Source organism: Triticum urartu, chromosome 2A (genome assembly GCF_056163025.1).
Source record: "Triticum urartu cultivar PI428250 chromosome 2A, HENAU_Tu73, whole genome shotgun sequence".
Lineage (NCBI taxonomy): Eukaryota > Viridiplantae > Streptophyta > Magnoliopsida > Poales > Poaceae > Triticum > Triticum urartu.
Genome location: NC_141874.1, coordinates 10,987,284 through 11,059,372, shown reverse-complemented (window position 1 = coordinate 11,059,372; position 72,089 = coordinate 10,987,284). Strand labels below are relative to the sequence as shown.

The following is a 72,089-nucleotide window of genomic DNA, read 5'->3' as shown; positions in this document are numbered from 1 at the left end:
GCTGTAGGTTCTCATCCATAGCTAAGCAAATATTACATCTGCTAATCTCACATATATGCCTCCTTTTCAGTGTGTGTTCGTCCGGAAGAATACCACGAAGCACTCTCCACCAAAACACCCTGACTTTCGGGACAACGTTTAGTTTCCAAAATGTAGAACACAACTGTTGATCATTCCGTGAAGTACCGGTAACCGTCCCTTCCTCTAGAGCTAGTCGCTCTTTTTGAATCATCAGAGCATGGTATGCCGTCTTGATTGTATAGTTGCCTGACTTTTCAGGTGCCAAGCGAGAAAATCTTCACCCCCGCCATGCCGCAAAGGAATATTCAGAATAGCATTTGCATCTGGTGCGATGAACGTATCTCGGACCACCTGCTGTCGCCACGACCAGTTTTCTGTATCTATCAATTCAGAAACATTGTCAAGTGTGGTATTTGGTGGTTTCAGCAATGGCATCATGGAGATGGTTCCCGGGATCCATCTATCAGTCCAAATAGACGTAGATGTTCCATCTCCAATCCTTTTTATCAACCCAGCTTTTAGAGCTTCTCTGCCCGCTATAATCTCGCGCCAGGTAGCCGCGGACGATCGGGGCAGTGTTGCTTCCATAAGTGTTAGGAGTCTCCAACCTTGTTTGCCCAGCATTGCTATATTGAACTGGTGCATGTCCCGAAAGCCCATGCCTCCCTTACATTTTGGCGTCGCCAGATTCTCCTAGGAGACCCAATGCAAAGCCTTCTTGTCAAGAGAGCTACTGTAGAAAAATTTGGCCATTGGGTAGGTAACACTCTTGCAAGCCTTTTTAGTCAGAAGGAATGTACTCATGCTAAATGTTGGGATGGATTGCACCACAGATTTTAACAAAGTCTCTCTGCCTACACATGCCAATAAACGTTTAGACGAACCTTGCATCTTACCTCGAGAGCTGTCACCGATGTGGTCAAAAGTTCCACTTGTGATTTGCCCAAGAGGTTGAAAGGCCCAGGTAACGCTCACTAAAGGCCTCAACTAGAATGTCCAAGATTGCCTTCAGTGTTTGCCTCTCCAGATCAGGTGTATTCATGCTAAAATAGATAGCACTTTTATCTCTATTAACCCTTTGACCAAAAGCATTTCCATAAATGTCCATAATAGTGTTCAATCTATCTGCATTTTGTCCCTTTGCACTAATGAAGATGAGACTGTCATCGGCAAACAAGAGATGGCTGACCCAAGGAGATATGAAGTTAACTCTAATCCCCTTGTCAATATTGCCCCCATCATAAAATTTGAGCAAAGAAGATAGGCCCTCTGCACATATTAAAAATAAGTATGGTGATACAGGATCTCTCTGCCGCAATCCTTTTGAGGGGGTGAAAAAGGGATGAAGCTCCCTTTTACCCTAATGGAAAATCTGAGAAAAGAAACACACTTCATAATGAGCCTAACAAAATTAATGGAGAAGCCCAATCTCAGTAACATGGCCTCCAAATAGTTCCACTCAACCCTATCATAGGTCTTCGTCATATCTAGCTTGACTGCACAAGAATAATTCTTCCCCTTCCTACGTTTCATAGTGTGCACACTTTCATATGCAAATAAAACATTGTCTGTGATCAAACGTCCGGGAACAAAAACACTCTATTCTTCACTTATAATCTCATCCATAATACTCCGCATGCGGCTAGTGATTGCCTTTGCAGCAATCTTATAAAGTACTGGACAAAGAGCAATAGGACGGTATTGAAGAATTGACTGTGGGTGTCATACCTTTGGAATCAGAGTAATTGAAGTATTGTTGAGTCCGACTGATATTGCACCCCCATTCAGAAATTCCAAAACTGCTCGTGTAACATCCTCCTGGAGGGCGCCATTTGGAACAGTGCTTTGGAGGGCGCCATTTGGAACAGTGCCTCCCTCACCTTGGTTGCATCATAGGGTTTGTCCAGTAGATCATTCATAGCTTGCGTAACTTTTATCGGAACAAATTGTAGCACATTACTAGAGTCATGGAACCCTTGGGACTCATCCGCCGTTGTTGGCATTAGTTTCTCTTGTATTTTTCTCTTTCTTTTCTTTTGGGCGTGACTGTGTTGTTTCCGCTCCAACACCTATCGTTGGATATTCGGTTGGTTGCTTTGTATACAAAGCGGGGGAAAACCCTTTTTCGGATATAGGTTCTGGTTAAAAGTTTGCACTTCAATTTTGTCCTTACTTTCTATCACACATACTGAGCCATCTTGTCGCCGAAGACCGACAATTCTGTTAGTATGCCTGCGTTGAGCTGCCTGTGGTTGAAAGTAGGAAGTGTTACGATCTGCCTCGCGAAGCCAATGATCAGGTTCTTGATGTTCGTGTGTTGTACAGCCTTGTTCTTCCCATCAAACTTGCCCTTGTTCTTGAACTTGTAGGGCTGGAATTTTTTCTTCTGTACCAGATTGGCACCAAATCCTCCCTCAATACCTCGAGCATGTGTGTCCTTTGCTCTCGCCTTTTCTTCCACATCAAGAGTATCAATGAGATCCGGGACAGAAAACTCCTGCCTCTTATGCTTCGGTAAGGTAGCAAAGTTCCTCCACGAGGGAGGAAGCATCATGATGATTCCTCCGGCACCAAACTTGTTCGGTAACATACAATTGAAGTGCTCAATGTTGTTGCCGTTCTCTCTCTCATGCCGGACGGAGGTGAAAAAAGGAGCACACTTTTTTTTCCGGCGACGAACGCCCCGGCGCCAAAACGCCTCCTTTATATTCAACACACAGGCTACATCACGGCAACTCCCCTAACATGATGTTTACAGTGCCTTATATAGGCTCACACACGCACACCACCAGGAGCCACTAACTCCACGCACGCACACATAACCGGCCGCTGCTCTCGGCCACTAACAACACGAACTGTCTTGACCTCTTCCTACGCATGCACGTCCATATCCAGCTGATGCATGCACTAACCACTAAGCCACATGCATGGAATGCTACGCCTCCACTCTCGCTTGCGCGCCCGATCAGCACGCCCTGGCCGGCTCGCATGACGCGCTCACACGCACGTGCTGCGGCTTGGACTTCCAACAGATCGCAACGGCCACAGCTCTACCCGGTGAACTCAGGTGCACACATACTATCGCGACACACGCGCACACACCGCACCCGACGCCGGTCGCCAGCGCATGGACATGGCTTATTGCCAACACTCAAGTTCTCTAGCAAATGATTGTATCTCGTGAGCTTACTCAACCACGGAGCGCTTTTCGGTCATCCTGTAGTCATAGAATTGTCTCATGATTTACAGCTCAATGCCAACATGCGAGACCCCAAACTTGGCCTCGAGTGCGTCCGACATATCTTTTCCATTCTGAATTGATGCATAAGCATCAACTATGTTCTCACCAAGAACACTCACGAGAGCAGCCTTAAACAAAGTATCCATTTTCTGAAAAGCTTTTTCCAGTTGAGCATCATACTCTCCTTCAGGTTTGCCAAGAGTGGTGTCATAGCAACTCATGGTTTGAAACAGAGTGGTTTGAAACCATAAGACTGCTCTCACGAATGGGCTGTGTGGGCCCCTAGAATTTATTAGGAATTTCTGAAACTGCTATTGGGCAGCCCAAAATAGACAAAATTCCAGCAGGAAGATGCTGTCGGAGACGACGGCGTCGATCTCGGCATGGTGGTTGGACAGGAAGCACCGGAAGGGCTCCCGGAGCAGCTCCGCCGTCCGAAGGAACCTGTCGTTTTAGTCCTTGGATGTCAGGCCGGCGCTCGGGGGAAGCCCGACGTCGGGGAAAGGAACGACGACGACATCCAACGACCCCAGGGAAGTGTTGGCACGGTCGATGATGGAGCGGATGGTTGAAGCTTGCAAGGGTGTGGTGAGGACACTGCACCTGACGCCACGGCGGCGAAGAGCGTGGCCATGAAGGCCATCGGGATGAGGTGGCCGGGAAGGAGGAACGGGAAGAAGAGGATCTGCAACGGGGGCTGCTCGTCACCCTCCGTTGGCGCCATGGATGCATGATGCATGCCCGCCCTACCCACAGCTTCCGATCTTGTAGAGGCTTAGAAGAGCTGGATGAGTACTAGTACCACACATTAAATGGTTAGAAGAGCTGGGAACCTCGTTAAACATTTTCAAAATCCCCAAAAGCCTAACACAAAAAAAGTTACGGGGCTTTCAAGATCTAGAGGCAAAAAAATTCAAAAAAAGGTTTTGAAAAAAATTTAAAATTTTTTTTTTCAAAAAAAGATACGTAATATGACCGGGAAGTTTGAAATATTTTTCAAAATTTCATCATAGTCATGAACATGAACAAAGTCCTAGACATCAACAAGGTATAATAGCATTGATATGCTAGATATATCAACAAGTGCCTGTGAAGTGAGCTGTTGCTGGGGTTGGATAGAACTCTGAAGTTAAGTGTGCTTGAGCTGGAGTAGTGTGACGATGGGTGACCTTTCGTGGAAGTTTGACCACGGAGTGCGATTTGACCTGAGATTAAGCATATTGACCCGAAATTAAGACATAATGACCTGAGATTAAGAAAAAAACGAAAAAAATGCGCCATTAGAATACCAGATTCTAATGGCGCACCACGGGTGCGCCATTAGAAAAAATTCTAATGGCGTGATGCTAGTGGCGCACCAGTAGTGCGCCATTACTAGCGAAAATAGGTGTGCCACTAGCAGCCCTTTTTCTAGTAGTGATTGAGGGAGAGATCAATATGAAGTGCTGGAGCAGGTTGTGCAGGAGCCTGACTAGCACTGACAGCGTTAGTAGTGTTGTTTCACCACAGAGAATTCAGCAGGTTAACAAGTACAAGAGCAAATCCATCAGAGTTAACACTGGAACTGGAGCTGCTGTGCTGAGAGATAAAATCATTCCAAGCCATGGCAGGGCTGTCTTGAATGTTGTTCTCTGGAAGTATACCGTCAGCAACCTGAAGGCCTTCACTTGCAAGCCATGCCTGAAAGTTATAGACAGCAGGAGGGGTGGGGCAGGCCAAGCTCCCCAGTTCGCCTGAAACTGCAAGTTGTTGCCTTGATCAACCACGACATCATCAGCTTCATTGTTAGCAGCATTGTTGACCTGATCAGCTACCACATTTTGGGTCATCCAGTTGTGGAGTTGAGCCTAATAAATCTGCTCAGCAGTCAGACCCTCCCCAAAGAGAGGATGAGGGACACCATCATCTGGAGGGGGATCTTCTCCTGCCGGCGGCACTTCCGGTAAGTGAGCATTCCAATCGCTGCTACACAGCATGGTGACCGCAACCGTCCAGCTGTGACGAGCTCCTCCAATCTGCCTCATCACAATGCTTTTAGGAACCAATCGGAGTTGGATGACCCTAGCTTTTAGTAGAACAAACATTCTGTCACCTCGTGGGTTATGCCACTCAATCAAAGTACCAAAAGTATCCACAGACTTGTGCAAATAGTGCTGAGTTTGATAGTCATATGGGAATCCAACATATAGAATCCAAATCTCAGGCCCAAATGTGGTGAGACGCATGTTTAGCGCAGCATCATGGGGGACAAACGAGATAACAGTATGTTCCTCTGCTTGAAACTCATCTAGCTCAAACGTGGTGCCCACAACAGAGTCACGAATCAAAGAATCATCAAATCCAAAAATGCCAATACCTAATGGATGATCTTCAACTTCAGTGGGGAAGAAGTGGGATTCATGGAGCAAACCTTGGATAGTATCCCTGAGAGCTGCTTTCTGATGTTGCGGGATGAACCTGTTAGCTTCTGCGATTGCCAAGAAATCATGGCGGAGAGGAGGTACCGCACTAACCACCATGTCACTCCGCACCTTCCGATCAGGCGGACCAAGCTCCACCGTCATGCCCTGCGGGAGGTAGGGGACGATGTTGATGGGGAAGTTGGCCATTGATGGTGGCGGAGGTGTCTGCAGAGGAGCAGAGGAGGGCACGCAGGGCGAGGAGGAATGCGTATCGGCAGGCAACCGGGAGGGCTTGGGAACCCAAAACTCTTTCTTGGAGCGACGTCCTTGGTTGTAGGATGAGGCCACGTGGCGTTGCCTACCAGTACTAGAGCGATGGACGGCAGTAGATCAAGCGTGCGGAAAGGGGGGTCGATAGGCAGGTGAGGTAAGTAAATGATGATATGTGGAAAGAATCCCAGCAGTGGTTGATTTGACCGGACGAGAATCAATTAGAGCATCGTTTCCCAACGTGGCTATAGCAGGAATATTTTTGGATGCCAATTGCGTCTCAGTATCAATAAAAATGGGAGACTTGCCTTTCAAAGAATTATCCTGACCAAATACTGCGGTTAATTTTCCAATCACCGTATCCTTTCCCTCTTTGGGCCTCCAAAAATATTGTTTGGCAGTTGGATCAAAGCAATTATGCCTAGTGTGGCCCAAGAAGAAGCACCGATCACATTTGAGGTAAGCTGGACACTCGAAAAAGATATGCCTATTAGAGCCGCAAATAGAGCAGGCCCGAGAAAGCGAGCCATGATGCAGGCCCAAGTCACGAGTAGGCCCTTTTTCATTAATCTGTTGGTCCGGGAGAACGCAAGAACAAATGTCATTAAGACATTTTGGGCAAGTACTATTCGGACATAAAGCAGCCTGGTGACCCAAAGAGTGGCATGCGGAGCACAAATTAAGCCTGCCATGAATGTAATCCATAGGAGGAATCGAGTCCAGAGACTAAATAGTCTTAATGTGAGCATCCGAATATCCAAAAAGACGTTGGTCACGAATATGGAATAACATAAAATTAGGAATTTTGTCCCAGATATTCGCATAAAACCGACAACCTTGGAATCTGTAATTAATGTCATTAATTCTGTCAATATTGCAAGGTTGGAAACTGCCAAAAGTAATTCCCGCGGATGAGGCAAGTGGGTAATTGCTTGCAATTAATGGTTGAACAAAATTTGAATCATGCAGCATCCGCTTCGGTGACCTTCTTGTCGCCGGCGATCTCTCCGGCCAGGTATCAAGAGGAGAGACCCGTACCTCGTTGGACAAAATACCAAATTTTGCAAGCTCCAAAGAGGACGAAGGTTGATCAATAGTAGCCTGCTCTGTGAACTTATATTTGGATTTAATAGCCATCGGTGAGCGAGCAGCCACATCAGTGATATGATCATCGAGATGCCACAAAATATTAGGTACCAAATTGCCATTAGAATTGGGCCGAAATAGATTAAAATGGCACACAAAGTCAGGCCAGATTCTGTCCTTGAGACCATAAATGTAATGTCCAACCTTATTGGAGGCCACAGAGAACCTATATCTTCTTCTAGAGAGATGTAAAACCTTGAGAGGGTTCCCCCCAATGCAACATTGTAAAGCAATGGCCACGGAATCTTCATTGAGGGGAAAACTTGCCGAGGAGAAATGAGCCACCAAGAAGAACTCTTTGAGCGAACCAGAGGGGGAGAAGTGCACCGAGGAGCCAAAACGTTGACGCACCTGAGCCGCGACCGCAAGGTCGGGGGAGAAATCCCAATGTAGTAAGCCATCCTTGATGAACTAGCTGAGAGATCACCATCGTTGGTCAATGTGTGGTGGAAGCAGGTGGGAGAGGAGAGGAGAGGAGAGGGAGAGCCATTTGTCATGGTCCAATACTATCTTTCTCCACAGCAATCATATCATCAATGGTAAGATATTTTTGATTATCATCCCCCCAATTATCAAATTCATTTGACTCATTTGACTAACAAGAACAGATTTATCCATAGTAGAAAAGGATTTACCTTTGAATGTTTGTGGGATCTCCAAGTTCTTCTTCCTTTTATATGCAGCCGCTTTCTCCATAATGTTCACATTGCCATGCCCCCTAGTAGCAGGCCTTTTAGCTAGCACAAGACCCCATTTAGGCTTCTTCTCATGGATATTCTCATCATTTTGGGTTTGGTTAAGTGATTCCAGCAGAGATCTCTTCCAAGACTCACTTTGTAGGATTTGGACAACCTCAAGAGGGAGAACCCCCAACTCTTCTTCCTTTGAATCCTCATTTTTAGAGCCAGAAAGATCAACCGATCTTAATAGATCCTCACAGTATTCCATGCTACCAGTTTTCTTCTCAGGGGTTATGTAAGCAGCATTCTCCCCAAGTGGAGTTTCTGGAACCATCATTTTCCCCTGTCTCTTTTCCTTCCCATCAGAAATGTGGTTCTGTTCTTTGAGGTCACCAGCAAAGCTAGTGTGCGCAACAGATGATGAATCCTCAAAATCAACAGCAGCCAAAGCACACTTCATGATGAACTCCTCTTGATCAGTATCATTTCCATATCCCATAGGTGTAACCACCCCCCTTTGACTACCAGACTTGTTTGAAGTTACATGTTTAGTTGTAAAATTAGCTTTGTCTAGTTCATCAATTGCCTGATCATCCTCACCTGATCCTTCAAAAGCATGCTCCCCTTGAGCTCCATTCTCTTTTTCAGTCCGTTCTTCCTCAGCACCCTCATCCTCCTGATTACCATCCTCATCCTCATCCAAGTCAATGACAGAGTCAACACCTCCTGCTTGCTCAAAACCTTCCATAGTAAAACCAAGTAGGAACAATTTTTTCTTCATCTCAATCAATCTCTCAAAAGGAATCTTGGTTGGGCCTCACTACTAGGGAAAAGGCTAGCAGCAGCGCGGGTTTTAGGTGTATCAGTAGCGCGGGTACCGGCGCTACTAATAAGGCGCTACAGCTAACATGTAGCAGTAGCGCGTGCTCACAAGCGCTACTGCTACACAAGTGTAGCAGCAGCGCTCCTAGTGGAATCTCGCTACTGCTAATAGCTATAGCGTGCTTCTCCTGTACGCGCTACTGCTACTACCGCGCTGTTGCTAACTTTTCTCCACTCGCTACTGCTAATTTTAGTAAAAAAAAATCAGCGCATTTGTTTTGTATTTGAACAGGCTTTATAGAAGAATCTTTAGCACATACAAATGTCATCATGATACACATACAAATGCCTGCGAGACCACAAATGTAATCATAGCATATACATACAAATAGTCTCATCATAATCATCATCCAACACAAAGTGGTATCTTGTCATCATCTCGAAAATAGCGATACATGCAAGTCTCGAATACTTGTAACTACAACGTCATCCATCTAAACAAAGGTATACGCGAGAAGAGCTATCACTATGAGTGAGAGTGGAACTATGCAGTACATGAGGTGGCGGTTACGAGTCCTCTCTCGCACTAGCATGAACCTCAAGTAACTAGCTTCTCCTTATTGTCTGCTTTTGAAGCCTATATGGCTGGCGCCCGAGAACCCATTCACTTGCGCCTGACACTGATGCCACTCGTTGTACACCCCCGGAACCTTCCCTTTGTACACGACATAGCACTTCCATCTCGCCATCAAGAAATTAGGTACCTGTTAGAGATGCATGTTCATTAAGAGGATGTACAATCATATATATGCAACAAAATATACTAGAGCAACACCTAAAAAGAAAGGGTTAGCAACTAGATGCATCATACAGTACGCAAATTAATTAACTAGAGGTACGCAGGTCTGATACGTCTCCGTCGTATCTACTTTTCCAAACACTTTTGCCCTTGTTTTGGACTCTAACTTGTATGATTTGAATAGAACTAACCTGGACTAACGCTGTTTTCAGCAGAATTACCTTGGTGTTGTTTTATGTGCAGAAAGCAAATATTCTCGGAAAGTCCTGAAACTCCACGGAATACCTTAGAAAAAATAATAAAAAATCCTCGCCAAATATGAAGACCAGGGGGCCCACACCCTTTCCACGAGGGTGGGGGCGCCCCCCCTAAGGCGTGTCCCCCTACGTCGTGGGCCCCCTGGAAACCCTCCGAAGCCAACTCCAACTCTATATATTTGCATTCGGAGACAAAAAAAATCAGAGAGAAGAAATCATCGCGTTTTACGATACGGAGCCGCCGCCAAGCCCTAAAACCTCTCGGGACGGCTGATCTGGAGTCCGTTCGGGGCTCCGGAGAGGGGGATTCGTCATCCTCGTCATCATCAACCATCCTCCATCACCAATTTCATGATGCTCACCGCCGTGCGTGAGTAATTCCATCGTAGGCTTGTTGGACGGTGATGGGTTGGATGAGATTTATCATGTAATCAAGTTAGTTTTGTTAGGGTTTGATCCCTAGTATCCACTATGTTCTGAGATTGATGTTGCTATGACTTTGCTATGCTTAATGCTTGTCACTAGGGTCCGAGTGCCATGATTTCAGATCTGAACCTATTATGTTTTCATGAATATATGTGAGTTCTTGATCCTATCTTGCAAGTCTATAGTCACCTACTATGTGTTATGATCCGGCAACCCTGAAGTGACAATAATCGGGACCACTCCCGGTGATGACCATAGTTTGAGGAGTTCATGTATTCACTATGTGTTAATGCTTTGTTCCGGTTCTCTATTAAAAGGAGGCCTTAATATCCCTTAGTTTCCAATAGGACCCCGCTGCCACGGGAGGGTACGAAAAAAGATGTCATGCAAGTTCTTTTCCATAAGCATGTATGACTATTACATTGACGAACTGGAGCTAGTTCTGTGTCACTCTATGTTATGACTGTTACATGACGAACTGCATCCGGCATAATTATCCATCACTGAAGTGCCCAACGGGGATCGGCTGGTTGTGGAACGTGCATTGCAAGGGGTCCATTATCATCCCCTTTCCCACGTCCACCTTCTGGCCTTTGATCAAGTAGAGTATGGTGCACGGGGTTTCTTTCGCCTGCAAACACATATGTATGTGGTGTAAAACATCCGAAAGGCAACAAAAATGGAATATTATATATATGTTGGTGCGACATGTAATTACCGTGATGGCGTCGAGCTCAGCCAAAGACGAAGGCCCACCGAGCGCGCCAGAGACTGAGGACGGGCTGCTATGAGCGGGAGCGGCTGCGAGAGGAGGCCCGGTTGCGTGGGCAAGTGATGGTGCGATGGTGTTGTTGTTCATGGAGTTGCTCCCGACGAAACTGGGCAACAGGAAATCATGTACCGTCTTGTCTGGATTTTCCTTCGTCCAGTTGATGATAACTGGAACCAAGTTAGTAGCGAAATCATTTCTGCAGGCAGTTGCAGCTGCATTGACTGCCTGCTGTAGCAACTCATATTTGTCCTCGGCTGCTTTTTTCGCGTCCTCGACTGCTTTTTTCTCGACCGCAAGCTTCACCTTCGCGTTGATGTCCGCCTGACTAAACTTCTTTTTCTGCTTCTTGGCCTCCGGGCCCTCGTTGTAAAACACCTTCCACGTGGCGCCGTCTCCAGCGCTGTGCACAGGACCATATTGCGGCCGCTGGCCCAAAGGGAGTCCCTTAAGTTCGTTCAAGGCCCGGTTGAGAGGGGTGTCCCACTTGGGCCTCATCGGAGAAGTAGGGCTTTCGGCTGCAAGCTGGTGTTGCTTCTCCAGTATTCTAATAAATTTCCTCGTGATCTGGTCCGTGTAAAAAAACTTTTCTCCTTGTCCCACTTGTAGCGGGCCCTGATGAAGTCACGCTCCAAGGGGTTGGTGAACTTCGCGAAGGGGTCTAGGAAACCCGCGGCTTCACGTTCCGCGTCCTCCTTATCCCATATGGGCCTTTTACCGAGGTAGCCACGGCTTCCGAGGCGATGCTTCGCCGTGTTCCTTTGCTGAAGCTCTTGAATTTCGCAGCCTTAGCCTTGGTGTCCTCGGTAGCGCAAGTGTCCTTGAACTTTTTGAACTCCTCTTCCGTAAGTGTCGGATTTTCCTCCAGAATCTTGGACAGGGGTTCCTCAGCCTCAATAGCTCGTTTCACCCTCCCTTTCCAGGAGGCCAAATCATTGCTGAACATGCCCATGGCGTGATTGTTAATCTTTTTCATCTTCGGATCATCCCACGGTTGTTCTATGTTATCATCCCGGTCGGGGAACTTGAATCTCTTATGCAACTTCGTTAGGAGCAACTGCGTCAAATGTTCTTTACTCCTTAAGTCATCGTCGTTGATGCTCGCGCATTCCCGTAGGATGCATCCTACTTGGTTACCATAGCACTTGCGAGGTTCTTCCGGCTCTAACGGCTCAAACTTGCCAGGTGCCATCTTTGTGATCACAAGTCGTCCAATCCCTAGTTTGTTAGGTTTTCGTATCCTCTGCTTCTTATGCTTCCTCTTTTCGGTAGCGGCATCGGCGCCGGTACCTTCCCCGTCGGTATCTTCCCCGCCGGTACCTTCCCCACCGGTCTCGGCGCCGCCATCAGTGCCGGCGCCGTCGGTGTCGATGTCAGCGTCAGTACCATCATCGAGGCGGACCTGCAAACCTTGCTTAGCAGTGAAAAAGTCGAGGTAGTCTTGTTCACCCTGATAATCCATCTCGTATGCATCTTGGTCAGAAGGCCCAGTTTCTTCGTTGTTCGACATGTTTCCTATGATTAAGTGTCCTCATTTATTTCTAAAAGTATGAATAAATGAGAAATGACATAAAAAAGAAATCTATGTGCCAGCACTCGATACGCCAGCTATGTAGCACAAACCATGCCTTTATTCACAGGAAATTTCGGCATGACCTTTGCTAAAAATTGGACATATCGAGCGCCTGAAATTCACCGGAACGGAAATGAATCAACATTCCGGCGTAACATAGGCCACTCGGATCATTTACCAAACGTGACATGTCTAAAACATGACATATCCACATATCACATGTCTAGTTCAAATTTGCATATAAATTCAGCTAATTTTGAAACCTATCTAAATTCATAACTAAATAGATAACCTAATTAACATAACTAAAACCTAAGTAAATTAACCGAAGAACCCTAGCTAGCAGAGAGAGAGGGGGTGGTTTACAGAGGGTGTAGGGGCGAGGAGGCAGGCCCGACGACAGCCAAGGTTGGGAGGGGAGGAAACAGAGGAGGGAGGCGAGGGCCGACGGGTCGGGGCGAGCGCGCCGGGGTAGGGGGCGAGCACCTAGGTCAGGGGCGAGCGCCTGGGTCGCGGGCGAGCGCCGGCGCCGGGGGCGAGCGCCGGGGCCGGGTCGGGCGCGGCGGTGCGACGGGGGGAAGAGAGTGGGGATTTGGGGGAAAATAGGCAGGATGAAGCAGGGAGAGTGATAATTTTGGGTTAAGTGGACGTAGCAGTAACGCATTTAGACAAAACGCGCTACTACTATTAAAGGCAGCTATAGCGGTTTTATACAGAAACCGCTACTGCTACCTTGACTAGCTGTAGCTCTTTTTCAGTAAAGCGCTACTGCTATAACCAGTTTCCCTTTTTCTTTTCCTTTATTTTTCTCACTTTTTTTCCGAGAGCAGTGAACAAAGGGAAGCCGATATATATTGCATCATTTGACGGTTAAATATGTATGCAAAATACGAACATATATATTACATCATTGGACCCATGCATAATAATGGCTAAGTGTGTATACAAAATAGGAATATATATATATATATATATATATATATATATATTACATCATTTGACCGGTTCCTCAGCACTGATGTTTTTGTTTTTGAGTCAGCTTCTTTCCCTTCTTGTTCATCGAAGAATAATTGAGCCCCTCATTGTGACTTTGCCTTTTCCATGGAGTACGATTTTTCTTAGATAATGTAGTATTGATTCTTCTTTTGACGTATACTTCATCATCATCGTCATCTTCCCTCATTGGGTTGCCGTACTGATTATAGTCTTCCTTTTTGGCGACTCCATCCATTCCAATGATGTTCCTTTTGCCTCTCCTCATGACAACACGACTGGGATTGCATGGGTCGGTTATGAAGAAGCATTGTGTCACGTGCTTAGCGTGTACCTATGGCTTGTTTTTTGCTATAGCGTTCACGGTAGCGCTCTTGGCGTCGGGTATAGTCATGGACTATTCTGTTACTAGTAACAGAATATTATTTTGTTACCCCTGGGCTCTATAAGGACGCGACGAGCTACATCGTAGAAACTCCCCGAGCCATCCTGAACTGAACCTCCCCAGCCATCGGCCCCCCACCACGCCGCCACCTCCCTCCCCGCGCGCCGCCGCCTCCCTCCCCACGCGCAACGCCGCCCGGCCTCATCCTCCCTGCCCCCGCCACCTCCCCTTCGCCAGCGCGCCTCCACCTCCCGGCCGGCCAGGTGATGCGCGCGCATCAGTTCGCGCGAGGCCCGGCCGCCAGGCACCCTTTCGCCATCTGGCGCGACACCATGGGTAAAGCCAGAGATGAAGCTATTCCAGCACCGGCACCTGCGACGTTAATCCACCGACGTGCTTGGCGCCGTCCACAACTCCATCGCGCTCGAGCCACCCCAGTTCGGGCGTAGTAAGTACCTCAGTACGAGTTAAAAACGGTGGTCTGTTCGGAATAAAAGAAATGGCAGAAATTCAAATTGTAAAGTTCAAGCAAATAAAGAAACCCCATGAAAATCCTACTTAGTAAGTACCTCAGTACAACTCGTAAAATGAGAGAAGTTCAGAACAACGTTGTCAAAAAAATGTTGAGTTAAAAAAAGGAAACAAAACAAACACATTTTTTTTTGAATAAAATATCATTCAGTTCGATGATACAAACCATACAAATACAGGGGCGACGATACAGTAAACCGTTGAAAACTTACGAGAAAAATATTACCAAAAAAACAGAGCAAAGTCTAGTTAGTGAAAACACGCTTAGTAAAACCCATGCAAGCATCAGTACAAGTACCCTTTTCGGAACCATTGAAAATTACTCTACAAAAAATAGCTCAGTACAAACATACATATATATCACTACGACTACTCTGTTTTTCACACGAGAAAATAGCAGGATCCGTCATGCCATATTCAAAATTACTCTTAAACGGTTGCGAATTAGAGAAAACGTTCAACATGACTAAGTTTTGCACTTTCGATACCTATCCAACGGTATATTATTTGCCATATTTCGACAAACTTTTTAAAAAAATCAAGTTCAAAATCAAATTTGACCGTATTCGAATTCGTTTTTAAACCGTAAGGAATTAGAAAAACATTTCTATATGAAAAAGTTGCGCATTTTACATAGCTTTCCAACGCCGCATCATTTGCGTCAATCTGACAAACTGTTTGCAAAAAATTGTGAAAATACGTTTCGCCCAGAATTTCACCATTTTTCAAATTACTTTTAAATCATATAGAATTAGAAGAAACAATACATATATGGAAGATGCGGATTTTTACCAGCTTTCCAACGCCATCTTATATGCTTAATTCCAACAAACCGTTTGAAAATTGAGTCCAAAATACAATTCACGTTTTCGGTTTTGAAAAAAATGGTTTTTTCAAAACTGCTCTTAAACCATAATGATTTTGCAAAAACGTTCAATATACCTAAAATATGGTTGTCAAGAGCTTTCCAACGATATATTACACGCCACGTTCCGACAAAAAAATTACAAAAAGTTTTTGAACTAAAGAAGACGATCTGTTAAACACAACTAAAAGCATCAGTTCAATTGCTTCGAAAACATCAGTACAACCACTTGAAACCGTCAGTTCAAAAAGGGTAACGGAATAATATTCTGTTATGCGTAACAGAATAGCCCAGATGTATATATATATATATATATATATATATATATATATATATATATATATTACATCATTTGACCGATTCCTCAGCACTGACGTTTTCGTTTTTGAGTCAACTTCTTTCCCTTCTTGTTCATCGAAGAATAATTGAGCCCCTCATTGTGACCTTGCCTTTTTCATGGAGTACGATTTTTCTTAGATAATGTAGTATTGATTCTTCTTTTGACGTATACTTCATCATCGCCGTCATCTTCCCTCATTGGGTTGCCGTACTGATTATAGTCTTCCTCGTTGGCGACTCCATCCAATCCAATGATGTTACTTTTGTCTCTCCTCACGAAAACACAACTGGGATTGCATGGGTCGGTTATGAAGAAGCATTGTGTCACGTGCTTAGCGTGTACCCATGGCTCGTTTTTTGCTATAGCATTCACGGCAGCGCTCTTGGCGTCGGGTATAGTCATGGTAGTGAAAATACGGTTTTCTCTTTCGATATTCTTAGCCCATCTGACACGGAACATCGTCGTGTTGTGCAGTCCAGAGTAGTCAAGCTCCCAGATCTCCTCGACCCTTCCATAAAATCGTTCAGTTGCGCCGTTGTCGCTGCCGGTCATGCATTCCATCATCACCCCTGAGTTCTGATCATCACTGTCCATATCTTTGGCCTCCGTGTAGAACGTGTATCCGTTGATATCATATGCCTGATAGGTTACGAGGTTGGGCGAGGGACCATGTGCTAAGGCGTATATGAGCAATCCATCCTTAGAGCCCTCCTTCGGGGGATTAGCAATAATATGCTCTTTGAACCAATGCAGGAAAGTGGAGTTGTGCTCTCTAGTAACTTCGGCGTCTGTCTTGCATACCCCCCGATCACGATACTTTTTTGCGATAATTTCTTTGTGCAGTGCCACGAAAGGATCTACCTCATCTAGATGTTGTAGCACTACCAAGTTTGCTCTGTCAAAGTCGCTGCGTCGATCTGAGTATGCCACGTGCAATTCCCTGCGACCGTTGCAGTGACCTTCTCCTTCGAGCCTCCCATCGTGCTTGTTAACGGGCAAACCAACAATAACACCAGGCGGCTGGTCTGCGCCATATAGAAAATTCTCACAGAAAGAGATGCACTCTTGTGTCAAATAGCCCTGGACGATGCTTCCATCCGGACGGGACATGTTACGAACGAATCCTTTGATGATCCCATTCATCCTCTCAAACGGCATCATGTTGTGCAGGAATGACGGCCCCAGGTCTATTATGTCATCCACAATATGGACACACAGATGCACCATGACGTCAAAGAACGTGGACGGGAAGTACATCTCAAGCTCATTCAGTATCACAACGATCTCTTCCTGTAGCCTTCGGAGCTGCTTCACACTGATCGACTTTCGAGAGATGACGTCGAAAAAGTTGCAGAGACCAATAAGCGTGTCACGGACATGCTTGTCCATTATCCCTCTAAGGGCAACAGGTAGTATCTGCGTCATCATCACATGACAATCATGAGACTTCATCCCGCTGAACCTTTTCTTGTCCGTGTCTAGATATCTGCTTATCTTGCCACAGTAACCGGAACTAACTTTGACTCCGGTAAGGCACTTAAAGAATTGATGGATCTCAGCCTGACTTAAGGTGAAGCAAGAAGGGGGCAATAATCCTCTTTCTTTATTTTCTTGCCCTTCTTCTCCCATGCCTCTGTCTATGTCTCTGTCTCGTCTGACATTTTACGGGGCGGCATGTGCAGATCTTCCCTGATTTTCAAATCTTGCAAGTCTTTTCTTGCCTTCGGCCCATCCTTGGTCTTATCCGGCATGTTCATCAGTGTTGCGAGGAAGCTCTCAAGAACATTCTTACAGATATGCATTTGATCAAGGCAATGAGGTGTATCGAGTTTGTGCTAGTACTCCAAGTCCCAGAACACAGACCTCGTCTTCCATACCTTCAGCAGCGGCTCCGGCGCCTTTCTCATCGTCTTTCCCGACGCGGGGCACTCCTTCCAGTTTTTCAACAGCTCATCGATTTCGGCACTGCTCCGCTTACGTGGAGGTCCTCGATGCTCAGGGTGACCATTGAATAGATCTCCACGGTTTCTCCACGGGTCGTCCTGTTCGAGCCATCTTCGATGCCCCATGTACACGATTTTCCTAGACCCACCATCTTTCCTTGACGTTAGCTGCTGAGACATCGTATCATCCATGCACCGCGTGCATCCGCGTGCCAGCGCATTAGCTTTGCTTCCTTGGGATCTACAAAATACCTCTAGAGACGGGGAGTGATCGGTAAGTACCATACCACTTTCTGGGGACATTTCTTCCCAGCCTTCTTGTATCGAGAAGCATTGCACACCGGACAGCTTGTTTTCTCCGCGTGCTCCTTCCGATAAATTATGCAATCGTTGATGCATGCATGGTATCTAACGTGTGGCAAATCAAGAGGGCACACGATCTTCTTGGCCTCATCAACACTACTAGGACATAGATTACCCGCGGGAAGAACATCCTTTAGGTACTTGAGATGCTCATCGAGGCTAGTGTCGGTCCATTTGTTTTTAGCCTTCGTCTTCAGGAGTTGGAGCGTGAAACTCAAGCGGGTCACCTCAGGATTACAACCATCATACAATGGAGTGTTCGAGTCTACCACCAGTTGCTCCAGCTTAGCCTCCTCTCCAGAAGCAGCTCTCTCAGTACTCGTCTCCTTGCGAAGCAATGCTTGACCATGAGGGTCCCGCACGATTGAACTTAGTACCGACGAACTCTGCTGTGTGGAGTCCATGTTGTTCTCTCCGCCGCCATGTCCGGCCCCTTCTCCGCCACCATGTTCGGCCTCTTCCCCGCCGCCATTATCGATCATCTCTTCGTCTTGCCCCGTGTCATCATTGTCTGCCCCGTCGGCATCCTCAACATCATCATCCTCATCTTCAATTATCCACCGAGTATAGCCATCCATGAAACCAGTCATGAGCAGGTGCGCTTCGACACGACCATCGTCATGGGGGTCGAGCCAAACTATTCCTTTGCATTTTCGACACGGACATAAAACCTCTGTCAGGTTATTTTCCTTCATGTCCTGCAGCGCCGACCGCAACCACCTGTCCACCATCGTTCCACTGACCATCGTCAACTCTACACGGTAATAATAAACAAATTGATTATAAAAATGCATGCATTCATCAAAGTCCTACAAAAATTCGGCATGACCTTCCTTAAAAATAGGACATATATAGATCTAGAGTTTGCCCGGAATTCGCCGAAACGGAAATAAATCGACATTTCGGCAAAACATAGGCAACTCAAAAGCACAATTTGGCGTCAACTCATGCCAAACACAAAATTTCCATAAACATATCACACACACATAAACATATTTCCATTTTGCAAAAGCATAAAATTTTAATCACCTCTATCTCGAGATCGAGCACACGGTGGAGATGATGTTGTAGGGAGATCAAAAGTGCACAAAGCTCTTCTTGACAAAGATAGATCTAGTTAGGGGCAAATAGGTCACTTAACTAAATGCTACATCTACCTAGCTACCTAATTTGGGAGGAGACAACTTCAACTAGTGGAGGGGGAAGGAAAAAGAGAAAGGAGATGCATTAATGGAGGTGGTCTAGTTATAGCTAGAAGTAATGAAGAGAGAGAAAGGTAGGTAGAAGAGGGAGAGTAATGGGGGGAGAAGTATTGAGGAAGAAGAAGAGTGAGAGAGGGAGGATGTGGGAGGTAGGGGAAAGGGAGGAGAGGAGATGGGGAGGGGGAGGTGGAAAAAGGTGGTGGGTGCTGCGTCTTAGCAGTAGCGCCGGAGCAAAAGTGCGCTGCTGCTAAGAGCGTAGCAGCAACGCGCTTTCCTATCACGCGCTACTACTAAACGGGCCAACCGTGTGGACAATTTTAAAATTAGCAGCAACGACGTGACTAAAAAGAGCGCTACTACTATGGCATTAGCAGCAGCGCGCTTCCTAACGCCGCGCTACTGGTAAACTTAGGTCGTTGTGTACTGTCGGTGGATTTTTATAGCAGCCCGGTTTAAACATCACGTGCTACTGCTAAATTTGCACTAGTAGCGCGCTTTCTGTAACCGCACCGCTACTAATTAGCAGCAGCGCCCTCTTTTTATGCCGCGCTGCTGCTAAGATTCTGTGTATAAGGTTTTCCCTAGTAGTGTCTCTGCAGGCTATTTTGATTCTGACGTTCTCAAAGAAAGTTCTAAACATACCATTCCAGTCCACATATGTAAGCACTCCAAACAGTGAAGCAATTTGGGCAAAAACCTTCCAAGTACACCACTTGGGGGGAATCCCCTCAATCAGCACCCATGCTTCAATCAACTCTCCAAAAGGCTCACACCCCCCTTTCCATTCAGTCAGTGTCACATTCACATATTTCGGCAGGGAGAACCTAGGTAATTCGATGAGGTCCTCCACTTTCTTCCAAGGGGGAAATCTAACTAAAAACGTCTTACTGGAGAGCCCTCCGATTTGCCAAGGCCAGTGTTTAGTTTTGCAAAAGGTAGCAGATAATAGTTCCATCAGCTTAGCACAGTCCACTTCTCCTTTCAGAATGTTAACCAACCGCACAGTTCTGGAATTTTAGCCATTTTGACTCATTTGCAACAGGAACATCTACATCGTAGAAACCAAGGCCTTGAGCTCCACTACCAAAAAAGGCAGCAGTAGGTTGAATCTTAGACCACGCTGCACAGTTATTGACATTGTGATTCTGTTGACAAATAAAGCAGGCTTTTGGCTTCACGCAATTCCCCACATAATGCCCAGGTCCACCACAATTAAAACATATCATGTCCTTATACCTAGGATCAAGGACTTGTTCCACTTCGACCTCGATGGATTGGGATGATTGTACCTGAGTGGAACCAGCAGTGGAGGTTGTAGATCTGGTAGGTTTGGGGGCAGGGACAGATTCCTTTGCGATAGGCGCAGTTGTTTTCCGCCCAGCAAAAGAAGTGGGTTTCTGCCCTGCTCCTTTTGGCTGACTAGCAGCAAGATTGCCGCCCCCTCCTGCACGGCGTTCGGCCATCTTCACCCCTCGCTTGACAGCTTCCGCAAAAGAAATTGAACTAGTGCCAATCCCTTCGCGAACCACTTTGATTTGTTTGGAGGTGGATCAAATGGTCGACGGGACGCAGGGAAGCAATCCGCAGCCGAGAAGGAGTTTTTCTCAACCAAATCTCTCCTGATCGAGCAAAGGAATCCGCTTTTCGGTGGAACTTGTGGTTGCAGGGTAGGGTTTCTAGGGTGGCGGCGGCGAGGGGGGGGGGGAATGAGCCAGAGCTGGCCAAAGTGTTCCTCCACATTATCTAGGGAAACAGTTTTACGTATTCCCCTCGCCCTTCCCGCTTTCTCGCCCACAACACGTAAATTGAGTGTGGGGCCAGGGACACCTGGATTCAGAGGAGGGGCATGACAGAGCGGCTCCTCCTCAACTTTTCGGATGGATTTTAAACTAAGGCCAAGCCCCTCGCCGGAGACCAACTCGGACGAGGTCTCACCAGCTGCAGAAGCAGCAAAGGAATCCTTACTATTACTAACAACAGGAGGGAGAACCCTCGATTCTAACCCAAAATCCTGAAGATGCGATTGAGAAATCTGAGCATGACAAGCTTGAATCCCACGACGACGCAAACGAAAATCCCGCAAACGAGCCTTAATAATCGAATTAGCACGAAGGTGCAAACCTAACTCACCAGGCCAAGGCGGGGGATCGATGGGTCGTCGCTGCGTCTGAACCAGTCGGGGCAGCCGATCTACTGGCGGCGTGGGGGCCAAACGGTCCCTGGCGGGATGAACTCCGGCGGGATGTTGGCGATTCCCTCCCACGATGGTGGCCTGATGTTGAGCCTCGAAGGATTCGCCGTCCTTAAGTTCTCCCAGCGGGCGGCCTGCCGCGGATCCGGTGACTCCGCCTCCTGGATCGCCCAAAACAGCAGCTCCACATCCTCGCAGTCGTCGTCGCCGATGAAGCGCGCGCGCTCGATGAAGTTCGCATGGCGGAGGATGTGCATGTAAATCTCCCCCCACTCGTCGCGTTCGGGGAAGCGCTCCCGTACCACCCGACGCATCTCGCGACAGGCCTCCGGCGAGTTCGGGTCGATCTCGGGCAGCTGAGCCACTACGGGGGATGGAAGTGCCTGTGGCTCCGCTACCCGTGCCGCCGGCATAAGCCGACGAACCCGTACGCCGCGTTGACGCGCTCCAGCCATGCGGATACTCATATGGGGATCTGGGGCGGGGAGGACTCGGTGAGATGCAGGGGTGGGTGGGAGGTGGAGTTGGCTTTAATGGCGGTCTCGTCGCTTCAACCGAGGGGGAGGGGAGGGGGCGGGGAGGGGGAGGAGGAGAGCGAGCCATCTTTTCTCTTTGTCAACCGAGGGGGAGGGGATGGAGTTGCAACATTCAGCTTTCCAAAACCGATGCATTCAGTACAACATTGATGCACCATTGCATTCAGCTTTACAATGTTTCCAAAGGGAAGTACAACATTGATGCACCATTGCATTCCAAAACCGATGTGATGGTCCTTGGTGACCGCTAAACACCAGTTTCTGGATACTTGGATCGAGTGGCGTGATTGGAGATTCTGAAATCGTCATTTGTGAAAGATAAACAGGGGCAAAAAAATGAACCATGCGTTGGGCAAAGATGAAAACATCAACTATTTAAAGAAATTAAGGTGCAATGAAGAATACCCGTCATGGAAATGTATTTTGGCTACAAAATTATGTATACCAATAAGTCAACTGATATTTATGGGAGATACAAACATTTGACATGTTGATACAAATGGCAATACATGACAAAATCTAGAACCACAGATACATTAGCTGCCCTGCTAGTTTCTACGATAATAGAGACTAAAATTCAAGACATGTTTTTAGTAGTATCAATCACTATGGAAAAGTGTATATGAAGGGTAACTTCTCAGCTCAGTTATTACAAACCTGCTGAAATTTGAACTTTCCCTTACATGGATGATATTTAATTTGTAGAAGGGCTTCCTGATATAGCTTGAAGTAATCTTGGCACTCGGGGCATATCAAGCTCTACTAGACCCTCGAGAACCTGAACCACATCGCCCATTGTCGGACGATCAAAGTCATGATCTTGAATGCACCAACATGCTGCTTTGCAAGCTCTTTCAACCTCCTCCACATTGATGTCACCATGTAATTGTTGATCGACCAAAGTCCTCACATCTCCCTCAAGAAGCTTAAGTGCAGCTTGCACAGGAAAGTAAACATCATGATCACTATTGCTTGTACATTCTTGAGGTGATGAGTTCCTTCTTCCGGATATCATTTCTAGCAGTACCATTCCATAGCTGTAAACATCAACTTTTTGTGTAATAGCCACTCCACTAATCCATTCAGGTGCAAGGTATCCTACGGTTCCTCTCATTGTTGTCAGAACGCGACTAAAGTTCCTTCCCATAAGTTTTGCCATCCCAAAATCTGCAATTTTAGGAACAAGTGACGCATCGAGAAGTATGTTTTCTGGCCTAATATCACAATGTATTATGCAATCACGACAACTCTCATGCAAGTAGGACAATCCTTTAGCAACACCGATGGCAATTCGGAACCTTGTACTCCAATCTAGCATAAAACCATTGCCTCGGAATATATGGACATCAAGAGAACGATTTGCCATGTGTTCATAAACAAGCATCCTTCTATCACCTTCACAGCAAAAACCAATCAGTTTGACTAAGTTGACATGTTGGATCATTCCAATTGTGCTGACCTCAGCCCAGAATTGTTTCTCTCCTTGGCGTGCACCATCAAGCATCTTCACCGCTATGGTAGTCGAGTCACGCAGAATTCCCTTAAATACAGAGCCAAAACCACCTACACCTAGCTTCTCTGAGAAATTTTTAGTTGCATGCTGCAAATCAACATACTTAAATGCTATAACGCCACATCCACCTTCAGTGCTGCTCAGTGGAAGAGAACACCACTTTCTTTTCCCCCTCCAAATCATCAATAGCATCACCAACAAACAGAAAGGACCAACAATGAGACCGATGATCATTCTTCTATTTCCTTTTGTGTTGTTTCCCCAACTTTGCACCTCTCCAGCAGCAATACGGAGGAAAAGAATCTCTCCGTCACTATTGACAGTGCCATTATTATACTGCTTTACATTAATAAGCTGGCCTTGCCAGATAGAACAGCCACTCTTGCCGTAGGAGTACGCAGTGCATGAGCAGTTTCTTAGACAAACTTGCATGCAGCTTTGTCCACTCTCAATTGTTTCCATTCTATGTGCATAATAAGGTAATCTAACACTATGTATCGGAAAGAACTGGTCTGTTAACCCTCTTGTGTTACCTTTGTTGCTGCTGCAATGTTCTAGCGGAGTATTTCTCATGCATCCACCTCTTCTGTCATCCAGCTCCCAGTCCTCTGGTGACTTCACGGAGAACCCATTCATGCAGTTACACAATGGAAGTGTGTTGTCGTTGCAAACTGTGAAAGGCCCGCAAACGGCGAAAACATCGCATGGAGCCCTGGGTTGGACATATATAGTTTCCCACTCTTGCAAGCCTTCAAGCCAAAGAAGCTGCTTGGTAAGACCAGAGACATCAAGTAAACCGATTGTGATCACTGTTGGATCCATTGGAGCGTAAGTGAAGTACTCCTCTTCATCATTGTCGATGAATTTGGTTTGGAGAAAGTTACTACCAGACATCTCCGGCACCAAATTGAAGTACCACCCGACCCATTCGCCCGTGGAGAAATACACCATGGATGAATTACAAATCCTAACAAAGTATTGCGGATCACCAGTGGGGTCTAGCTCCGTGCAGTATAGGCCTGGAGCTGGATCTATCAGATTCTTCTTCGAAACAAGACTGTATTTTTGGCCGGTAACCTTGTTCCGGCCAATCCTTGCGCCGGGGAGGAAAACATCTGTTGGGTGATCAAAGCTCTGCCACCACACAATGGATGGGTTCAAGGCGTTTCTTATGACAAGGTTACCATCGTCTGAGAGTGCTGCCATGATGGTAGTATTTTTGTTGGCTGTTCTTCTACCTTTGGCTGCTATTATTTGACTGGACCAGATTATGGATTTAGTCGCATGGTTTAAGATGACAAGGTTGCCATCCCTTGAGATTCTTAGCTTGGACAGTCTAAACTTGGGGTCAGTGATTGGTTTCTCTCTGTTCGCAATCCATACAGGAGTGAACTTTGGGATCTTGTTGAACCATATACCTACATACCAGTTGGGCAAGGTTGTGTTGTCTGAGGAAGACTTACTGCTGCCTGATGTGAAGAAGCCCAACGCGAACTTGCCATTCTTTGAGATGAGCCTGTTGCCGCCGCTGAGCTCTTGGCCTTCTTTCAGGTTGCTGCTGCCATTTGCTGCAGAAGAGCACACCACCGGAGGAACAGATACGGCAAGCATGAAGACAATGAAAAAATGAAGCATGGTGGGTTGGAATTTGTTTTGATGACTCTTTCTGATGTCTGGAGATTAAGATATGAATATATGTTATATATATAGGATGTAGTAACCATCGTGGTAAATATGGTAGTGGAGAAGTTTCTATCTCTTCAACAGGTTTTGACGGGCGATTTTACTCTGCCGGTCAAGTTTGGCATTGCTGTAAAAAGTACGGAAAGGAAATTCCCAACTTGATGCGACTGGAAACTTTGGAAAATTTCTAAACATAATTTATATTTCGAATGCATGTTGTGTGCACACTAAAAACTTTTATTAAAAATTTGTGTATTTGTTTGCACATATAATGGTGAGAGGTTAATAAAAGATGACCATATTTTTTTGGTATAAGACACACATATAAAATCATATTTCTGCACAAATAAAATGATAGTCTACACAATATTCCAGAATCAAGATCCAAAAAATTTAGGAAGCTTTTTTTAGGGAGCAACAGAGAATAATAATTTGGCAGGAAGGACCCTAAGACACACGGCAACAAATTAAGTGGAAACAAATGCGCCACTTAATCAAGTTTTGACTACCTTTTTTGTTTGAGGAGAAGTTTTGACTAGTGAGGGTCAGTTGAGGCGAATAACAGTGAAAGGTTAATATAGCAACTAACCAAACAACAAGGAAACAGTGATCGTGATGCTTTTATTAGAAAATATTTATTTGTTTGCTGTAACAAATAATAGTGGGAGGTTAATACTTTTTTTGCGAGAAAGTGAGAGGCTAATACAGCAACGAATATAGTACATCATTTTTTTGGTATAGGACAAAAATAAACATACACTTTTCATACACCCTGCAAAAAAAACATATGTTTTTCTCACAAAAAAATTGTGATTCAACTCAACACTCCAACCTAAATATATCTTTTGGCAATGTTTTAGATTTGCCACTATGTTTTATCCAGGGAGCAACACAGAAAAGCATTTGGCAGCTAAGCATTACCGACAGGATCCTATGACACGGCAGACAAATGGAGACAAATGCGCCTCTTAATAATCAAGTGTTGACTAACTTTTTGGTTGGAAGAGAAAATGTGCCTAGTGACGGTCAGTTAAGGTAGGACCTCCTAGTGCTGGTCAAGTTAGTTTGGCATCATTGTGTTGCTAGAGAAAGAGTAGTAAGCCCTGTGATCCGGTCCTTTTAGAACTTAACAGAACTGAAGTTGAACCAGTACTTGCCAGAACTGAACTCGGGTCAGTGAATATGTTTCTTCAGAGAGCAGAACCGGGAGCTACAGTACAGTCGGCTGTCCATCCAGCTTAGACCTGAACAAGAAGGAAACAGTGATGGTGATGCTAAAAAATTGATAGTATTAGCTTTGTTTTTCTGAAAGAAACTGTTTGGCTTGAGTTAATACACCCCGTAACTGGACGGGAGCGGGCGGTGTGGCTGGCCGTCGGAAACCTGGACAGGTAATTGCCTGTGTTACATGCACCCCGTATGCAGCGACGCTGGGAGAAAGCAGCGAGTTCATTCATCAGCGCGTGAAGCATGCTGAGGCAGAAATGAATGAGTTGCAGCATCAAAGGCTGAAGGAGACTGAGGAAACTGAACCAGTTCGAGACAAAACACAACCGGAGCGAGAGACGCGTTCTGTGACAGCTGCGATTTCCTCCTTCCTCCTCATTTCTTCCTTCTTTGAGTTGTGACCTGATACTGTACTCTGAGACTATAAGCTGAGTGGTATGTGCCCCTGCCTCTGGTCTCTGGTTGTGCTGTAGTCTAGGACTGTAACAGCCTGTGGCGAGGAATTCTGTCGAATTTGTTATTTTCGATAATAATCTTCTGCTTTCTTCAGCCCAGCACCATTTGCTGTTACACAAACTGATGGGAATATGAAGGCGACTTTACCCGAGATGAAACACATATCACCCAGAAACTGAAACTATTTCTTCAGCGCCTGAGATTGCCTCGTCTTGTCTCTGAATATTGCCCATGTGAATATCGCTTTTGCTCATGTGTCTTTCTTCTGCTGATGGTTGAAACTGAAATACATATGAAACACATATCACCAAGAAATTGAGTTCTGAAACAAGCATACCTGAATTCAAGTTGATTTAAGCCATCAGGAACAGAGCAGGACCGATACTGTTTCGCCCACGCCTTAATTTGGCCCGAGGGTGCTGATTAAGGTGTAGAGGATTCTGTTTGCCCCATGCACAATGATTCAAACTTCAGTGACTCAATTTGACAGAAACTTGAGGGAAACTTGACTTCGTTGATGGTCAAGCATGCATGAAGAGCGTACTGATTGCACCAGACCAGAACTATTCTAGAAAAGTGGCAGTCCACCCTCTTGTTACTTTTTCCTTTTCTTTTCTTTACTCACAGTCTGACCTATCTTTCTAGAACACGGTTACATTACGAAACTAGCACACGGCAACCCCCCCCCCCCCCCCCCCCCCTCTTTTTTTATGTACTTTGTGCTTGACTTGTCTTTCAAGGAAGGAGCTCGCCTCTGCTAAGAACGATGACCAATGCCGATATAATTGGCTGTACAAGCCAGTCCGTCATGGGTGTCGTTGCAGGCATCATAATAGTTTTCTTTTCCAGTTTTACCATTGTATGAGAATATAGTACACAATGATAGCCTCTCTTTTCTCAACCTAAGGACACCTGCAATGTGTGGTCTAATACATTGACTTGTGCACAAGGGTTCGGATTTCCGTGAGGAAAATTTGATTGAAAAAAGCAATGGTGCCGTGATCTCCAAGGACCAAAAAAAGGTCAGCATGGAACAATATTAATTTGGACCTACCTACTGTACTGTGAATATTAAAAATGCAAGTCAATGTTTCCATGTCGCTTGGGCAGTTGGCTTGTCATTCTCACAAGTTTTAACTAGGTGCGCAACCTGTGTATTCCATGGGATACTGGACAAATATGAAGTATAGATACCGGTAAGTTTATGAGGGATGTTAGAGGTCGTGTGTCACCCCACCCACCCTTGAAATCGTCGCAATCAAAATAGTTTGGAGCCTTTTCCATTTTTTGAATAATCTCTGAATACTTGGTAGAGGTTTAATTAATTTGTCCAGACTCCATAGAAACTGGCCAGCAGCTTCCCTCGTCAATCGTCTTCTTGCTTGCCATGGAAGCTGCCATATCTGCCGTTCCAGGTGAACTAGTGAGTCGTTTCATCTTCATCCTGATGAACAAGTACCACTCCTCCTTAAGCCAAGCACAATCAGAGAAGGTGGTGGAGAGATTGCAGCACCTCTTGATGAGAGTCAGCATCGTCCTCGAGGAGGCGGATGCAAGGTAAGGTACATAACAAACTCTGGAATGTTGTTGCAGCTCAAGATTGGATTGGCAGCGACGAGGAGTGCCAATCAAGAGGTGCCTCCCCGTCACTGGTCGTCATTACATCAGTTTGGCTCCAACATTTATCTAGGGGCGTGAGTGTATTGTTTTAGTTTGGATTTTATTTATCCACTCTGAAAACAATCATAAAAGTCACTGTTTGCAAGGTCAAACTTCTAGAGGTCGTCATACTGGAAAGGAGCCCCCTCCCCCACCCCCCCCCCCCCCCTCATGTTGCCCTCGTGGGCGACCAGGGGGAAACTCTAGCTGCCGCCCGTACTTCCCCGCCTCTTATTCACTCTCACCGCCGCTAGCAGCGCCGCCGGGCGAAGCCTGGCCGGCAGGTGCGGCAGCGGGGCTCCTTTCCCTTTCACGCGAATAGGCTGGCACGGGACGACCGTACGTGAGGAGGCGCCGGACTAGCGCGGGGTGCGGCGGCGCTGCGTATGGATCCTGACCGCGGCGTGCGGAGCGTGCTGGCTACTGGGGCTCATGCTCGCGGCGCAGTGCGGCCGCTGCGAGAGAGGCTGGACCTGGTGGTCGCATGCGTCGTCGGGTTCGGGTCAGATCCTTCTGATCTGGCGCCCGGATGCTGTCGGCCAGCGCAGGATGGTGGTATTTGTCGCTGACCAGGTCGGATCTTCATTGATCTGGCGTCTGGATGGATCTACGCCGGAGGGTCACCTCGATCTGTGGTGGGTTGAGCCCTATAGTACTTTCCTCTCTGGAGGTTTCGTGTCTTGGCTTGCTGCTAGATTCGGAGCAGATGGAGATTGGTGGTACAGGTTCAGGACCAAAGGAAACTTTGCCCGGCATCGGCGACGGCTTCGACGTCATTACCCTTCTTGAAGGCGAAGCCGAGGTCCCTCCTTTCCACTTCCGACCCCGTCCCAGACAAAAGTCCAAAATTCGTCTTGGATTGGACGGCGGCGGCGCCCTACACGGCGTACTCTCCGTGGAGATGCCATCTTGGGAGGTTTGGGTGTTCTGGAGAGAGTTGTTGTGGGTGAACAGCTCTGCGTGTCAGCTCCAGCAGCGACAATGGTGTGGAGGTTGGCAGGAGGAGCAGCGTTCTATCTACCGCGTCAGATGCGCCTGGTAAGAGATGTCAAGTCATACCTGGCCGATAGGTGCTACGTTGTGTCATGCCTGGTTGGCAGGTGCTACGCATAACGGATCTTCCAGAGTCTCCACGTTGGGATGGACGAACGCAGGGCGGTGGAGTCTTTGGGCGCCATGGTGGCGTCGATGGATGGCCGGATAGGCAAGGATTATGCAGATCTCTTCTGAAGATGGGACAGCAGTTCGATGATGATGGCGGCTTCTAAAACGTGTGCATATGGTGTACGTTTTAGATCTGCTGCACCGGTTGTTTGTTCCAATATGTTATATGGATGGGTCGGTGACGACAACAGCTATAGATATGGGGAGTGAGAGCACTCCACATTATCAAGTTTGTAGGTGTGAGTAGCGGCTTCGGGTGGCTTGATGTATGCTTTTGCCAAACCCTCATGGAATAATTAATAAAGATGGCTGCATGCATCGATTGATGCAGAGGACTGGGTTTAACGTCCTTTTCTAAAAAATATATTCTAGAGGTCGTTGAGTCCAGCAAAAGGTAATAATAGAAAGTTGGTCTGTCCTTATCAGCATGTTTTGACGTTTAGATATAAAAAATTGTCTGTGTGATCACACACCCTTGAACTCGTCTAGTCAATGGTTTAGCCATCTCTAAAAACTTTTCTATATTTCGACGAGCCACTGTAGGAGTTGGTAGAGGATTCAGTTAAAAAGGAAGTGTTTGCAGTAATCTTTCTAGAGAGTCAGACCAACAGATTCCCTCATCAATCCATGAAGATTGCTATATCTGCAGTTACAGGTGAACTAGTGAGCCGGTTCATCTCCTTCCTGATGAAAAAGTACCACTCCTCCCTCCATGCGAAATTAGAGGAGAAGATAGTAGTGGAGAGGTTGCAACACCTCCTGATAAGAGCTGCCACCATCGTCGAGGAGGCGGATGCACGGTACATAACCAACTCAGGGATGATGATGCAGCTCAAGAAGCTTTCTGAGGCCATGTACCGAGGATACCACGAGCTGGACACCTTGAGGTACCGAACTCTCCAAGGCGGTGCAGGCTTCAACGAGGTTAGCAACGACTCATCTACCAGCTGCTTGTATGTAGCTAAGCGTTCTCGGACAACTGACACGGCCATGCACCTCAAGTCACATACTGCCTTGGAAAGCTTAGAAATTGCTATAGCTAACATGGCAGAATTCATTGTACTTATGGGCGGATGTGAACACATGGTTCGTAGGCCCTATGATGTTTATCTTTACACCGACAACTTCATGTTCAGCCGGCATGCTGAGAAGCAGAAGCTCTTGAGCTTCTTGTTGCAGCACAATGATCTTACCGGTGGTCATGCACTGGATGTTCTTCCGATCATAGGTACTTCTGCAACTGGGAAGAAAACTTTGGTTGCTCATGTGTGTGGCGACGGAAGAGTTCGCACACGCTTCCCGTCTGTTTTACACTTGAATGGAGACAACCTTTTGACGATACTTGACCATGGAAGGGCCATGGTTGGGATGATGTTAGTAGTTATTGAATTTGCTTCTGATGTAGGTGATGATGAGTGGAAAAAGTTTCACTCATTCGTCATAAGAATGGGAAGAGGAAGCAAGATCATCATCATTAGTAGGCTTCAAAGACTAGCTCGATTTGGAACGGTGAATCCGATTTTCTTAAGTGTTCTATCTTATGATGAGTTGAGCTACCTTTTCAAGACTCTGGCATTCGGAAGTGTAGACCCTGCAGAACATCCAAGGCTAGTATAGCTAGCAGATAAATTTGCCAAGGGGTTGCACGGTACACATGGTTCACTTCTCGCAGCAAATATGTTTGCGGATGTGTTGAGAAGGAAACTCGATATTCAGTTTTGGCATTGCATATTGGACAAGGGGCTAAGATACGTTAGAAGAAATCTCTCCATGTATGGTGCGCACCCAAGCACACTTATAGAACAAGGCCATCCAGTGGACATAACAGACTTTGCTTTGCATCCACTTAGCATGACACCTTATATTGTTTATGTTGCAATGAAGAAGGAATCACCAAGTGTGACATTTGGGCAACTTCTATCAGATCCTAGTGTTAGACCGGAACAAGACTTTATGCTAATTTCATGGGAATCAAGAATGCCACCTCATAACTCATTTGCTTGTTTTGTTACAAGTCATGCTCAGGCCATATTTGAAGGTAGTGCCATACCAGGGCGGAAGCGAAGAGGAGTGCCAATCTAATTTTATTTCCAAACTCGTGTAATGTGACTATTGTTGTATCTTTTTCTATGCATGACAAACGGATGTGTTCTTTTTTTTGTGGGGAAACAAATGGATGTGTTCATGTATAACATTGAACCAAATGTATTGCAAATCTCAATTAATGTAAAGTAAACTTGAATTACCTCTGTCCGGATATACTTGTCGCTCGTACTGATGTATCTAGATGTATTTCAGTTGTAGATACATCGGTTTGAGCGACAAGTATTTTCGGACAGAGGAAGTATGCTTTATCAGATCAAACAGTCCACCTGCTCATCTTAGATAACGAATAACATCATCTGAAGTGGCACTACCTGATACCGCCACTCAGTAATGCAGCTTATAATGGATCAGGAAGGTAACTACTCCCTCTGTTCCGAATTATATGTTTGAATATTTCAATATGGGCTACATGTGAACTGAAATGAGTGAACAAACACACCAAAACGCGTCTATATATTCAGAAAAAGTTAGAAAATATTATAATAGTGAACAGAGAAAGTAAACAAACAAGAGGTATATGTACCATCATCGCATAATAGTCTAGCATTTTGCTATACGTGTATTATAAGCATGCAATTTGACCAAGCAACAACTCTATATATGTGCAACTCCATGGTTCCAAAAGTGGATATAGCAAGAGAAGTCCCAGAACCATCCCATAATCTATTTTCATAACTGCGGAGCAATTGAGCTAGTACAGGTTTTGTGCATTATAGTATAGTGCCAACACACAGGATAAATTAAGCTCAACGATAGCGAGGAATCAGCCAAGTACCAACTCATCATTTCATATCACAACGTCACGTCGATACTAAATTTTAAATAGAGGGTTAGGTAGACAAATACAGCCTCAAACATGTGTTTTGAGAATTCCATGATGGTGATGTCCACCCTTAGTCGTTATGGTGATGCTACTTAATCTGCTATGACCCAAGAACAGAGTTACTAGTCAATTAAATCCATCAAGCTCTTTATACAAGAAAGGGAGCAACAGATGGCTCCAAGTATAATCAAATGTGGCATATGTACTGCAATCATCATTAACCCTTCATGGACCCTCAAAAGATTCAGAATGAGCTCATAATAACACACAAAGTGTGGAAACAAACAGGTTACATATGCCCTGGAAGATTACTGAAGCATAGAGTGTGATTCCCAGCATCGTTGCAACCAAGATAAAAATGCATTATGTAACATAATAATGGCCTTGAATTGTTTGTATGTATATCTGATAAGCAAAAGCGATTGAAAAAAAAGTATTCATGGTCCTAGAATAGGTGCTGAGACAGAGCAAGCAGTTAGAAAGAGATGATATTCATATTAGGCAAAATAAATATTGGCTAACCTGTCTGCTAGATCTAGAATATGAGGAAGCACCGAAGCACTAGTCTTCACAAGTGATCCTCTGGATGTCCCAGTTTTGCCATTCCCTCTGGTAAAATGTAGGAGGCCAACAAAAGACAAATGCAGAGATGATTAAATATACAAGAACAACAATTAATTTGGGCATAACTAAATATTTAAAATACTAGTCAATTTGTTCATGTTGCATGGAACAAGCAGCTCCCATGTTAATAAACGCATGATCAAACAACCACACGGAGCCATGTGTCAGTGGTGTGCCCTGTTTGCACGCTTGGGCTTCAGTGAGACAACGGGCAAGTACCACCGATAACTGGAACCATGGCTCAAGTGTTTGTTTTTTCTGGATTTTTATATGTCCACTCGAGCTGAAAACAAGCACAAAACCCACCTTGTTTGGGCATCATTGGAAAAGAGCTTACCTCGGCCGTGCGGCCGTCTCTGAGGTCATCCTGTTCAGTTTTGGGCCAAGATGTTGAAGTGCTTCCGGTCCATTTCAGAGCTCCTCATGCTTCATTGATTGCTCTGGTCACAATTTAATCTTTAGCATTGTGGAGATCAACATCAGCTCTGAAGAATGCACAATATAAGTCACAGAGAATGATGTCGTTCTGAAGAAACCGAAGGAGAAAATTGTACAAACAAACTGCTATTTGTGCCCTGGAAGATACTAAAGCATGGAGTTGTGATTCTCATCATCACTGAACAAGATAAAAGGGAATGTATCATTCCTTTGCCGATGATCGAATTGTGCGCTACCCAGTCTCCAATGAAGTTCATGAGGAAAAAAACAAAACAATTTACATGTTCAAGTGTTCCACACGTGTAGGGTTCGTGAAATTGGGGGGAGAGGCTCTTGCCTGGGAGGCTGGGCCGTTGGTCTGGGCTTTGAAGTGGCTACGCCCCAGGACAATTGTTTTTTGTATATATGGCCCAAGAAAATTCCCCACGCCCCAGGCAATGGCCTGGGCTGCCTGGGGCCCAGCTCCGCCCATGTGTGAAATGTCATTCCCCCATATGTAAAATGTAAGGAATCTAAGGAAATACAGATGAAAAGATGCTTAAATATTACAAATACTGGCCAGTCAATTCTTTTTCGTGCTGCTTGAAAAGATGACTGATCCTGTTCGCGCCTATGGGCATATAAACAAAGTATACATGTCTCATCAAACCTACCCACCAAACCCACTGACATACCCACACCCACTCGCCCAGGGAAATACCTTGGATACTTCAAGACTTGGCAGAGGCCAGCCAAATTAAATTTGTCCGGAGACGGACCAGCAGTTTACCTGATCAATCCGAGCCATGGAGATTGCCATATCAGAAGTTGCAACTGAACTTGTGAGCCAGTTCATTTCCTTCCTGACGAACAAGTACCACTCCTCCAGCCTGTCGCTGTTAGAGGAGAAGGTGCTTGAGAGGTTGCAGCATCTTCTGATGAGAGCTTGCACCATCATCTAGGATGTAGACGCTCGATACAGCACAAACTCCAGGATGATGATGCAGCTTAAGATGCTCTCGGAGGCCATGTACCGAAGTCACAGCCTGCTCCGTACCTCAAGGTACCAAGCTCTCCAAGACATTGCATGCTTCGATGAGGTTAGCGATGACGAATCATGTAGCAGCAGTTTGTATTTAGCAATTCCACTCAGGCGTTCCCGAACAACAAGGAAGAAAGACAACAAGGCCATGTGCCTTGAGTCACATGGTGTTTTGGAAACCTTGCCAGGGAGGAAGTGGCAAGGTGCGCTGATCTAATTTTGATTCAGACATCAGAGCTATAGATCCCCTGCACTTATTAGATAACCAACATCATCTTAAGTGACAACCAAACTATAGACTACTAACATCTAAATTTTGCTAACAAAATTGACAGGCCATCAACTTCACAGTGTTTCTCTTGATGGACAACAGTTTTGAGATAGAAGGACTAAAAGGTAGGGCGCCGCCAACTTCCTTGAACCCAAATTATGTACTCATAAGGCCATCAGAAAAAGGTTCTTCAGAAAGGATTATCCCCTTCTCATTACAAAGCACACAGAGGTTCCAAAAGTGGATATAGCAAGAGAAGCCCCAGACCGCACAGCCTTACTTTAAAGTTTAAACCCATGCCATAATCGATTTTCATAACCTAGTTAACAGCCTAAGAAGTCATTGGCAGTGCACACCTCTGCTAGCTAGGTAGTAACTGCATAGCAATTAAGCTACCACTGCTTGTGCACACTATAATATGCGGCTTCATCTCTTCGTGGTAGCAGTGCTAGGGGTGGTGTTGCTGCGCTCAACGCCTTTGTTGCTTCCCTTGGGTGTTTGTGTGGTTGTGGCGTGCGTTTGTACCGGGTGATGTGGATCTTTGCTTTATATATAAAGCGGGGCGAAAGCCTTTTTCGGTAATATAGTTGTACCATGAAGCATCTCTTCGTAGATGTGCAATCAAGTAGTAAGCTATGCAACACAGGAGTAATTAAGTGCAAAGATGGTGAGGAATCCGGCATGTGCTCATTGCATTAAAATGGCAACAAGAGCATGTTACTGTACGTGACTGCATCTTGCAGACAAGGTACCGACTCATCGTTTGGTAGCACATCAATACTAAATTTGGAATTCCATGTGGTGGTCATGATGATGCTACAAAGGAATTGGGGACTAAAACAAACCTAGCCAACTACTCTGCAATGACCCAAGAACAGAGTTGCTAGTCAATTAAATCCATCGAGCTCTTTATTCAAGAATGGGAACAAGATATGGCTCCAAAAGTATAACCAAATGTGGTCATATGTACTGTAATCATCATTAACTCTTCATGGGCCCTCGAGAGAAGCTTGGAACAGGTGTTCTGCCATAAGCCACAGGATGGTTGTGAACTCACCGCCACTGTTGAGCTTCTTGGCATGGGACTCCCTGCTGCATTTGTTGCCTGCGTAGACCAGGATATCTGTCCACACCTCAAGGACAAGCTGCAACGAGTCAGTCGTGCCATCTGCCTCCTTTTCTACCAGTCTTCTGGCAAGCCGGGTGACATAAGAGAGACGGGGAGCATCAATGCTGAAGGATGGATTCTTATCGTATAGGATCTTTGCAAGCTTCTCTATATCGACGGCCTTGGAATTGGAATCAGGGTCGTCACGCAGGCTGAACAGAGAGCGGAGAACTTCCCAAATATCCCACTTTCGATGGTTGGGAGCTGCTCGCATCTCGACCAGATTTTCACATGTTCGTTGGTACAACCTGTTCTGGGCGAGGCCTGGTAGCATGTAGGGCCTTTCGACGAGGAGGAACACCATGTAGTTGGACATCAGCTTGATGGCCTCCACACGACCTGATGCACCCTCCACCCTTGCTCGCTCGCTCTTGATGAGGAAAACATCGGTGGCGATGTGCCAGATGATGATGCCTTCCTGAAACTCGACACCGAGGAATTCCTCGAGTTTTGGGAACGATTTATTTTGCTCCAGTGCCTCCTGGCCCCACTTCTTCCTGAGAACTCCTAGTGCGTTCCACCTCCCCTTCTTGTACAACCGTGCCATGTGTTTGATGGTATGCTCCTTCACAAGCTCTGAGATCTCGATAGATCCCGAGTAATGCTTCCTGTTCCACCACTCCCCGAGCCCCACCATCTTGGCCAACCTACCAAGCAAAGGGCTAGCCAGGTTGTTGTCACGGCGAGTGCAAAAGTGCAACATGTTGTACTGCCCCAAGGTGCGGGTGCCTGTCCACCTCTCCGATCTGTAGCTGCTACCTCCTCCAGTGGTTGCCTTGATGAGCCGGTGAAGAGATGCAACCGCACGCCGTAGCCGGTCCCATCTCGCGGTGCATAGGGCTTCGTAACGGAGCCAGCTCCAGCTCGTGGTACATAGGAATGCAAATGCCCAGGTGGACCCTACAGCATTCAACAGGGAAGTTGTCTCCATGAACAAAGCACTGCACAACAACACATAGGTGATGGCAATGTCAACTCTGCTGTGCCCAACTTTGCTGCTGAACTGAAAAAGCAGAAGGGAGGCGACGATGGCAAGGGGCGAGATGACCCGAAGGCAGTAGCCGAACCAGGTGTGGATCACAGCCGCCTTGGTGTACAAGATGTCATACATGAGCGAGAGCTCCATCTCCATCAAACCCCAGATCATATCAATTTTCCCAAGCATTTCTGTGGTGTCTCGATATTCTGAATCCCCGTCGACTGAAGAATCAACTATGGCACGCTTGCAGATGTGGAAGAGCGAATGAGCTCGACGGAGAACGAATTCCTCGTCTTTGTGATCTCCCGCCTGATCCTGGGGGTGGAAATGGTTATGCCTGGTGGGTCGTTCCTTCTTGAGGGAGCTCCGGATGCTGTCCAGATTGCTGCATTTGAGTGCCCACGTCCTCTCCCCGTACTTGACAGCACCGACAGTGAACATCAAGGTGGCAGCAAGCACGAGGAAGTTGCCGTTCCCAGCAATATGCTTGTACAAGACATAGGCCGCTCCGAGTACCTGCACAACAAGGGTTTGGAGGTGCCGGAGCCAGAGCTGATTGTCCTGAAGAGCATAGGCAGTGATGTTGTCTGGTCCGCCAAGGTGCAGCAGGAGGAAAGGCGACCAGAATGCGACAAGGTGGTGGTTGGATGGTGCCCTGCTGAGGGATAGGTGGCCGATGGCATATATGGCAGTGGAGTCGGCAAGGAGGTACGCCAGCCAAAGGAGTATCCTCGGCATGGAGGAGCTTTGACGCCGACGGATCCCGGCAAAGACGGAGAGGACGATCTGGAGCGCGAGGCTCAGGAGAAGCAGGATCTGGGTCGCCCAGTGGTTCCAAAGGTTCAGCGGCCCTCTCGCCATTACTGCAGCTCCTGTGCGCAGTGCCTGAAATGAATTTTCACCGGAGGATCGATGGTGGGATATACATAGGCACCTAATTAAGAGGCCAAATTACATCAGATCGAGCAGAAAATTCAAAAGTGAGGTTGTATGCATACCGGGTAGAAGTAGCGTAGGTCCAACGGATCAAGTGTGCAAGACGAAGAGGAGAGTAAAGTGACAGTCGCACTATCACTAGCAACTCCCGAGTAGCTCTAGCTAGTCTCAGTATGGAGGTGGCTAACTAGTGGAACATGAAACTGGCTTACTGGCAAGAAGGAGGTGAGCAATCATATACTCCACGGGGACAAGCTTTACGGGACGGAGGGAGTACATCGTCATCTCCCATTGTTCTGGTTAGCATTTTGTTATTGTTGGTACCATGTTGGTGTACAAGCTTGCAATCGACCAACCAACAATACTATATGTGTGTGATTCCATCTTCATGGTTCCATTCCATCCAATCAAGCAAGACAATACCACATATATATATATATAGAGTATAAAAGAAGATGAGGCTCTGTCTTGCGTTGTGTTGTATACATAGATGCCAAGATCCAACATAGTATTATTGTTGGGCAACATGTTAGGCCATCCTGTAGATCACAGTTGCATTGCATTTGGATGATAGGATTAGATTAGGAAATTAAACTGCTGCAGGCAATTATTAGCCGTGGAGGAGTGAGGGAGGGAGGGATCCCAGGCCAGCGGAGCGCCTGCTGCTCGCGGCTGGCTAGGCCAGAAAGATTTGGCGTAGATTTGGAGAAATTTCCAGAAATCGAAACCAGTTTAGATTCAAAATTTACCTAGGATTCCAAAGAATTCAGAGTTTAATTAATTTACCCGGGGTCCGAAGAATACGCGGCGGCGCATCGCATCTGCGATGGGAAAGGGAGCGGCGGAGCGGGGGAAGTTGCCGTCGGCGAGGCTCCCGCGCCAGCCATTAAAGTCGGCGACCACCGTGGCTCCGCAGAAGCTGCGCGGCGCGGCCAGGAGCCCCTCGTGGTTGCCGCCATGGACCCGTGGTGGTCCGGGGAAGAAGGGAGAGACTGGGGATCGATAGACTCGTTGCTGACAGAATGGTCCCACGGCAAACAGAAAAACGATTTTATTGCTACGAACGTTCTTGCTGGTAGGCCCCACACGTCAACGGCACAAGAAGGTGGGAATATCTAGTAGAAACCAGATTATAGTGAAAAGCACATTTGATTTTTTTTCTATATAAAAACAAGAGTGATTCAGTACATTAAGAAGGGGGTGCTGTATTAGCATGTGAAATTCCAAGTTCAAACACAAATTTATGAATTTACATGGTACTCCCTCTGTTTCTTTTTAGTTCGCATATAAGATTTGGTCAAAGTCAAACTTTGTAAAGTTTGACTAACTTTATAGAAAAAAGTATTAACATCTACAATACTAGGGTTATATGTTATGAAAATTAATTTCATCATGCATCTAATAGTATTGATTTCATAATGTGGATATTGATATCTTTTCCTACTAAGCTAGTCAAATTTTACAAAGTTTGATTTTGACCAAATCTTATATGCAAACTAAAAAGAAACAGAAGGAATATAAAAAAGTAAGTGCTGGGAGAGTAATTAACAATGACGTCTGCTATTCGCACTATGGTTGCTGAATTTTCCAAATCTTCAAAACAAGGCTTCCACAAGGCTTTCACTGGTTTTCATCGTCACTTGCTTTCCATCTGACATTTTCTCTTCTCAAGAGCGAAGATGAACTATGATATGTCATCGTGGCTCCATTTTTTGTTGATCAAACTACCAGATAAACAGAGTTCGTCTAAAAAGATGGTTATTCAAACTCGAGATACAAATGTAGTGCACATATTCGGAGGCGGCTTGCATGATGCAATATCATGATTTCGGTTATGACACAAGCGGTTTCGGGTGTTGCGCACTAACTCGTCGCCCAGTGGTGGTTTTTGGAGTCAGAGCAAGTGATGTCAAAGCTTGTAGGCAAGTTATAGCTAAATGTAGATCTATTGGTGCAGCTAATCAAACATTTTCTGATGTCACTTGACATCATGAATGACATGTAGCATCACCACTGTTGTCGCCTCATAGCCTAGTATAATGGAATTTCACACAAAAAAACATTGTTATATTTGTGGGCTTTTTATAATTGAAAGGTTGTAGGTGACTATCTAGCGATCACCGATACGAGATTCTCTAAGGGTTTACTAGCGGCACATTCGAACAGCCTCTTGAGTCTTGACATGTCAGGGCAAGCGTCCTAGCACTCCTCGGAAGTCAAGAAAAGTTTCCGAAAAAAGTACAAGATTTTGTGCTCGAACTTTCGACAAATTTAAAACAAACTTTTCTTTCTTCCTTTCTTTGAGAATTAAAAGTAGACTTTGTTGATTTTTCTGAAAATATTCAACCAAAAAGATTTGTGTTTATTTATAGGGCATTGTCGCAATTGGTCCTACAAAGGAAGGGCCTCGAATTTGTATTCAGTTTAAGCAAGTCGGGTTCTAATGGACTAACCTATTGAGCTCTACTAGACACGGGCGCCCCGATGTCTCGCTCGCTGGATGTAAACAAGAGTAGAGAAAATATTAATAATGTAAACAAAAGTAAATTGGGCCGTCCCAGTGTGGACACAGGCCTTCAGCACTTTTTTTCTTCTTTCTTCTTTCATTTTTCTTTTCACCTATTTGCATTTTTATTTGTTTTTTATTTTTTCTTATATTTCCAAATATGCTGAGTATGTCTATTATTAAAATCACTTTATATACAAGAGTATAAACTTGTTAAGCATGCATTAAGAAAATGTTAAATGTGTACATAAAAATATATCTGGTATATAAAAAATGTACAATGCATACGATAAAAATGTAGAAATCAAAAAAAGTTTCAATTTCTTTCAAAAATATTATCCATGCATTTCGAAAAACATTTAATGTGTATATTTTTTCTAGTGTATATGAAAAATGTTTATGGTTCGAAAAAGCGAAAAATGTTTATGGAAAAAATGTTCATGGTTTCAAAATTAGATCATAATTTCAAAAAATGTTCAGGATCTTTAAAAAATGTTCAACTTGAAATTTTTCGGAACATTTTTTATTTTCCTTTTCTGTTCCTTTTTTTTCTTGTTTCGAAAATTGTTTGGAAACTTAAAGAATGTTCGTGCTTATAAAAAAGTTCAAACTTTATAAAAATGGTCATGGTTTTTCAAAAACTGTTTCCGTTTTAAAATTTGTTCAGTTATTTCAAGAAATGTTCCCATTTTTCAGAAATTGTTTGGAATGTTTTTGTTCTTGTATTGAAAACTTGGTCATAAATTTAAAAAATGTTCTTGTTTTTGAATTGTTGGTCATGTATTAAAAAAATCGTGTTTAAATTTTGTTGGATTTTCAAAATTGTTCTCCATTTCGAAATTTGTTCTAAAAATTCAAAATATGTTTGTGATTGAAAAAATTGTTCTGGTTTTACAATTTTGGCTCATAATGCGAAATTTTTTCATATTTACAAAAATGTTCAGAATATTAAAAATTGTCCCTGTTTTCAAATGATGTTCACATTTTCAAAGAGTTTTCCGGAATTTTAAAAAATGTTTCTGCTGCTCAATTTTTTTTAACAGTTCAAAAAATGTTTCCATTATCAAAAACTGTTCAGAATATTAAAAACTGTCTCACAAATTCAAGTACTATTTGTGTTTTCACAAAATGTTCGCGACTTTTGAAAAAATTTAACAATTGAAAAAGAGTTCCCATTATCGAATTTTGCTCTCAAAAATAAATAAATGTTTGAATTTTTTAAAAAATTCAGGAATTTCAAAAAATGTTTGTACTTTTCAAAATTCTTTTTGCCGAAAAATGTTTTTAGTATATTTTTTGAAAATTTGAAAAAATTTCCGAGTTCTTCAATAAGTTATTGGATTTCAAACATGGTTCATTGTAAAAAGAAAATTACAATTTCGAAATAAAGTTAAAAAAATTTCAAAAACCTCTCTGAATTCTGCGTTGGAATTAGTTCATAGAAAATCATTACCCCACTCTCCTGGATTATTTGCCACTGGTTAGCTGCTTTCATACGCAAGATGGAGGTCCAGAGTTCGAATCATAGCAAGGATTTTTAGCGCGCTTCCTTTTTTCTTTTTCACATCGCTGCACTACTGTAGGCGCGCTCGCTACAGCGCCGACTATTGGGCCGGCCCAGTAACGGGGTCCCTGCGTGCGTCCTGTGGCTGTTCGATGCCAAACGCGCCGAATAGGAGCTCCTGATATCTTCGGCCTCCGCACGTTCCTGCTCCGTGATATCATTAAATGCTCATAGCTCGCGTTCACTCTCGGGCATGTTGTTGATGGGCGGGCAGAGGTACGTGCAAGGCCCTATTGGTTGCATGGCAAGAGTGTAGGTTGGGGGAGACATTTTGGTTCCCGGGAGCATTTGTTCCTGGATGAACAGTAACACAAAAAAAGTAAAAAAAATACAAGAAATTCTGATTTTTTTTTGTGAATGTTCATGTTAGTGTCGCAAACATGCTTGACAATTTTCATGCAAAATGAAGCAGTAATTTTCCAACGGTGAAAAAACAAATTTGCGTTAACATTTGGTGTTCAATTTTTTTTCACATGCCGAAATGTTTAACCATTTTGCCTAAAAGTTTGCCGGTGGCATTTGGATGTGACTATGAATACATAAAAAATTGTTGGGATTTTTTTAACATTTTTAAAATCATTTTCGTGCTTGGGAACACGTGCTCCCAGGAGCCAAATTGGATTTCTGTGTAGGTTGCAGCAATTTGTGTGGTGCAGTGTGCTATGGACGCGAGGGACCGGGTGGCGAGCCATGGCTACGGGGAAGCGCACACTAGATAGGGGCTGGGTATTGTCCTGGCACACGAGGCTATAATATTTACTAGATCATAAAGGCGCGCGTTGCCACGCCCGTGCATCTTAGGAAAGGAAGATGCTTATACTTGGTAATGCCCTGATGGTTTAAATACCCTTTTTAGACGTGACAATTTAATCAAATGGATTTACAATGTAACGTGAATACATTCATACACACATTGTCAAACTGAATGGCCTGCTGGGGAGCATACTATTGCTGGACATCAAAGCTTAGATAGGGAAGTGCACATGCTAAGTGCAAAACAACATGGTTTAGCAAAACACCTAAGAATCCAAAAAGTCTAGCATCTATGGAGACATTGAAGAATCCAAAAGGTTTAGTATATGTGATAGTATCAATTCATCATGTCTAACACCATGGAGAGATGAATGCTTCTAATATTATGAAAATAAAATGGAAATGGATTACAACTACAATGTCAAAAGGTTAAGTTCATTTCACTTATATAAAGTCTAAAGTACATGTAAGAAACACGATCCTTCCTCTATGACATATGGGGACACCCTCGAGGGCTAGATGAAAATGTATCGGATTGAGAATTTAGAGAATATATTAAATCATGCCTTAATGATCTGGAATTTCCATGACTGATGAGCCTGAATCTTGGGCAACCACAGGCCAATTACATGGGAAAGACCCATGAATAAAATCACCATTTGAAATAGCCTTTTTGCAATATGGTATAAATAATAGGATTAGATGAGTTGTAAGTGTTCATTAGAAAAAAAGATAAGTTGCAAGGATTCTAAATGAAAGAATTTGAACCACGAATTTGTCAGAAAATTTCTTGCCACTTCGTACGTGCTAGGGTTCAGAATGGAACACATATTAAGAGACATCTAGCAAACAGCAGCACACGAACAAAGTACAGGAGCCCACGCTTATTGTTGCACTCCTGTCATGGTCAGGGTGAGTGGTGGTGGGAGTGTTGCACAGGTACTTACCACAAGCAGCAGCAGCCCGAACATAACGGCGACCCGTCCGCCGGGCCTAGGGTTGGATGCTGTGAAAATGGACTATGCATAGTCCACCCTGCAAGCCCTTCGTCACCACAGCCCTGCAATCTGGCGCTGGAGAGATCGAGGCAAACAAGGAGTATGGGACTTCCACAACCAGCAAGAATTACAGAAGGGGGCAGCCGAGTGCCATCGCCATGAATCTGCCGCCGGTGGTCTGAGGTCGCAAACAGGGATTGCTTTTATGACTCTGGAGCGGGGTTTCTATTGGGCCGTCCAACCTGCTGGTCAGGTGTCACGGCCCAGTGCACGAGAGAGCTCCCAAGACGGTTCGCGGAGCAGCGGCCCTGATTACAGTAGTCGGTTGTTTCGCACGGCGGGGTATGGACGACTTGTAGATCTTGTGCGTTTGTTCATGGATCTGACGGTTGACAATGTTGAATCGCTGTGAGCGGACGTCGCTAGCTCAGTTTTACTGTTTAGTAATAGCCCTTCGGCGGTGCGGTGTTGATTGGCCGCTGGAACTTGGTACGGCGCGCATGACGGTTGCACATGATATGTTTGATGAAATTCCTCCTATAAGAGAGGTAGAACATGATGATGTAGACTGCCGCATGTGTTTTTTTTTTCATCAAGACCACACCATGTCATCAGTTGTTTTTTGTCAAATCTGGTTTTGGAAGACAAGGGACCAAAAGTGTGTGATTATTTTTTGGGGACCAAATGTAAACTATGCGATAATTTGAGAGAACAAAAGTACATTTTTCTCCTTTTTTATTGCTCATGTTTGATCCAACTAAGTACTGCTTTTGACATGTTTATACTATCGTGGAGAGCAACGTCAGGTTAGCTCACCAATATAATTAAGCCTGATTGAACTAGGCAGCACAAAATAGGCCCGGTGCTGGTAGCGGATTGGGGTTCACGTAGCAGAATGCGGATAGCGGGCGATATTCTGGGTGCTATGTCCATGTAGTGGAATTAAAAAGACACTAGATTATTGTTTATATTTCTAGTTCATTAACAAAAAATAATGATATTTAATTTGAGCAATAGTGGATGCTATTGCGGACGCAATAGCGGATGCTATTTTCGCTATTTGAAACTTTGTCCCGTGCAGACCATACTTCAGTATTAGGTCATGAAAAACAAAAAAGGAGTGAATATTTTGTAATTTCCTATTTGTAAAATCAAGGATATCAGTATTATTTTCATCACAAAAAGGATATCAATATTCACTAGTGTAGAACCGGGCAATAGCACTGGTTCGTAAGGCTCTTTAGTGCCGGTTCGGTAACCGATACTAAAGTGTGGGCACTAAAGCCCCCCCCCTAGTACCGGTTCAGCACGAACCGGTGCTAAAGGGCAACCACGTGGCACGAGCCAGCTCTGGGGGCGCGTAGGACATTAGTACCGGTTGGTAACACCAACCGGTACTAAATGTTTGGGTGTGTTTTGGTTTTATTTTTTATTTTTACTTTATTTCAATTTAATTTAGTGATTGTTTTACATTATAATGAGTTGTTAAATCATTAGGTGAAAGTACCGCAGATTAGTTTGACTGGATGCATGTGGATCCTAGCTAAGTCATCAAGTATATGCCATATCCGTATTATATATACTTGATCACCTAATTAAGTGATCGAGGTAATATGGATATGGCATATACTTGATCACTTAGCTAGAATCCATCCAGTTGAAACTAATTTGCGGTTTTTTTCATAAATGATATAATAACTCATCATCATCATCATATTAATATAAAAACTTTTGCATCATATATATCATCACCAACAACAGTTTTCATAGCTAGCTAAAAATCAACATATAATAGTCGTCTCATTACCACTACTTAATCATCATATAGTCATTACCGCTATCTAATCACCACCAAAACTAGCTTAAAGAAGAAACATTCACTTGTACCAGAAGCAAAGATATCATCGAGTTCAACATGGTAATGATATTATAAGCGTTCATAACACCACAAAAGCAAATCACTCTTTGAGATTAAGTTCAGGACGAAGAACACAGATATGAGAGGACAAGTACTAAGAGCATGAACTAGCTAATCACTCCTGCTGCTCTCTCTCAGGTAAAATAGCATAGAACATGTATAGCTTTCCCGATTCATCATATTGGAGCATGCAGATGAACATGTCTCCTAATCGTGGGTTGCGCTTCTGATTGCTGCCCCTTTGTACTTCTCTGCGATCGTTCACAATTTTGCTCCAGTCTTTTACTATTAAGCATTCCTCGCTATTAGAAATCCTGAATGCACTAAAGTGCATTGTAGGATATCTTGGCCGTAAGCTAACAATATTCATGGTACCTTTAGTCTCGATCCAATCAGGCACAACATTCATCGGAAGTCCCTGTTCAAGAACATCGTATAGTAACATACTTAGTAATGAAGTTTAGCTTAAAAAAATAATGTATGCAAAAGATGCACTGAGGAGAAAAATTACAAAATCTTACCATCTTTCCTAAATATATGTGACCGTAGTTCAGTACGAACACTATTGGTCGCACGTTTTGAGTACTAACATTTCTAAATGCAGTAAATTTTTTTGTCTTGACAGCATCAAGATCCTCAAGCCATGAAACATAATGACTTGTCTCCTCGCAGTTTAGTTCAGCCCCGGGACAGTGGACGGTCCTGTCTACCAAGCGCCGGACTGTTGGGGAACGTAGTAATTTCAAAAAATTTCCTATGCGCACGCAAGATCATGTGATGCATAGCAACGAGAGGGGAGAGTGTTGTCTACATACCCACGCAGACCGACTGCGGAAGCGTTGACGCAACGTAGAGGAAGTAGTCGTACGTCTTCACGATCCAACCGATCAAGCACCGAAACTACGGCACCTTCGAGTTCGAGCACACGTTCAGCTCGATGACGATCCCCGGACTCCGATCCAGCAAAGTGTCGGGGAAGAGTTCCGTCAGCACGACGGCGTGGTGACGATCTTGATGTACCACAGTAGCAGGGCTTCGCCTAAACTCCGCTACAGTATTATCGAGGACTATGGTGGCTGGGGGCGCCGCACACGGCTGAGGAATAGATCACGTGGATCAACTTGTGTGTTCTAGGGTGCCTCTGCCTCAGTATATAAAGGACTAGAGGGGGGAGGCTGGCCGGCCAAGGTGTGGCGCGCCAGGAGAGTCCTACTCCCTCTGGGAGTAGGATCCCCCCCCCCCAATCCTAGTTGGAATAGGATTCGCGGAGGGGGAAAAGAGAGAGAGGGGGCCGGCCACCTCTCCTAGTCCTAATAGGACTAGGGGAAGGAGGAGGCGCGCAGCCCATGTAGGGCTGCCTCTTCTCTTTTCCACTAAGGCCCATCATGGCCCATTTAGCTCCCGGGGGGTTCCGGTAACCTTCCCGATACTCCGGTAAAATCCCGATTTCACCCGGAACACTTCCGATATCCAAACATAGGCTTCCAATATATCAATCTTTATGTCTTGACCATTTCGAGACTCCTCGTCATGTCCGTGATCACAACCGGGACTCCGAACAACCTTCGGTACATCAAAATGCATAAACTCATAATATAACTGTCATCGTAACCTTAAGCGTGCGGACCCTACGGGTTCGAGAATAATGTAGACATGACCGAGACACGTCTCCGGTCAATAACCAATAGCGGGACCTGGATGCCCATATTGGCTCCTACATATTCTACGAAGATCTTTATCGGTCAGACCGCATAACAACATACGTCGTTCCCTTTGTCATCGGTATGTTACTTGCCCGAGATTCGATTGTCGGTATCCAATACCTAGTTCAATCTCGTTACCGGCAAGTCTCTTTACTCGTTCCGTAATACATCATCCCGCAACTAACTCATTAGCTGCAATGCTTGCAATGCTTAAGTGATGTGCATTACCGAGAGGGCCCAGAGATACCTCTCCGACAATCGGAGTGACAAATCCTAATCTCGAAACACGCCAACCCAACATGTACCTTTGGAGACACCTGTAGAGCACCTTTATAATCACCCAGTTACGTTGTGACGTTTGGTAGCACACAAAGTGTTCCTCCGGCAAACGGGAGTTGCATAATCTCATAGTTATAGGAACATGTATAAGTCATGAAGAAAGCAATAGCAACATACTAAACGATCGGGTGCTAAGCTAATGGAATGGGTCATGTCAATCAGATCATTCAACTAATGATGTGACCTCGTTAATCAAATAACAACTCTTTGTTCATGGTTAGGAAACATAACCATCTTTGATTAACGAGCTAGTCAAGTAGAGGCATACTAGTGACACTCTGTTTGTCTATGTATTCACACATGTATTATGTTTCCGGTTAATACAATTCTAGCATGAATAATAAACATTTATCATGAAATAAGGAAATAAATAATAACTTTATTATTGCCTCTAGGGCATATTTCCTTCAGTCTCCCACTTGCACTAGAGTCAATAATCTAGATCACATCACCATGTGATTAACATCGATAGTTCACATCATCATGTGATTAACACCCATAGTTCACATCGCCATGTGACCAACACCCAAAGGGTTTACTAGATTCAGTAATCTAGTTCACATCGCTATGTGATTAACACCCAAGGAGTACTAAGGTGTGATCATATTTTGCTTGTGAGAGAATCTTAGTCAACGGGTCTGCCACATTCAGATCCGCATGTATTTTGCAAATTTCTATGTCAACAATGCTCTGCATGGAGCTACTCTAGCTAATTGCTCCCTCTTTCAATATGTATCTAGACCGAGACTTAGAGTCATCTAGATTAGTGTCAAAACTTGCATCGGCGTAACCCTTTACAACGAACCTTTTTTTTTCACTTCCATAATCGAGAAACATATCCTTATTCCACTAAGGATAATTTTGACCGCTGTCCAGTGATCTACTTCTAGATCACTATCGTACTCCCTTGCCAAACTCAGTGGTAGGGCATATAATAGATCTGGTATACAGCATGGCATACTTTATAGAACCTATGACTGAGGCATAGGGAATGACTTTCATTCTCTTTCTGTCTTCTGCCGTGGTCGGGCTTTGAGTCTTACTCAACTTCACACCTTGTAACACAGGCAAGAAACTTTTTCTTTGACTGTTCCATTTTGAACTACTTCAAAATCTTGTCAAGGTATGTACTCATTGAAAAAACTTATCAAGTGTCTTGATCTATCTCTATAGATCTTGATACTCAATATGTAAGCAGCTTCACCGAGGTCTTTCTTTGAAAAACTCCTTTCAAACACTCCTTTATGCTTTGCAGAATAATTCTACATTATTTCCGATCAACTATATGTCATTCACATATACTTATCAGAAATGTTGTAGTGCTCCCACTCACTTTCTTGTAAATACAGGCTTCACCGCAAGTCTGTATAAATATGCTTTGATCAACTTATCAAAGCGTATATTCCAACTCCGAGATTCTTGCACCAGTCCATAGATGGATCGCTGGAGCTTGCATATTTAGTTAACACCTTTAGGATCGACAAAACCTTATAGTTGCATTGTATACAACTCTTCTTTAGTAAATCCATTAAGGAATGCAGTTTTGTTTATCCATTTGCCAGATTTCATAAAATGCGGCAATTGCTAACATGATTCGGACAGACTTAAGCATAGATACGAGTGAGAAAATCTCCTCGTAGTCAACACCTTGAACTTGTCGAAAACCTTTTGCGACAATTCTAGCTTTGTAGATAGTAACACTACTATCAGCGTCCGTCTTCCTCTTGAAGATCCATTTATTTTCTATGGCTTGCCGATCATCGGGCAAGTCAATCAAAGTCCATACTTTGTTCTCATACATGGATCATATCTCAGATTTCATGGCTTCAAGCCACTTTGCGGAATCTGGGCTCACCATCGCTTCTTCATAGTTTGTAGGTTCATCATGATCTAGCAGCATGACTTCCAGAACAGGATTACCGTACCACTCTGGCGCGGATCTTACTCTGGTTGATCTACGAGGTTCAGTAGTATCTTGTTCTGAAGTTTCATGATCATCATCATTAGCTTCCTCACTAATTGGTGTAGGTGTCACAGAAACAGTTTTCTGTGATGTACTACTTTCCAATAAGGGAGCAGGTACAGTTACCTCGTCAAGTTCTACTTTCCTCCCACTCACTTCTTTCGAGAGAAACTCCTTCTCTAGAAAGTTTCCGAATTTAGCAACAAAAGTCTTGCCTTCGGATCTGTGATAGAAGGTGTATCCAATAGTTTCCTTTGGATATCCTATGAAGACGCATTTCTCTGATTTGAGTTTGATCTTATCAGGATGAAACCTTTTCATATAAGCATCGCAACCCCAAACTTTAAGAAACGACATCTTAGGTTTCTTGCCAAACCATAGTTCACACGGTGTCGTCTCAACGGATTTAGATGGTTCCCTATTTAACATGAATGCAGCTGTCTCTAATGCATAACCCCAAAACGATAGTGGTAGATCGGTAAGAGACATCATAGATTGCACTATATCCAATAAAGTACGGTTATGACGTTCGGACACACCATTATGCTGTGGTGTTCCATGTGGCATGAGTTTGTGAAACTATTCCACATTGTTTTAATTGAAGACCAAACTCGTAACTCAAATATTTGTCTCCGTGATCAGATCGTAGAAACTTTATTTTCTTGTCACGATGATTTTCCACTTCACTCTGAAATTCTTTGAACTTTTCAAATGTTTCAGACTTATGTTTCATCAAGTAGATATACCCATATCTGCTCAAATCATCTGTGAAGTTCAGAAAATAACGATACTTTCCTGTGAGCCTTAACACTCATCGGACCGCATACATCAGTATGTATTATTTCCAATAAGTCAGTTGCTCGCTCCGGAGAACGGAGTCTTAGTCATCTTGCCCATGAGGCATGGTTCGCAAGCATCAAGTGATTCATAATCAAGTGATTCCAAAATCCCATCAGCATGGAGTTTCTTCATGCGCTTTACACCAATATGACCTAAACGGCAGTGCTACAAATAAGTTGCACTATCATTATTAACTTCGCATCTTTTGGTTTCAATATTATGAATATGTGTATCACTACGATCGAGATCCAATGAACTTGTTTCATTGGGTGTATGACCATCGAAGGTTTTATTCATGTAAACAGAACAACAATTATTCTCTGACTTTAATGAATAACCGTATTGCAATAAACATGATCAAATCATATTCATGCTCAACGCAAAAATCAAATAACACTTATTTAGGTTCAACACTAATCCCGAAAGTATAGGGGAGTGTGCGATGATGATCATATCAATCTTGGAACCACTTCCAACACACATCGTCACTTCACCCTTAACTAGTCTCTGTTTATTCTGCAACTCCCGTTTCGAGTTACTAATCTTAGCAACTGAACTAGTATCAAATACTGAGGGGTTGCTATAAACACTAGTAAAGTACACATCAATAACATGTATATCAAATATACTTATGTTCACTTTGCCATCCTTCTTATCTGCCAATCACTTGGGGTAGTTCCGCTTCCAGTGACCATTCCCTTTGCAGTAGAAACACTTAGTCTCAGGCTTAGGACCAGACTTGGGCTTCTTCACTTGAGCAGCAACTTGCTTGCCGTTCTTCTTGAAGTTCCCCTTCTTCCCTTTGCCCTTTTATTGAAACTAGTGGTCTTGTCTACCATCAACACTTGATGCTCTTTCTTGATTTCTACCTTCGTCGATTTCAACATCACGAAGAGCTTGGGAATAACTTTAGTCATCCCTTGCATATTATAGTTCATCACGAAGTTCTACTAACTTGGTGATGGTGACTAGAGAATTCTGTCAATCACTATTTTATCTAGAAGATTAACTCCCACTTGATTCAAGCGATTGTAGTACCCAGACAATCTGAGCACATGCTCACTAGTTGAGCGATTCTCCTCCATCTTTTAGCTATAGAACTTGTTGGAGACTTCATATCTCTCAACTCGGGTATTTGCTTGAAATATTAACTTCAATTCCTGGAACATCTCATATGGTCCATGACGTTCAAAACGTCTTTGAAGTCCCGATTCTAAGCCGTTAAGCATGGTGCACTAAACTATCAAGTAGTCATCATATTGAGCTAGCCAAACGTTCATAACATCTGCATCTGCTCCTGCAATAGGTCTGTCACCTAGCGGTGCATCAAGGACATAATTCTTCTGTGCAGCAATGAGGATAAACCTCAGATCACGGATCCAATCCGCATCATTGCTACTAACATCTTTCAACACAATTTTTCTCTAGGAACATATCAAAATAAACATATGAAAGCAACAACGCAAGCTATTGATCTACAACATAATTTGCAAAATACTACCAGGACTAAGTTCATGATAAATTTAAGTTCAATTAATCATATTACTTAAGAACTCCCACTTAGATAGACATCCCTCTAATCTTCTAAGTGATTACGTGATCCATATCAACTAAACCATAACCGATCATCATGTGAGATGGAGTAGTTTTCAATGGTGAACATCACTATGTTGATCATATCTACTATATGATTCACGCTCGACCTTTCGGTCTCCGTGTTCTGAGGCCATATCTGCATATGCTAGGCTCGTCAAGTTTAACCTGAGTATTACGCTTGTGCAAAACTGGCTTGCACCTGTTGTAGATGGACGTAGAGCTTATCACACCCGATCATCACGTGGTGTCTGGGCACGACGAACTTTGGCAACGGTGCATACTCAGGGAGAACACTTCTTGATAATTAGTGAGAGATCATCTTAAAATGCTACCGTCAAACTAAGCAAAATAAGATGTATAAAAGATAAACATCATATGCAATCAAAACATGTGACATGATATGGCCATCATCATCTTGCGCCTTTGATCTCCATCTCCAAAGTACTGTCATGATCTCTATCGTCACCGGCATGACACCATGATCTCCATCATCTTGATCTATATCAATGTGTCATCACACGGTCGTCTCGCCAACTATTGCTCTTGCAACTATTGCTATCGCATAGCGATAAAGTAAAGCAATTATTTGGCGCTTGCATCTTATGCAATATAGAGACAACCATAAGGCTTTTGCCAGTTGCCGATAACTTTAACAAAACATGATCATCTCAAACAACAACTTATATCTCATCACGTTTTGACCATATCACATCACAACATGCCCTGCAAAAACAAGTTAGACGTCCTCTACTTTGTTGTTGCAAGTTTTACGTGGCTACTACGGGCTTAAGCAAGAACCAATCTTACCTACGCATCAAAACCACAATGATAGTTTGTCAAGTTGGTGCTGTTTTAACCTTCGCAAGGACCGGGCGTAGCCACACTCGGTTCAACTAAAGTTGGAGAAACTGTCACCCGCTAGCCACCTTTGTGCAAAGCACGTCGGGAGAACCGGTCTCGCGTAAGCGTATGCGTAATGTCGGTCCGGGCCGCTTCATCCAACAATACCGCCGAACCAAAGTATGACATGCTGGTAAGCAGTATGACTTATATCGCCCACAACTCACTTGTGTTCTACTCGTGCATATAACATCAACACATAAAACCTAGGCTCTGATGCCACTGTTGGGGAACGTAGTAATTTCAAAAAATTTCCTACGCGCACGCAAGATCATGTGATGCATAGAAACGAGAGGGGATAGTGTTGTCTACGTACCCACGCAGACCGACTACGGAAGCGTTGACGCAACGTAGAGGAAGTAGTCGTACGTCTTCACGATCCAACCGATCAAGCACCGAAACTACGGCACCTCCGAGTTCGAGCACACGTTCAGCTCGATGATGATCCCCGGACTCCGATCCAGCAAAGTGTCGGGGAAGAGTTCCGTTAGCACGATGGCGTGGTGACGATCTTGATGTACCACAGTAGCAGGGCTTCGCCTAAACTCCGCTACAGTATTATCGAGGACTATGGTGGCTGGGGGCGCCGCACACGGCTGAGGAATAGATCACGTGGATCAACTTGTGTGTTCTAGGGTGCCTCTGCCTCAGTATATAAAGGACTAGAGGGGGGGGGGAGGCTGGCCGGCCAAGGTGTGGCGCGCCAGGAGAGTCCTACTCCCTCTGGGAGTAGGATTCCCCCTCCCCCCAATCCTAGTTGGAATAGGATTCGCGGAGGGGGAAAAGAGAGAGAGGGGGCCGGCCACCTCTCCTAGTCCTAATAGGACTAGGGGAAGGAGGAGGCGCGCAGCCCATGTAGGGCTGCCTCTTCTCTTTTCCACTAAGGCCCATCATGGCCCATTTAGCTCCCGGGGGTTCCGGTAACCTTCCCGGTACTCCGGTAAAATCCCGATTTCACCCGGAACACTTTCGATATCCAAACATAGGCTTCCAATATATCAATCTTTATGTCTCGACCATTTCGAGACTCCTCGTCATGTCCGTGATCACAACCGGGACTCCGAACAACCTTCGGTACATCAAAATGCATAAACTCATAATATAACTGTCATCGTAACCTTAAGCGTGCGGACCCTACGGGTTCGAGAATAATGTAGACATGACCGAGACACGTCTTCGGTCAATAACCAATAGCGGGACCTGGATGCCCATATTGGCTCCTACATATTCTACGAAGATCTTTATCGGTCAGACCGCATAACAACATACGTCGTTCCCTTTGTCATCGGTATGTTACTTGCCCGAGATTCGATCGTCAGTATCCAATACCTAGTTCAATCTCGTTACCGGCAAGTCTCTTTACTCGTTCCGTAATACATCATCTCGCAACTAACTCATTAGCTGCAATGCTTGCAAGGCTTAAGTGATGTGCATTACCGAGAGGGCCCAGAGATACCTCTCCGACAATCAGAGTGACAAATCCTAATCTCGAAACACGCCAACCCAACATGTACCTTTGGAGACACCTGTAGAGCACCTTTATAATCACCCAGTTACGTTGTGACGTTTGGTAGCACACAAAGTGTTCCTCCGGCAAACGGGAGTTGCATAATCTCATAGTTATAGGAACATGTATAAGTCATGAAGAAAGCAATAGCAACATACTAAACGATCGGGTGCTAAGCTAATGGAATGAGTCATGTCAATCAGATCATTCAACTAATGATGTGACCTCGTTAATCAAATAACAACTCTTTGTTCATGGTTAGGAAACATAACCATCTTTGATTAACGAGCTAGTCAAGTAGAGGCATACTAGTGACACTCTGTTTGTCTATGTATTCACACATGTATTATGTTTCCGGTTAATACAATTCTAGCATGAATAATAAACATTTATCATGAAATAAGGAAATAAATAATAACTTTATTATTGCCTCTAGGGCATATTTCCTTCACGGACATGTTTGCTTGATTGGAAATAAGCTGTCAATATAAATTACTTATCAACTCTTTTTGAATAAACAATATCGAAGACATAAATATGGTTGAGAAACTCACATAATGGTAGAACTGGAGGCGTCTGCACATCGACCCATATGTCTCTATTACCTTCAATATCATCTTCTGGACGAATATCAAAGGTGATAACCATATCAGGCTCAAATGCATAAGCCTTGCATAGTGCTTGCCAAGTTTTGCATTCAAAATAGGTGTATGTGTCTGCATTGTATAATTTGACGTTGAAGGTATAACCATGCTCGGTCTTCAAGTAAACTTTTTTGACCTCCATAATTTTGTTAGGACTGAAATCTATCTTATCCAAGACAAAAATTCTTGCATGGCAGGGGATACGCTAGTAGAATAGTGAAAAAATTAAAATTAAAAGTTGAAGCAAATGAAGCATAAGTCATGCTTAATTATGAAAAAAGACTTGTCGTTCTGACTTACTGTATCCACTTCGAAGTTCTCATCCAGCTTGATGCTGAAGCGCCTATCATCAACTAGAAAATTTCTGCCGCACAGGCCGCGCTGGTCTTTGCAGTATTCGCACATAATGAAATCGTGTTCATCATCAGACGACATTCCTATGTTCATAGGTGAAACATTAAACACTTATTAGTTCTATTAATTCAACTAATTCAACTAGTTCTGTTAACTCAACTAGTTCAACTAATTAATTCAACTAATTCTACTAAGCACTTACGAAAAATATACCTAAATAAAGTAGCTCAACTAATTCAACTAATTAATTCAACTAAGCTAGTTCTATTAATTTTCTTACTAAAAATAAGGTAGCTAGTTCTATATAGTAAAATATTAATTAGATAATCAAATCTCATATAACTAAATTAAATATTAAACACTTACTAGTTCTATTAATTCAACTAAATAAACTACTTCTATAAATTCAACTAAGCATTTACTAAAAATAAACTAGCTCTATTAATTTCTTACTAAAATAAAGTAGGTAGTTCTATATAGTAATATTTTGATTATATCATCAAATCTCATATACCTAAATTTTCTTACTAAAAATAACTAGTTCTATTAATTCAACTAATTCGACTAAGAATTTACTAAAAATGAACTAGTTCTATTAATTTTCTTACTAAAATATATAAAGTAGCTATATATAGTAATATTTTAATTAGATCATCAAATCTCATATACCTAAATTTTCTTACTAAAAATAAACTAGTACTAATTCAACTAGCTAGTTCAACTAAGCATTTACTAAAAATAAACTAGTTATATTAATTCAACTAGTTCAAATAATCTCATATACCTAATTAATTAATATCTAGCTAATTCATCTAATAATTGATATTAATATTTAACTTTTCTATCTAATTCATATAAAACATTTCACATTAATCTAACAATTGACAAAAATAAACTAGTTAAGTTCTATATATAGGTGAAACATTACTAGTTCTATTATTTCAACTAATTCAACTAGTTCTATTAATTCAACTAATTCAACTAAGCATTTACTAAAAATAAACTAGTTATATTAATTCAACTAGTTCAAATCTCATATACCTAATTAATATCTAGCTAATTCATCTAACAATTGACATTAATATTTAACTTTTCTATCTAATTCATATCTAACATTTCACATTAATCTAACATTCTTATCTAGGTAATTCATCTAATTAACAATTTGACATGCATTAATCTAAAAAATCGAAAACAGAAAATAAGTAAAAAAATGTGTGTGTGTGTGTGTACATACAAGCGGGGCGGCGGCGCGAGACGGCGACGGCGGGGACGGCGGCGTACGGGCGGTGGCGCGAGACGGCGACAACGGGGACGACGCGACGGGGGCGGGGACGGCCGGGGCGCGCGCGACGACGGGGACGGGGACGGCCGGGGCACACGCGACGACGGGGACGGGGACGGTCGGGGCGCGACGACGACGACGGGGACGGGGACGGACGGGGCGCGACGATGACGACGGGGACGGGGCGTGATACGGGGCGGGGGCGGGGGCGGCGACAAAGACGAACATGAACTAACTAAATTTTTTCGTAAGTCTTGTATATATAGGAGAGGCCTTTAGTACCGGTTGGAGCCACCAACCGGTACTAAAGGCCAACTTTGGCCAGGCCAAGAGGCGGGAAGAGAAGGCCATTAGTACCGGTTTATGGCTCCAACCGGTACTAAAGACATCCCTTTAGTACCGGTTGGAGCCACCAACCGGTACTAAAGGTGGTGCGCTGCCACCCGCGGTGCACAAAGTTTAGTCCCTCCTTGCCGGGCGAAGGGCAGCCGCACTGGTTTATAAACCCAGCCACGGCTGCCCTTTCGAACTCCTCTATAAAGCAGGCTTCTGGGCCTAACTACGGCGCGCTGCCCTGTGAGTCTGCTGGGCCTTGTGGGCCTGAAATTGCACGCCCGTGGTCTAGCAGGCCCACAGGGCAGCGCCCCCAATTTTTTTATATAGTTTTTTTCTTTTCTGCTTTATTTTTTCTTCTATTTATTTCTGAGTAGTTTTTTTCTTTTCTGCTATATTTATTTTCTTCTATTTATTTCTGACTAGTTTTTTATATAGTTTTTTTCTTTTCTGCTTTTTTTTCTTTTCTGCTTTATTTATTTTCTTCTATTCATTTATTTTTATATACCATGCCAAGTTGATGGTTGAAAGTTGATGGCGTGGCTTTGAATGGTGCATACTGAATGCACAAAAAGTCTGGAGTTATAATAAGTTTAAAAAAATGAAGTGCCGGTGTAACAGATGAGTTCTCGTCCGAAACCCTGATACTCCGAAAGAGATTGTCCAGTTTGTACACGAAGAGCGTCCAATTTTTTCCGTGACCGTCTCTACTCTTTCGCACATGCTATGCAGGTGAAATGATGATACCATGCCAAGTTTCAACATTTTCACAGTTCATTTTGTAGTGATTTTCAATTTCACGGTCATTTAGCTCTCTAAACAATTAGGTAAATGACTGAAAAACAGCAAATGATGTCAGAACATGTTGGAAATTGATGACGTCGCTTTGAATGCTGCATACTAAACACAAAAGAAGTTCGGAGTTCAAATAAGTTTAAAAAACATTGAAGTGCCCGTGTAACAGATGAGTTCTTGTCTGAAACCCTGATACTCCGAAAGAGATTGTCCAGTTTGTACACGAAGTGCGTCCAATTATTGCCGTGACCCTCTCTACTCTTTCGCACATGCTATGCGGGTGAAATGATGATATATACCATGCCAAATTTCAACATTTTCACAGTTCATTTTGTAGTGATTTTCAATTTCACGATCATTTAGCTCTCTAAACAATTTGGTAAATGATTGAAAAACAGCAAATGATGTCAGAACATGTTGGAAATTGATGACATCGCTTTGAATGCTGCATATTGAACACAAAAGAAGTCCGGAGTTCAAATAAGTTTAAAAAACATTGAAGTGCCCGTGTAACAGATGAGTTCTCGTCCGAAACCCTGATACTCCGAAAGAGATTGTCCAGTTTGTACATGAAGTGCGTCCAGTTTTTTCCGTGACCCTCTCTACTCTTTCGCACATGCTATGCGGGTGAAATGATGATACCATGCCAAGTTTCAACATTTTCACAGTTCATTTTGTAGTGATTTTCAATTTCACGGTCATTTAGCTCTTTAAACAATTCGGTAAATGACTGAAAAACAGCAAATGATGTCAGAACATGTTGGAAATTGATGACGTCACTTTGAATGTTGCATACTGAACACAAAAGAAGTCCGGAGTTCAAATAAGTTTAAAAACATTGAAGTGCCCATGTAACAGATGAGTTCTCGTCCGAAACCCTGATACTCCGAAAGAGATTGTCCAGTTTGTACACGAAGTGCGTCCAGTTTTTGCCGTGACCCTCTCTACTCTTTCGCACATGCTATGCGGGTGAAATGATGATACCATGCTAAATTTCAACATTTTTACAGTTCATTTTGTAATGATTTTTAATTTCACGGTCATTTAGCTCTTTAAACAATTCGGTAAATGACTGAAAAATAACAAATGATGTCAGAACATGTTGGAAATTGATGACATTGCTTTGAATGCTGCATACTGAACACAAGAAGTCCGAAGTTCAAATAAGTTATTAAAAATAAAAAAGAGGTGCAATGCTGGTTAATTTGCTTCAAGCCTTTCGGAATAGCGCAGACTGCACTACACATAGCTTAGTGCAATCTATGCTATTCCGAAAGGCTTGAAGCTAAGCAACGTGCATGTGAGCATTGCGCCTCTTCGTCATTGTCTCTGCACTCACGGCTTATAAACCGCTCATACTGCCTCTCTCTTGGCGAGGTGGGACTAAAAATCAGCTTACTAAGAAACTCTAGTACCGGTTCATGCCATGAACCGGTACTAAAGGTCTTCGTGGGGGCCCCAGCCTGACCATAGCCGCACTGGCCTCATTAGTACCGGTTCATGGCATGAACCGGTATTAAAGGTGTAACATCCCAAATTTTCAATTTGGTATGTTATACATAGGTCATCCATGCATATCATATTTTTATTGCATTTTCGCTCTGCAATCCTCGAAAATCCTAAGCAACTTAAGGACCCTTGGAGTGAGTTGAGGATTCTCCAAGTTTTCATATTTGATTTTTATCAAATAATGAAACGAGGATTTTGATTTTAATTATTTTTCTCTCCGAAAAAATTTCATATTAAAAGATATGAGAGGAGATAATATGACTTCTCCAAAATAATTGAAATATTGGAGGAAAAATATTAAAATCATTTATTTGTTTTTATTTGATATTATTTGCATTAGAAAAATTGCACGTCTTCAAAATTTCATTTTAGGGCCAAGAAAATGTTCATCTCGTCCTAAATACTTTATTTAGACGGTGAAAATTTGTTTTGACATTTTTAGATTTTTATTTTATTTTCTCGGATTTTATTTCTGTCGACGAAATTATTTAAAAAAAACTCCCGTGCCTGACTGGGCCGAAACCCAGCCAGGCCGCCGGCCCAGCTGCCACCGCCACTGCCTCCCCGCGCGCGCGCCACCGCCGCCGCCAACCCGGACTTGGAGTCCGAGCCGGACTCCTCTCCGCCGCCGCTGCCTTGCCCCCTCCCCCAAGTAGTCGCCCCCTCATTATAAGCCGCCGCCCCGCCGCCCCAAACCACCACCACCGCAGCCGCCCTCACCCGCGCCACGAGCCGCCGCCGCCTGCCACGCCTCGCCGCCGCCGCTTGCTGCCGCCCGCGAGCCGCCGCCCCGTTGCCCCGCCGCCTCGCCGAAGGTACCACGCCGGATCCGAGACCGCCGGTTTTTTTAAAAACCGTTCGGTTGTTTAGAGACCCTAGATCCGTATTTTTCGGTTCGTCGAATTTTTTTTGGTTTTTCTATTTAGCGGACGTTCGTCCATATGTTCGTCTTAGCGAACGGTTTTCGCCCGTTAGTTAGAGTTAAAGAACGTTCGTTCGTTAGTCTGTTCATCAGTTTTCTTTTTATCGGATTTATCTGCGATTTTTCTCGATCGCGATTTCTGATCCGATCTTAGTTACTGTTTATCGTTTCGCTCGTTTGTCAGAATCAGGCGATTCAAGGGCCTAGATCTTCGTCTCGAAACCCTCTTTATGTTTAATCAACTTGAACAAGATTTCGGTACTGTAAATTTGACCTTAGTTTAGATTAGTAAACAGATCTTGTTTCTTTCGCTATTTGAGTTTCGTTGCTCTGTTTGATTTGATTCTTTTTGCATACCGGAGTTCTTAAGTTGAACTTTCTGGTCAACCCCTCGTATTTGAGTTTTGCTTGTGCATCTTTCCTTGTTGCTTATGTATGTTATTGTTTGTTTGCGATAGAACACCCGGAGTGCGAAGCGTGCTACTACGAATCCCTAGGTTTTGCGGATTGTCAGCAAGGCAAGTAACACTTTGATCATACTCTTTTCATACCCAGTTTTTATGCATTAGTTTCAATCCTCAAACAATGCATGATTAGGACATCATTAACTTGTGGGTCAGGAAGTAGTTGTTGAGGTAGAATCTATTACCCTGTTACTATGAAACCCTTGGGAGTTAGTTCTACGCGTTGCTTATATTGCTATGCTATGCTCGTAGATGTGGTTTGGGTTTGAGAGTATTCATGACAGATGTGAGATTGTTAATTAATGGTTCAACTTAAGGTGGCAACTTAAATTAACATCTAGGTGGATTGAGGCACCTTGGGAACCCAGTGTTGTCTGGTTTTTTTTCGGAAATCCCGGGATACCCGTGTGATCTTCCTATGGACCGCCACCCAGGCTCAAAGGGAACTGAGATGATTCATGCTAAAAACTTCCGTGTGCAGCCACAAGCTATTATGGGCTCTAGCATAGTTGAGTAAGTTACGTGAAGCTCTTGAAGAGGTAGATCAGCAGGTAGTGGGTTTTGTAGGTTTGGTATGGTCTATCCAGAGTAGAGAGTTAATGTTTCTGAAAGACTGTGTCTCGGTCATCCGTTTCTCAAACACCATGTAGTGCGAGAAATCCAACGGAGGCGACTGAGTCTTGTGGGGAAAAGTGCGCAAACCTCTGCAGAGTGTACAATCTAATCATGATTAGCCGTGTCCCCACTTATGGACAATCTTGAGTATCTAGTACTTGGGTTATCACATGTATCTCATCACTCTTAATTAATATTGTTGGGTTGTTAATTACTTTAATTGGGATTGAGTTGGGGTTACCTTCTCAATATTTGTTCAACTACCATGATAGTTAAATTAAAATCTATTCCTTTGTTGTAGGGAAAAATTGGCTTTTCGCAAAACTATAACCATAGAGCTTTCCACCAGCCAAATATGCATGTAGTGATAGCATTATTCTGTTCTTGCTCTATTGTGTTACATTGCCAGCATATTCCATGTGCTGACCCGTTCTCGGGCTGCAACATATTATGTTGCAGAGTTTTCAGACGAGGAGTAAGGTTCGTTAGGTCGTTGCCGTGCAGCTCAGCTATGCCGTTGGAGTTGATGGACTCACTTTATCTTCCAAGCCTTCCGCTGTTATCGCATTAGATGGCCTTAAGCCATTTTATTTTAGTAAGTTATCTTTTGAGACATTCGATGTAATAAGTGTGTGATTGCTACTCTGTTATAAATCCTTCAAGTACTGTGTGTCAGCATTACCGATCCAGGGATGACACTGAAGCACAGAGACTTGACTGTTTGAGGTCAGGTCGCTACAAGATGATATCAGAGCACACGTTGAGTGTAGGACACGACCACTAAGATAAACCATAGGCCACACTTCTCTTCTCATTTCTGGCTCCTCTCCATTTTCTACTCTTTAGGATGGCGGATGCATGGAACAAGTTTGCACAACCAGATGAAGACACACCATTTGGACGCCACCTGAAGGAAGTCACTAGGTACTTGAACATTGGGATACCAAGCTTCACCGGGACGTACAACGCCACCTTACCAGAGGAGGAGTGCTGGATGATTCAAGTACAAGTTCCAGGAAGGACCTTCCCGCCAGTAACTAAACCCATAGAGTTTTCCATCGATGCACCAACCTGGAGTTTAGGAAAGAGTATGGCAGCTCACATTACCATGGGACGCATTGGAGAAGTCTACAACAGGGAACTCAAGGATACTATGTACCAAATATGTGGGCGCCAAGACGAGCAATGGGAAGTAATCAGCACCAAGAAGGATAGATCCATTGCAGCTTTCATCCAGGAGTTAAAACAGCACATTCAACGTCAGGAGAACCAGATGTGCGCAAACATGATGGACTTGAAGAAGGCGAAGACTAGGATCATCGAACTAGAGGAAGAACTCAAGTTTACACGCAATGGATATGAGGAGGGAATTAAGACACTACTGGAGAAGAATGACGCCCTAGTTAAGAAGATCGGAGTATTCATGGGAGGACCAGCACCGGGAGTAGAAGACGACGATTCCACTTGCCCGGACAACTACATCATCATCGACGACACTGATTCTGATCCTAGTGAGGATGACTTTGAAGACGAAGCTGGAGCTGACATCATGGAGTCTTCCACTGATCAAAATTTCTAGATGACCACCATATATTAGTAGTATTCCCCCATGTATTTAGTAGTAGTTGAGCACTTTTGCGATAGTTCTAGACCGCTTGTATGCCCTTGCTTGATTGATTGAGTGAAATGATTGTGTTTGTCTCATGTGCGTATGGGTAGTGCTTTCTCATTAGACCCCCTTTTCTATTCTGATATCTTCCATCTAAACCCATCAGATGCCTCCGAGACGTGACCCCGGTTTTGTTTTCCCACCGGAGCTCACCCAATTGATCCAGCAGCAGAATACTTTGATGTAATTGCTAGTTCAGAACCAGGGCAACAACAACAATAACAACAACAACCCGCCACAAGTGGACAACCTAGCCCGCTTTCTAAGGTTACAACTGCCGGTGTTTTCCAGTAGCACCGAGCCTATATAGTTGTAGATGATTGGCTCCGCAGGATTGGAAGGGAGTTAACCACTGCGGGATGCACTAATGCTGAGAAGGTGCGTTTTGCCGCACATCAGTTGGATGGACCAGCAGCATCGTGGTGGGAGAATTACATTGTCACCTATCCCATAGCCACGGTGACATGGGGCCAATTTTAGCAAGCTTTCCGCACAGCTCATGTCTCAACTGGAGCTATGTAGATGAAAAAGCGGGAGTTCCGCAACTTACGCCAGGGGAACCGTACTGTGGCTCAGTACGTGGATGAGTTTAGCAAGTTATCTGATACGTCTCCGTCGTATCTACTTTTCCAAACACTTTTGCCCTTGTTTTGGACTCTAACTTGTATGATTTGAATGGAACTAACCCGGACTGACGCTATTTTCAGCAGAATTGCCATGGTGTTGTTTTATGTGCAGAAAACAAATATTCTTGGAATGACCTGAAACTCCAGGGGACATCTTAGAAAAAATAAAAAAAAATCCTCGTGGGGGCGCGCCCCCTACCTCGTGGGCCCCCTGGATGCCCTCCGACGCCAACTCCAACTCTATATATTTGCTTTCGGAGAGAAAAAATCAGAGAAAAGAAATCATCGCGTTTTACGATACGGAGCCGCCGCCAAGCCCTAAAACCTCTCGGGAGGGCTGATCTGGAGTCCGTTCGGGGCTCCGGAGAGGGGGATTCGTCGCCGTCGTCATCATCAACCATCCCCCATCACCAATTTCATGATGCTCACCGCCGTGCGTGAGTAATTCCATCGTAGGCTTGCTGGACGGTGATGGGTTGGATGAGATTTATCATGTAATCGAGTTAGTTTTGTTAGGGTTTGATCCCTAGTATCCATTATGTTCTGAGATTGATATTGCTAGGACTTTGCTATGCTTAATGCTTGTCACTAGGGTCCGAGTGCCATGATTTCAGATCTGAACCTATTATGTTTTCATGAATATATGTGAGTTCTTGATCCTATCTTGCAAGTCTATAGTCACCTATTATGTGTTATGATCCGGCAACCCCAAAGTGACAATAATCGGGACCACTCCCGGTGATGACCATAGTTTGAGGAGTTCATGTATTCTCTATGTGTTAATGCTTTGTTCCGGTTCTCTATTAAAAGGAGGCCTTAATCTATCTATCTATCTATCTATCTATCTATCTATCTATACCTATACTAATTACAGACTCCCTAAAAATTACCACATTAATTAGAATTTATGAGCCGTTCATCTGGTGGGACCGAATTATTACGGTGGAGATTAACCCATCTGATCTGATCTTTACTATACCTATACTAATTACAGACTCCCTAAAAATTACCACATTAATTAGAATTTATGAGCCGTTCATCTGGTGGGACCGAATTATTACGGTGGAGATTAACCCATCTGATCTGATCTTTACTAATTACAAACTCCCTAAAAATTACCACGTTAATTAGAATTTATGAGCCGTTCATCTGGTGGGACCGAATTATTACGGTGGAGATTAACCCATCTGGTCTTCTAATTAGAGGCTGCCTTGCAACCAAGTTAAATTATGGTGGAGATTAATCCATGTGATCTTCCCATGTTTTTTTTTGCAAACCTGATATTCCCATGTTAATTTGGTCATGCGTTTCCCTCAAAAAAAAAATTAGGTCATGCATGTATGTACAGCAGCCGTAACATGCAATTCCTCATGGAATCCTGGAAGCACACGCACGTCTCTTTACAGAATTCCTTCTACGAAAAAACAGCATCTTCCTCTCTCCAATCTCTGTCCTGAATCTCTTATTCCCCGTTGGTACGTGTTCCTCCTCTAACTCCTTCGCTCTCCCTCCTCCCCCGCCTCTCCTCTAATGCAGCTCTAGACTTCAAAGATCCATCCATGCTGCAGCTTCATCTCTCCTCCTCTCCTTCCTCCCCAACCTTCAGTTCTCCTCTCATTATTAGTTTTCGAATCCAATAGGGTTGATGGATCTGATTTTGAGGTGTATGTATCCCTGAGTGTTTGAAGAAAGGAAGCCGCCATGGAAACCCGAGGCTCCGAGTTGAGGAATTACGTTGGACTAGCCGCACCGCTACTCACACTCCAAACCCAGTTCAAGTTCATCTCCTGAGCGAGAAACTAATAAGTCGCCATGATACAGAACATCTCATCAAGAAAAACTAGGTATTCCCGCGTCTATCTTTCAGCACTTCTCTTCTCTTCTATAGATTATACGTTTTGGGGAGTGGAGTATAAGCAGCTAGGTTCTTGGCATCGCATAAAGTGGCACCCCACAGTAAGTTTTTGTTGAACTGCATATACATCAAGCACCCATGAGCCAGTTTACATATACTGTTTATGGGGAACTTTACATCTATGTCTTCCCATGCAACCGTCTTTGCTAGATAACATAACAGAATTAGTTCATGGTTCAGATGTAAAGATTTTTTATTACTTTGTATGTTTTTTCTATGAGTAAACACTATATGAGGAGTATATGTTGGTACCATGGAATATATAGTGCATAATCTTTCCTTGGTAGATCAGTAGTAAGATTTTAAAATTGTCGCACATGCAAAAATTAAAGCTAGATGTATGGTGTACTTAGTTATACATGCATATGAAATTTTCCTTCAAATATAATCATGAAATACATATTTCCTAGGTTTGTTTCTAATAATGTCCATGATCTATACATTTAAATTCCAGTGTTTAGATTTTAGAGATGCTGCGTATATTAATATATTTTCAGCTATGATATCAGACTGGCCTCTTAGTGATTTCCATATTTGAAGGCCGGAGCTTTACGTTTTTCTGAAATTAGCAAATTTATATGTTCCGTTGTGCACAATAGAATGTTCAGAGCATCACAATATATCTACTTCTGAAAACAGCACTCTAGAACAGGAACTGTAGAAAAACTATATCTACTTCTGAAAACAGTACTCTAGAACATAAATTGTAAAAAAAATATTATGTGAGCAAACTTAAGCACTGCCATACTATTTTAAATAGATTGCAGATATTATGTACAATCTTCATCAGGAATTCCAAGTGATTTAAACTATATCCAATTTCATGATAGTCGGTTTATTGATCACAGTTTTGGCTTTTGTAGGTATGGAATCAATTCTCCTCTCCATATGTTTCTACCTCTCCGAATTCCTCTTCATGTTGCCCCATAGTTAAATCAATTTTTTTTGGGGAAAATCAATGTATAGATCCATTGTTTCTTGGTACGATGCACAGGAACTTTTGTTTGTTTCTTGGACTGATTCTGTACTGCTGTCTTGCAATGCTTAGCAAACTGGAGTGTACTAATTTGAAATTACCCAGTACATCTTTTATATGTCCTCTTTCGTAAATGGCTCAATCCAGAATCTATACTGATGACTAAATATAGCAGCTATTAGTGGTTATTTTTCCTAAGAAGGCTAGGCGACCTGAACTTTTAACTCGAGTTCCATACAAGTTGCTTACTGATCTAGCATTTTTTGGTTTTATAGCACTCTAACAATAATCCTTTGATTTCCTAACTTAAATGAAATCTTACAGTTTCATACCACAATTTGATAATCATGCATTTGGATGAGGATGACATTATCTCTTACATGAATTCTGCACTCATGTTTGCAGTTGAACACAATAACTTATTTTTTCTTTCGAAAAGACTAACTGAAATTGATAAATATGCAACAATTTGTACCCTTCAGCATGACTAAAATGTTGTGAGTTACTACTTGAGATAAGTAACAACTATCTTATTTTCTACTCCCTCCGTCCGGAAATACTTGTCTTCAAAATGAATAAAAGGGGATGTATCTAGATGTATTTTAGTTCTAGATACACCCTTTTTTGTCCATTTTGATGACAAGTTTTTTCGGACGGAGGGAGTATATGTAAATCACATGTGGAGATGTCGCTCTGGCTGAACCATCTATTTCTCTATTACGAGCCCCAGGCTTCCATCACAACATTCTAGGAATCCAGGTACTAACCTATATCTAGACACGAGCTTCTCTGACAGATTGACTCCACTCATTGTGACAAAGCATATGTGTGGCCATGATGCAGACCTTATATATCTTGGCATGAGATTCGATTCCCTTATGTGATACAATTATGTGCTACTTTTCCTATAGATGTATTGGTATCTTCAGCTTCCATTGACTGCTCCCTTTTAGCTACATGATAGCTCACTGGCATGCTCACCAATTGTTCTTTCAAAATGACAATCTGAATCTACTCTATTTCTTATGTGTGTTACTAAGTACTAGCTGCGATTATTTACTTTCTAGCACTGAAATTTTATAATCATTAGGCTTTTGAGACACCGAGGGGTCCGACGATCTTAATTTTTCTTTGTAAGATTTATGCACCCAGGTCATATAGTCTTGGTAATTCTCGCTAGATCTTCTTAGTTTTTATCTGAATATAGATATATACTGACAGTAAGACAGTTTTAGTAAATATCTTTGACATGTTTTATTCTACTATCTGTTTAAATAGTGTTGGGTGCTCCCATCATCGATTACTTTTTGCATATGAAATATCACAATTAGCTGTTCAATATTTCTAGGTAGAAGATGATTTTTGTATACATATCCGATCTGCGTATTGCAACAACAACCAATTCCGAGACTGGATTATATCGATTGGACCAAACTCGATTTGGATTAAATTTACGTCGAGTGGCCAGGAGTAGAGAAGAGGCCATGGTTGACAATGGCGCTTGAGGAAATGGATATATGTGGCTTTAAGTTTGTAGGAAGTTGTATACGACCGGAGCAAGTTGTAATATCTCATGCAGACGTACCTAGGCTAAGAGTTTCATCTACCTTGATAGTAGTGCTTTATTTCCTAGGAAAACATGCCCTTAACGTTCATATCATGCCCTTAATCGTTACTTCTAATTAAGAAAATTAACATCTAATACATTGGTGCCCCTATATCTTGCCGTGACACATTCAAGACATGTTTCTTTGGTAGATACATGGAGATACGTCATGGCCTCCGGAAATAGCAGCAGCAGTAGCACTCACCTCGGGGAACCACTCAGCATCAAAATATTGGCAAATTGTGTATGTAGTTATTTATGGATGAATTTCACGATCAACATATTTCGGGTAGTTAGTGCAGACCTCATCACTATGTAGAATATTTTTCTACAGAGAGGCACACCGCTATTTTGTTAAATATTTCCCTTTCTCTCTGTGATACATGATACCGTTTATATAAGGATTTAAATAGGTTAATTGACTAAAAGTTGAACCTGTATTGAGTTCTCATATCTGAGTCATATTTCAGATCATATTTTTGTAGTTGTCCGATCCACATCCTACATCATGATTATATATATACATACAAAATTATATAGCATGTTCCTCGAACCAAGAAGATACAAAAGAAAGTAGAAAAAGGATATAAATATACCTACTTTATTAACAACTTCCAAATTTACATTTGGGCTCTTGGTCAGTTCAGTAGTGTATGGTGCATTGTTGTTTTGTATTGCTGATATGTAAGTATAATATGAACAATAGGCAAATCTATATTTGGGCCCATGGGGCCCATTGACAATTCCATTGGGGGAGTATATGTGACTTTAAACCTGATCATAATTGTGTTGTTTGATCTATTGTTTTTTACTAGATGCCTTTATAGAGACTGTTAGTAAGTATCTACCGAACATAACTATAAGTTATTATTCTCAATTACCTATATTGACTGTTCTCCTACTTAGATGCAAATGTTTTAGAGGATCTAAATAATTTTCTAATATTTTCCATTGCTCTCCTTAGATGCCATGGTCTAATATGGCATGTTATTTGTAAAAAAATAATAATCACCCGGATATTCTTATTCAACAATGCTAGCCCCTGCAAGTGCACGGGTTGACGACTAGTCTCCCTTAGTTTCCAACAGGACCCCGCTGCCACGGGAGGGTAGGACAAAAGATGTCATGCAAGTTCTTTTCCATAAGCACGTATGACTATATACGGAATACATGCCTACATTACATTGATGAATTGGAGCTAGTTCTGTGTCACCCTATGTTATGACTGTTACATGATGAACCGCATCCGGCATAATTATCCATCACTGATCCGGTGCCTACGAGTTTTTCCATATACTGGTTCTCGCTTATTTACTTTTCCGCTGCTATTGTTACAATCACTACAAAATACCAAAAACATTACTTTTGCTGTCTTTACTTTTGTTGCCGCTACCACCACTATCATATTACTTTGCTACTAAACACTTTGTTGCAGATACTAAGTTTCCAGGTGTGGTTGAATTGACAACTCAGCTGCTAATACTTGAGAATATTTTTTGGCTCCCCTTGTGTTGAATCAATAAATTTGGGTTGAATACTGTACCCTCAAAAGCTGTTGCGATCCCCTATACTTGTGGGTTATCAAGACAAATTTCTGGCGCCGTTACCGGGGAGCATAGCTCTATTCTTTGAGTCACTTGGGATTTATATCTGCTGGACACTATGAAGAACTTGAGAGATCCAAAAACCAAGATCTATCCCTCAACTACGAGGGGAGGTAAGGAACTGTCATCTAGCTCTGCACTTGATTCACCTTCTGTTATGAGTAAGTTAGCGACACCTACACCTGCTTCTGCTATTCGTTCTGATATGTCGCATGTTATTGATGATGCCACTTCTGCTATGCATGATACTTATGATGAAACTGCTTCTATGCCTGATACTACCGTGCCCCTTGGTGAATTTCTTGATGAACAAATTGCTAGGGCTAGAGAAAAAGAAATTATTGAATCTGAATACGATGATGATAGTGATGATGAAAATATGCCTGTTATTCCTGGGGGTTACCTTTTTGATATGGAATCTTCTGCCGCTATTTTAGCTTGCAAGGATAGATATCAGCTTAAGAGGTTATTAATTAAATGGAACAAAGAATCACTTAGAGATAAAATGAGACCCTACCCTGCTTTTGCTACTTCACCTATATGTGTTCCTGATAAGGACTATGAATTCTCTATTGATCCTGATATAATTACTTTGGTTGAATCTGATCCGTTTTATGGCTATGAATCTGAAACTATTGTGGCACATCTTACCAAGTTAAATGATATAGCTGCCCTGTTCACTAATGATGATAGACCACGTTACTTTTATATACTCAAAATATTTCCGTTCTCATTAAAGGGTGATGCTAAGATATGGTTTAATTCTCTTGATCCTGGTTGTGTGCGTAGTCCCTAGGATATGATTTATTACTTCTCTGCTAAATATTTCCCTGCTCATAAGAAACAAGCTGCTTTGAGGGAAATATACAACTTCGTGCAAATTAAAGAAGAGAGTCTCCCACAAGCTTGGGGGAGGCTTCTCAAGTTACTTAATGCTTTGCCTGATCATCCTCTTAAGAAACCTGAAATAATTGATATCTTTTATAATGGACTAACCGATGCTTCCAGAGATTACCTGGATAGTTGTGCTGGTTTTCTTTTCAGGGAAAGAACACCGGATGAAGCTGAAATTCTATTGAATAATATATTGACAAATGAAAATAATTGGGCACCTCCTGAGCCAGCTCCTGCTCCAATTACTGAGCCTATTCCTAAACCAACTCCGAAGAAGAGAGGTGTTTTATTCCTCAGTCCCGAAGATATTCAAGAGGCAAAGAAATCTATGAAAGAAAAATGTATTAAAGCTAAAGACGTTAAGAATTTACCTCCTATTGAAGAAATACATGGTCTTAATATACCTCCTATTGAAGAAGCATATGATCTTAATTCTTTATTTACTAAAGAACCTCCTGATCCTGATATCCCGACACAGGTAGTAAAGGTAAATTCTCTCTATAGATATGATAAAGCTGAAGTCCCTCCTACTAAAATTGCTAGTCAGTGCTTGGATGAGTTTGATAACTTTATGTTTAAGCAAGACGACCTCAATGCTTATTTTGGTAGACAATTAAAAGAAAATGCTTATATGATTAGACGCTTGGGTGATTATATGGCTGATATTAAAGGTGAACTTAAACTTTGTTAGCAAACATGCTTCTATGGTTACCACTCAAGTAGAACAAGTACTTAAGGCTCAAAAAGAAGTGCTTAATGAAATGAATAGTAAGAAAAATGATTATGCTGTTAGAGTGGCTACTAGAACTGGTAGAATGACTCAGGAACCTTTGTATCCTGAAGGCCACCCTAAGAGAATCGAGCAAGATTCTCAAAGAAATAATATTGATGTTCCTAGTTCTTCTAAAAAGAAGAAGAAGAAAAATGATAAAACTGTGCAAACTTCTAGTGAACCTATTGCTGAACCACCTGATAATCCAAATGATATTTCTATGCCTGATGCTGAAACACAATCTGGTAATGAACATGAACCTAGTAAATATATTAATGATGATGTTCATGATGATGCTCAACCTAGTAATGACAATGATGTAGAAATTGAACCTACTGTTGATCTTGATAACCCACAATCAAAGAATCAACGTTATGATAAAAGAGACTTTGTTGCTAGGAAACATGGTAAAGAAAGGGAACCTTGGGTTCAGAAACCCATGCCTTTTCCTCCGAAACCATCCAAGAAAAAAGATGATGAGGATTTTGAGCACTTTGCTGAAATGATTAGTGTTATTGTTATGCCTCTCTCTTTATATCGTAGACTTGACTTGAATAAGCTGACACCTACTGAAATATCTTTGCAAATTGCTGATAAATCAACAGCTATACCTGTCGGTATCTGTGAGGATGTGCCTGTTGTGGTTGCAAACGTTACTATTTTAACGGACTTTGTTATTCTTGATATTCCCGAGGA

General features: G+C 43.3%; 3 protein-coding genes and 1 pseudogene across 5 annotated transcripts; 1 reads left to right on the top strand and 3 right to left on the bottom strand.

The window, feature by feature from the left end:
- Nucleotides 1-7,605: 7,605 nt before the first annotated feature.
- LOC147982856 (uncharacterized) lies at nt 7,606-20,715 on the bottom strand. Its single transcript, XM_087540567.1, has 2 exons — nt 19,619-20,715; nt 7,606-8,575 (listed from the first exon to the last, which is right to left on the bottom strand). Exons 1-2 carry the CDS (start codon nt 19,981-19,983, stop codon nt 7,606-7,608), a joined length of 1,335 nt encoding a protein of 444 aa, XP_087396693.1. The 5' UTR covers nt 19,984-20,715.
- Nucleotides 20,716-22,344: 1,629 nt separating this feature from the next.
- LOC125540748 (G-type lectin S-receptor-like serine/threonine-protein kinase At2g19130 pseudogene) lies at nt 22,345-24,903 on the bottom strand (annotated as a pseudogene).
- A 5,087-nt stretch (nt 24,904-29,990) lies between these two features.
- Nucleotides 29,991-31,613, top strand: LOC125540618 (uncharacterized). Its single transcript, XM_048704221.2, has one exon. The coding sequence runs from the start codon at nt 30,085-30,087 to the stop codon at nt 31,072-31,074; it is 990 nt and encodes a 329-aa protein (XP_048560178.1). The 5' UTR covers nt 29,991-30,084; the 3' UTR covers nt 31,075-31,613.
- Nucleotides 31,614-32,154: 541 nt separating this feature from the next.
- LOC125540617 (uncharacterized) lies at nt 32,155-38,819 on the bottom strand. Of its 3 annotated transcripts, XR_015615526.1 has the most exons (3): nt 37,886-38,819; nt 33,348-37,772; nt 32,157-32,995 (listed from the first exon to the last, which is right to left on the bottom strand). XR_015615526.1 is itself a non-coding variant. In XM_048704220.2 (2 exons), the coding sequence occupies exon 2, from the start codon at nt 37,746-37,748 to the stop codon at nt 35,730-35,732; it is 2,019 nt and encodes a 672-aa protein (XP_048560177.1). In that variant the 5' UTR covers nt 37,749-37,772; nt 37,886-38,819; the 3' UTR covers nt 32,155-35,729. The 3 variants fall into 3 exon arrangements, 1 of the variants encoding a protein (XP_048560177.1); XM_048704220.2 differs by having other exon boundaries at nt 32,155-37,772; XR_015615527.1 differs by having other exon boundaries at nt 33,348-38,819.
- Between the last annotated feature and the right edge of the window lie 33,270 nt (nt 38,820-72,089).

Coding starts and splice junctions, on each gene's coding strand:
- LOC147982856 (XM_087540567.1), bottom strand. CDS start 19,983: ATGGAACTATTATCTGCTACCTTTTGCAAAACTAAACACTGGCCTTGG. Junction 8,576..19,618: donor ATCAAAATAGCCTGCAGAGA/CACTACTAGGGA, acceptor CTAGTAGTGAGG/CCCAACCAAGATTCCTTTTG.
- LOC125540617 (XM_048704220.2), bottom strand. CDS start 37,748: ATGGCGAGAGGGCCGCTGAACCTTTGGAACCACTGGGCGACCCAGATC.
- LOC125540618 (XM_048704221.2), top strand. CDS start 30,085: ATGAAGATTGCTATATCTGCAGTTACAGGTGAACTAGTGAGCCGGTTC.